Source organism: Microtus pennsylvanicus, chromosome 11 (assembly GCF_037038515.1).
Source record: "Microtus pennsylvanicus isolate mMicPen1 chromosome 11, mMicPen1.hap1, whole genome shotgun sequence".
NCBI lineage: Eukaryota > Metazoa > Chordata > Mammalia > Rodentia > Cricetidae > Microtus > Microtus pennsylvanicus.
The window spans coordinates 31,412,279-31,483,990 of record NC_134589.1 but is presented as its reverse complement, the minus strand read 5'-3'; the positions used below and the strand labels follow the sequence as shown (position 1 = coordinate 31,483,990).

General features: G+C 45.0%; 1 protein-coding gene across 3 annotated transcripts; it reads left to right on the top strand.

Moving 5' to 3' along the window:
• The first annotated feature begins 34,054 nt into the window (after positions 1–34,054).
• Positions 34,055–59,730, top strand: Mmd (monocyte to macrophage differentiation associated). Of its 3 annotated transcripts, none has more exons than XM_075991128.1 (7): positions 34,055–34,366; positions 41,098–41,179; positions 43,103–43,263; positions 47,450–47,524; positions 48,984–49,085; positions 50,386–50,455; positions 52,523–56,827. In XM_075991128.1, exons 1-7 carry the CDS (start codon positions 34,341–34,343, stop codon positions 52,727–52,729), a joined length of 723 nt encoding a protein of 240 aa, XP_075847243.1. In that variant the 5' UTR covers positions 34,055–34,340; the 3' UTR covers positions 52,730–56,827. The 3 variants fall into 3 exon arrangements, with proteins under 3 accessions (XP_075847243.1, XP_075847245.1, XP_075847244.1); XM_075991130.1 differs by lacking the exon at positions 52,523–56,827 and adding an exon at positions 51,259–51,445 and having other exon boundaries at positions 34,058–34,366; XM_075991129.1 differs by lacking the exon at positions 52,523–56,827 and adding an exon at positions 57,813–59,730 and having other exon boundaries at positions 34,059–34,366.
• The last annotated feature ends 11,982 nt before the right edge of the window (positions 59,731–71,712 follow it).

Genomic DNA, 71,712 nt, shown 5'->3' with positions numbered 1-71,712 from the left:
TATGCACCTAATGTTTAATGGCACGTAAAGAATTAAAAGCCAGGGCCTGTTTCCAAAGTAGTTTGGAAAGACTCTCAATCATCTTTCCAAGGTGTTGCTATGAATAGACACTCAAGAGTGGAAGCAACTAGAAAGCATTGTCAATTGTTCCAAAGTTCCAGAGTAAACTCACAGAACCTGTTGCTAGTCTCATCAGCTCCTGGTTGAACATAATTCACAGTAACATATGTAAATAGATAGATGGATGGATGGATAGATAGACAGACAGCAAACAGACAGACAAACAGAGATTTATGGACCCTTCTTGCTACATCCAACACAGAAACAAGCATAGACTTGAGCTGTAAACTTTTTAACCTTGGGCTTCCAACACTGGTTTCATTAACCACATCGTTATGTCTGTTATTTCTAAATCCATCTTTGGGGCGGGCATCGGGCCAAAGGACTTCATCAGGTTCTCAAATACAACTGCGGCCTCAGGAGGGTTCCAGAGTTCACGGCTGTGGTTGTAGAGTGATTCATATACAAAGACTGACAACGTTGTTCAAGGTGAGTAGTGCTTAAAAAAAATCATCAGATCTCAGTAAGCCTTCCTCAGTTTATAGGTGACAAAGTCAAGACATGGTGAGGAAGAATGACTGACTCCTTATGTAGGGTAAAATTAAAAATGGACCACAGCCTTCATTCTGGGAATAAGATAAATGTGGCCTGAGACACGATTAATAAAAACTCAGAGAGAAAAATTGGGGTTCGACCTGAAGATCTGAAAAGTAAAACAGCCAGGCGCTGGCTCTTACCTCGACCTCAGCCTAAAATGGAGATCCTACCTCCCCGAATCTCAGAATGAGACCTTGACTGAGAGCTGTCTCCCTCTGCCCCCATTTTATATTCCTCTCTAGGGCTGGGATTAAAGGCGTACACCACAGTGATTAAAGGCATGCACCCCTCAATTTCTGTGGCAATTAGTGTGGCTACTGGGATTAAAGGTGTGTGCCATTTTGGCTACTGGGATTCAAGGTGTGTGTTATCATAACCTGGTCTGTAAGGCTGACCAGCAGGACTGTCTTACTCTCAGATCTTCAGTCAGTCTTTATTTATTAAAATACAATTGAAATGTTCCTGCCGTGGCCCAGAAGGGCGAGACATTGCCCGAGGAGAGATTATAGGAGAGAAGGAAAGCTTCCATTCAGTTGCTGTCATAAAGACTTGAGAGGCTGGACATGGCTTTGAGAAGTAGCAGATGGGAGAGTTCACGCTGATTCAGGGAAGGCTGAGGTGAATCGACATGACTGTTGGTGGTATAACGTACACGCTATTGGTGGTTGTCATGTGCAGTTCTGAGCTCACTGAGACGCCACCCCTGGAAATGGGATTGTCTCTTTGCCCTGCTTTAGACCCAAGTACATTTATGCCAAGTGACCTACAAAACCCCTGTCCTGGATCAGGCCAACCCTCAACTCTGTAGCAGTGAGAAAGGAAAACATTAAAAGAGCCCAAGAGTAACTGTGCCCTAGAGAACAGTTAGAAGGTGAAACATTTCCAACAAGTTTTGCTATTGTTTGTCCCGTGATATAAATAAAAATGCCTGCAGTGGCAAAGAAGCCTGGAGCTGGTCTATGGGGAGATGATTCCTGCTCTCTGCCCTAGGCTCTCCAACTGGAACTCCAGCATGACGCTTTCAGCTGGCCTTCCCCAGCCATTTCTGCTGCCTGCTTACAGGCATACAATTTGATGATGGTATCTATCTGGTAGGAATCATTCTTCACTTTGAAGCCTCACCCAAGGGAACACTCTGCTCTGCCCAAAGCTTGCCCCACGAGGAAACCCAGGTGGTTGCATCCACAGGGCTTCCTCAGTCAATTCCTGCTGGTATGTGTAAGCCCCCATCTTAGTGGTATTTCTTTGGCTCCTCCAGGTGTCTCTGATGGGTGCCTTGGGGGCCTGATTCAGGGACATTTTGCTACCCGCTTACTGGTTCTCTCTACTTGCTACTTGTTATTTTTCCTTTTCCTTTTTGGCTTTCGTTAGCTATCTACTGAGTAAAGTAACTCGTTCCAAACTGAAAGCAAAACTTTTATAGATCATTCTCCACACAGTTCAAAAGCAGTTGCGCAAAAGAAAGATAAAAATAGGAATGTCTGGATTCTATTGGAACAACTGTAAGCCGTAAAGATGAATGGCGAGACTATTACAAAAAAAAAAAATCTTACAACATGGGAACCTAAACTGTGTGCAACATGAAGTAGCATAAATCCCCTACCAAACTGACACCGTCTTCAGTGTTCCTACTACTCAGTTCTTGCAAATGATCCTAAGAGCTGCTAGGATTCTGTAGTGTCTTTCCTAAGAGCGACCCAGAGCTCACTATTAAAAGGCTTCCAAAAGGGCACAGCTTTTGACTGAGCATCTCTTCATCGGCTGATACATTCCCAAGAGCGCCCACACAGACTTCTTTCTAAGCAATCCGTTGCAGGGTGTATGCCAGTCATGAAAGAGTAGAAATCACCCTATATACATACATACAGACAGACAGACAGACAGATTAAATGAATTATGCTACCTTTTCATGATGGAAAAGTGATAGTTGTTAATTACATTACTGAAGTACAGTCAATGCATAGTAGATCGTGAAAGTTTTAGATTCAATTACTGCTAGTCAGTTTTCCATCACTGTAACAGATACTGGAAAAACATCAATTTTGAAAGGAGAAAAATATTCATTTTGACTCACCATTTAAGAGAATCTAATCCATGAAAACAGGATTCATTGACCTCCCAATTCTTCCTCCCTTTCTTCTGAGGATCTCTATCAAGCAGCCTTTTAAAATAAGAGTTTAAAATTGTGTGTGTGTGTGTGTGTGTGTGTGTGTGTGTGTGTGTGTGTGTGTGTAAGTTCCCATGTGTGGGTCTGCTTCGTGCACGTGAGTGTGGTGCCGACGGAATCCAGAAGGCCACAGATTTCCAGGAACTGTAATTACAGGTTAGTGTTAGGCATCTAACATGGAAGCTAGAAACCACAATTGGATCCTTGGAGAGAGTTAACACAAACACTTAATGTCCGAGAAATCCCCCTAACTCCTAAACCAGTGCTTGCTCAACCTTCCTAAAGCTGCGACCCTGTAATACAGTTCCACATGTTGTGGTGACCCCCCAAGCATAAAATTGCTTTGTTGCTACCTCATGACTGTAATTTTACTACTGTTATGAATGGTAACGTAAAGATCTGTGTTTTCCAATGGTTGTAGCTGACCTCTCTGAAAGGGCCACTAAAATTCCAGAGGGGTCGCGACCCACCGATTGAGAAGTGCTGTAAAACCATCTTGTTGAATGGGAATGTTGCAAAGATTCTCACCAAACACTCAGTGCCAGATTCCTTAGAAAGTAACTTCTGCATCTGGCAACAGCTGCACAGATGATGTCAGCTTCGAGGGACCCTTCTGCTAGAGGGAAGAGGAAGGAAATGGGGCTCTAACTTCACCTAGCTGCCAGCTTGACATCTGTGCAGAGGGAGCTGCTGGAGTCATATCCCCGCCCCCAAAAGACACTATATCTTCCCTCTTCTGGTAACTTGAGGGGTTTTTCATCTTGTGGCCTCTGTAATTCACTTGTAATTCTCTGAGCACGCTGCCTCCCCCCACACACATTGTTCTCTCCTAAGCCTCTACTTCTATGGAAACCCTCGGGATTGCATTCGAGTCCATCTGGATCACCTGAGATGGGGTCCCATCATCAAGACTTTGCTGAATCACATCTTCTGCCATTGAGAACATACTATTACTCAATCTACCACCACACACAATAACACATTTTCTGGGCACTGATATGCAGATGTATCTTTTAGCGGACAGAGACCACCTATACCAATTACAGCCTTACCCTCCAAACATGCTCTTACACTATTTTTAATTCTTTCTCTTCTCTCCAGAGTCCCCAGCCAGCCTGATTTTTTTCCCCTTCTCTTTTCCTTGGTGGTACCCAGTTTAGGACTTTGTAATGAGTGGAGCTCCCAACGGAAACTTTTGGAAAGCCTTTTAATAAGGGTGTCTCAGTTATTCTCCTTACAATTCAGTTTGGAAAGTCAGCTGGACACCAGCTGGTTTAAAAAGCAACAAAAGACGGAGTTCAGCTAGAGGCAAAGCTCAGCCCCTGTTCCCTGCTAATCTTTTTTTTTTTAATGACCTTGGCTAGGCAGTTTCCTCAAGCTGACTTAGCATTCTCTTCCCAAAGAGAAGGGCTCAGAATATGCTTCTAGAAGCCCTGTACTTCTTAGAATCTACAGGGAGAGTTCAAGATGAAATAGATTCTTTGTCCTCCAGATCCTTTGAGATGCACACTTCTTTTAAGTTATTGGCCGGGGGGTGGGGGGGCTTCTGCCTGCCCTACTGGAAGAAAGCATCTGGCCTAGAAAGAAGAAAAGGATTGAAGAGAGATAAGAATCTTCATTTTCCAGTCCCAGTGGCCTAGATCTGAACACTTGCAGCTTTCGCAACAAGGAGAATCAAGTTTCAAAGATCTCTATCTTCGCTTTAAGCTCTACTGTTGTTTTGGAAAAAGCAGATCCTTCAGCTAATAAAGATTTCTTTGACCCAGCAATGTCCGAAAGCTGGAAATCTGTTTCTGTCTTCTACCCAGTCCCCAGCCCCTGCTTTCAGGGCCTTACATCTCATCTTCAGAGAAACAGTCTTCCACACACCACTATAAGAGCTGCATCGGAGAGATTATAACAGAGGAATCAGAAGAAACAGGAAGGAGGAAAAGAATTATCTTTGTGATCGCATTCCTGTCTTTAAGCCTTCAAAGCAATATTTGAGCTTTTAGAGTTAAGCACCTGCTATATACTAGGCCTTTCTGTAATTACCATATCCTTACGACCTGTGAGATAGATATTTAACCTCCCCCCTTTAAAGATCTGGAGGCAAGAGATAACTTTCCATAGATAGTAAGGGCAAGGAACCCATTGCGAAGACTACAAGTTGCTCATCCATGCACCAATGAAAGAAGAGGCGGAGTTGAAAGGAAGATGAGAAGTCTCAGTGTCTCAAGCCAAGACCCTACAGAAGATGAACAAAAGGGCTTGTAGATGTATATGATGAGATAGTCAGGTAAGAGAAGGAACAGAGCTCTGGGCCTGTAATGGCAAGTCGGCTGGTCTCCCGAACACCTGGAGGAATACATCAGCCTGTAAGACATCATTCTACTTATCTGTCTGTCTATCTGGCTAGCTATTATCTATGACCAAAAGCTAACTACGAGATAACCAAGAGAGATTGGGCTGTCTTGGTGTCTGAGAGAGTTAACTTCTTGCCATGGTGAAGGAATAAGCTGGTCATGGAAATGTGAGGATGAATAGCACGTGAGACACCTGCAAGATCAGAGGAAAGTGATCCTGGCTAAGTGACTACCAGTCACCACACACTCAAGGACAGCGCTGGGATCCAAGGTGACCAAAATGAGGCTTCACCTACCTGACTGAACGGACAGCTTGTGATCATCTCCCTGTTGGTCTAGGAGGATAGAAATAGACCATGTGGGTCCTCTCAGGAGCTCAGCCCATGATAGCCCAGAGAACTGGCCAATCTCAATACATATTATCCCAGCCTTCACGTCATTTATCCCATTGCTTTATAAAACCCTGAACAAAGGAAACAAGATGTTTTTCCCCCTTTTTGAAACCCTCCCAACTCTCAGAATTTTCTCAATTTTACTACGTTTCTCCTATTTCCTCAACTTCTTCCTTTTCATTAATAATGCTTTTTCAAATCTTTCATTACATATGTGTGTGTGTGTGTGTGTGTGTGTGTGTGTGTGTGTGTGTGTGTATCTGGCGGTCAGAGGACAATTTCTGGGAGTCGACTCTTTCCTTCCACCATGTGGGTCAGGAAGGTCAAACTCAGGTGACATCCTGGGCAGTAAGTACTTCTCCCCTGCTCAGATGTCTTTCGGGCCTGTTTTGCTGTGAGATTTAAAAAAAAAAAAAAGCCTGCTTCAACTTTGCAATGAGAAGCACATCTTTGATTTTTTTTATGGTGAGAAGACAAACTTAGAGCCACTGCCCCAGGTCAACCTTACATGACCACAAGTGTAGCATCTTAGGTCCTTGGGTCATGCATAACTTAGCTGGGAAAGGTCCCATCACTCTCAACAGCTCCACACAGCTAAGAGACAGAAACAACCCTGGTGTGGGACAATTCTGCATTCTGTCAATTATGTTTTAAATAAACGCTTATTGGCCAGTAGCCAGGCAGGAAGTATAGGCGGGACAGCCAGACAAAAGTAGAGGCAGGGCAATGAGAAAAGGAGTATTCTGGAAAGAAGAAAGCTTTTTCTGCAGTCCTGTCCAGACACCCAAGAAGCAGGATGTGACCTGCCCTGCCGAAAACGGTACCAAGCCATGTGGATAACATAGAAAAGAATAATGGGTTAATATAAGTTATAAGAGCTAATACGAAGCCTGAGCTAATGGGCCAATCAGTTTATAACTTATGTAGACCTTCTGTGTGATTCTTTGGGACATAATTACTGTGGGAACTGGGCAGGACAGAAACCCCAACAAGCAGGCCCTCATGTTACACAACCCAAATATACATTGTCTCAGGTGAGCGGATAAACAAAATGTGTTATGTATATATGAATACAATTTAACATGAAAAAGCAATAAAATGCTGATGCATACTGCAATACCAGCGACTCTTCAGACAGTAGGGTGGGTGAACTAAACCAGACACCAAAAGACAAACACTGGACAACCATGTTCATATAACTTCTCCAGAAGAGAGAAATTAAACCACACTTGTTATGGAGGAGATGAGGTGAAAGCTTAGAGGGTGAAACATTTGCTGTAAAACCAGAATTCCTAGGACTCAGGAGAAAGAAAAAAATAGAACAGAAAAGAAAAGAGGGAAAGAGCCAAACACAGAAGCATGCCCTGGGAACCCCAGTCCTGAGAAGGCAGAGGAGGACCCTGGGTTCAGCTGAGCAGCTAGCCTAGAGGAAGTGGAGAGCTCCAGGTTGAGGCAGACAAATACTGTTCACACGCACACACAAACATGCATTAAATAAATAATAAATAAATAAATAAATAAATAATCGATCATATTGGGGCGACTCGTCGTCCACAATAACAGCCTCTGGACCATGCAGAAACGACAAGGAGACAACAGTGGCTCTCTGTGTTTGGCCCCAGCCAAGTTCCTAACCCAAGGTTGTTTTTCAAAACAGGACTGAGTGGTCGGGAGGAAGGTTAGCACATTGCCCACTGAACATTATCTAACCACATCCTCAGGCGTCTCTTCTGCTGATGGCCTCGCTGGCTACTTTGTCCCCAGGTTCCTCCTCTATTTGAACTTTGGAAATAACTACAGAACTAAATGAAAACTAGCTATGGCTCCGAATGCCTGCATTAAGAGCACAAAAGGAAGCATTAGTTTTAATGAATTTTATGCGAATTCTTTCTAGGCAAGATCATGGAATTTCCCGGGTCTGTACGAGATATCATTTTGGTTTTTTTTTACTCTGAGCTTTCAAAAAAGTTTGTGTTGGCATACATTAATTACATATAATTAATAATGGGTTCCATTATGACATTCACTAATATGTGTGTTATATATTTTGATCATATTCACCCATTAGACTCTTTTCCTTTTCCCATTCTTCCCCATCCCCTTCACTAACCTATAACTTCAGAGTCATCATCATGGCCCCCCATTCCTAGGTCTTTAGGGCAGCGCTTGACCTACAGTTTTATTTGGAGTTTCTCCTCAACAGTCACCACCATCATGTACAAAGGTATCTTCATTTTGGTGCCCTGTCCTGCACATACTTAGTTGGCCGAAGGTCACCGAAGTAAAACTAAACACTGAGTCTTCCTCTGGTACTACTGACAGTAATGCATAGGAGCTCACAGTATGTCCCAGGCGGTGTTCTGTCTCTATGTTAGAGGTTCATTTGATCTCCATAAGAACTCTGAGATAAACATATCTGTAATGTAATTATTAAATAAACAATGAATATTTATCTTACCTCCCTGATGAGGAAGCTGTAAAGTTTGCCCGAGGTCACACAGTTGTTGAAGAATTCATTTCTGGCCACTTTGTATTTCATCTCAGAATGTTCAATCAAACACACACATTTCATTTCCCAATGAGACAATTGGTGGTCATTTCAAAGCTAGCATCTGTCAGGTCTGGAATGAATTCCTTCACTCAGTGGAATACTAAACATCAGATACATGGCGCAAGGCTCAAATCCCACCTAAATTCTTTGGTCTGTGAGTACGCCCCTCGCCCGTGGAACCCTAGTCTTCTCTTCTTATCTCAGATAGTCATGAATATGGCTACTGCAATCGCTAACTCTCCTCATAATGGGAAGTCATGTAACAAAAGGACCTCAATCCTGCCAGAACATTGTTGAGGTTCTAGTTTAGGGGGAAAGCCACTGTCTTGACAGCAGGAAGAGGAAGCTGTCAAGTGGTTTTAGCATGCTGTTTATTCCATTGCTGCTGTGAACGCTGGAGACGAAGAAGTAGGCATCTACTTCTCTGAGTCTTACAATTGTGCGTGCGTGTGTGCGTGTGTGTGTGTGTGTGTGTGTACATGAATGTAACTTCTCACATGCGTAAGGCAAAAGACATCTTCAGGAATTGGTTCTAAGGCATTATCCACCTGTTTGGGCTTTTGGGTGGAGCTTTGCTTTGATTTTTGTTTTTGAGACTGTGTCGCTCAGGTGAACCTGGTGGACCAGTGAATCTAGACCCTCAACTCTTCTTTTGTGAAATCAAGAGATGATGTGGAAAAGAACCGTTGTGACTTAGACTTGCCATCCCAGCATATCACTTTCACAACCAATTTTGTTCAATTATGGAAATTTTAAAGAGAGTTTCTGGCCACCGGCTTTAATCATTTTCCTCAGATAGTGTTATGGTTCTCAGGGCTGCTGGTCAGCTTTTAGCCAGGAGCCCCATTTATCTACTATCCAAGTGCCCAGGTGCAAAGATTCTCCTGCTGCCCCGAGCAGGAGATTCAGGGTTCAAACACTGGGGCTTTGTGAGGGAGTTTCAAAAGTTAGCTCCTTCCGCAGACTAGAAATGGTCAGCACAGCATGCCCTGCTCCCCACTTTCTTCACCCCCTGAATGCCATAGTCCACTAAGCATATGAAACTCAATGTGCACCTTAAAGGACATGGGGTAAAATCAGGTTGGAAAGGGCAGCACATGCTAAAATCTCGTCTGTCTCCAAAACTGGACCAAACAGAGTGTTTTCCCCTTGAAGTCAATAAGAGTCACCTAGGCTGATGATGCTCGTGTTGAGAGTTATCACAGATTCTAACTCTTTGACTAAATTGTGGAAAAAGAACCCTGGATTGAGGTCCATGAGTCCCCCCTGCAGGCTTGCAATCATAATGTATCAGTGGAGGTTTGCCCTGAGACATAAGACCTCCTTGAGCTGAGGAACAACGGTTGCAAAAACAGGGACTGACCTCTCATCTGGTTGGCCACCTCTGCCTGTGTCTGGCAATAATTCCTTGGCATGTTCTTATAGAGAAAGCATATCTGTTTGCTTGCTTGTTTTAGCAACGTTGCGTCTTCTGCATTGTTCTTGAGTTTCACCTTTACTCAATAGAAAAGCTCAGGTACTGAAACTGTTTCCTAGGGTCGAGGAGAGGGCTCAGCGAGTACAGAGCACTTGCCATGGAAGCTTGAAAACCTGAGCTCAGATCCCCGGAACCCACCTAAAGCTAGCTACAGTCCTACGTATCTGTAGCTCCATGAGAGGCAGAAACAAGAGATTTCCTGCATAGTAGCCCGGCATGTGTGATGGCAAACCAGAGATTGTCTCATATAAGACACATGGTAGAGACGGGCAGCCGAGGCTGTGCCCGGACCTCCACTCATGTGCCGTACACATGCGTGCTAGCACCTCCACACACAAACATGCACATTCACATGTGTGCACACACACAAGCACAGTCTTTTTACACACACACACACGACTGCCAGTATTGAAATGAAAAGCAGGGGTCCTTAAACATAAAGGAGATTTCCCCATCACTGGTCAGTTGAACCCAGGAGTCAAGGTACCAGACTCTGACGGCCACAAAGAACTCTGACTGAGTTGGCAGCTCTGGAGCCTTGCTGCGTATACCCAAGAACAAGACGAGTTTCACCAATGACAGTGCATTTAGGGAGATAGTGCAAGAAGGAGGCTTGGTTTAGAAAGAAGGCTTAAAGAACTATTTAACACTCTGTTACAGATGGCAGAGCTCCAGAAAGCAAACAGGGCTCTGGGGGACACTGATGAGAGAGTCTCAGAAAAGGATGGATTCACTCCCATGTGGAAGAGGGGGAGGGTCCAGAAGAAGGACATACCCACAGAATTACCTTGCAGTGGCTTCATCTAAGACATATGGCAGAAAGTAGGCAAAGATGGAGGTGATGTCTATAGGGATGGGTTAAGTCAGCGCATAGGAAGTCAAGCCACTTGGGGTCTGCTTGCTGTCCTGGACCATTACCAACTGGGGAGACAGCCCTCCACTGTGCACTTACGTCTCACCCAATCAGGCGAGTGCTTTGGCTTCGAAGCTCCCCTCTCCTGCTCCCTCATTTTGACCTTGACTCATCTGCTCTGCTCTACCTTAGCTCTGGCTGGCCTTGCTATTTGCTAACCTTGCAAAGTGTTGCTGGTCACGAACGCTGGTGGGATCTGCCAGCCTTTAAAGAGTGTTCTCTCTGCTCTCTTTCATGTGACCGGCTGGCCGTTTTGACCGCGGTCCTTTTTCGTTCGCCAGCTAAGGAGAGTTCCGTCTTATTGCAGCTATCAGGACATAGCTGTGATTTTCTCAGATACCTCGTCTTTATCTCCTTGACTTGGGGGCAGTCTGGAAGAGGAGAAGGCATCGCAGAAACTCCCCATTCAGCCTGCTGTGATTAGCTGCTTTGGAAGCGAGAATATGTAGAAGGACAACAATCTTGCCCATGTTTCTAGGGGTAGAGGGGTTTCCAGGCAGCCAGCCCAAACCTGTTGACACTGGTTTTTCCCCAGAGCTTCATCCTTTCTCTTATCTTATCCTACAGATCCCTTTAGGTCTCATCCTAAGTGTCCCAGACCTAACCATTTTAACTTGAACACTTGCCACTGACCTCTATTTTCACTGGCATGGTACTGTTGTTACTTTTGAGGATGTGTGGCGTGTAAATTTCACTACAGAGTTCTAAACCCAAGACCTCCAGGGTTGGGGTGAGTGCCTGAGCCCTTGCCTCCAGAACAGCAGCTCTGGGACATTGGTCCCCTCCCCTTGCCAGCTTGAATGGAGATGTGGATGGACATTCTTGCTCTTGCTGACCAGTATCAGCTTCACCCAGAGGCTGACCACACCCCATCTTCCTCCAGGACATCCTGCCCCGGGATTTCTAAATCAGGACCAAAGGCAGCAGAGAGTAAACGCTGCATTCCATTCCTTGCGTAAGAAAGCCCATGAAAATTCCCCACTTGGCAAAGAGACTGCAGGAGAGCCTTGCAAGTTGCTACTTTACCCCAAAGTTGAAGAGCAAATCCACAAATCTTCTGAGGAAAAGAGACTTCCAAAGGAGACAGGTTAGGAGTTGGGTATTTCTTTTTCTGTTTATTTATTCATTTTTGTGTGTGTAAATGGGATTCGAGCCCAGGAAGAGAAGCCAGAGCTCTTAAGAAATGGCTGAGCCATTTCTACGTTCACACACACATTCACACACACATGCTCGCACACACACACACACTACACACCAGGTTAGGGTTTTATAACATGTCCTAAAGTTTCATGTTCTGCTTCCAAACAATTATTTAAACAAATATTTTATATGTATGAATATTTTGCATTTCTGTCTACATCACTTGCATGCCAGGTACCTGTGGAGACTAAAAGAGGACATCCGATCCCCTGGGCCTGCGGTTACAGGTGGTTGTGAGCTGCTGACCTCTGGATGGACAGCTAGTCCCCCTAAGCACTGAGAAATTTCCAGCCCCAACAACTCCATTTTGAAATGAGATTTGGGGCCACATATTTTCTCCACTCTTGCGAAGTCTCGTCGTGTCTTGGCATGCTAAAGGCCCAAAGAAAGATAGCCAAAGGAATCTTGTTTATGTCTAGGGAAAGACTTCTAAAAACTTACCAGCCCATACAGGATCTTCTCCCTGTCCTCTTGAGTAACACAGTCCACATCTGCTCTGAGGAATGGACGTTGGGAAATAGTAGTATGATGGAAAAGGGTGATCTTGGCAGTCAACAAACCTATACTGACATCTCTTCCTCGTCGCGGAGTGACTAAACCTTCAACTCTGCACTGCCATCCTCAAAAGATGAGCTCACGATTCTGATAACAAAACTATAGCAAGGGTGAAATAAGAAAATATTTTGCTTGGTAGCAGATGGGGAGGCCAGGAAGCAGAAACTGTTGTGAGCTAAAATGACAACTTATGGAGTAGATTTGATAAGGCACTCCCAGATCCCTCTTCTAGGATGAAGGGGCTTTGTTTCCTTAGGAATGCTGTCAGAAGCCCTTCCTCTCTCAGTGCACCTAGCCTGAGGGCAAGCCCTTTCCTTAGAGCGGTGGGAGGGGGTATGGAGCAGAAGTCCTCACAAACCAGGCTCCCTTGCCCCATCTGCAGAAGTCTAAAAGGATGTTTTAGCTTCTGAGCTTCCCATACCCATTCATGTCACAACTAGGAGTTCTTATGAGACCATGGCTGCCTTTCTTCTCTTCCCTTCTCATCTTCCTTTGTCTTTTCTTTCCCACTCCATCTCCTTATTCTTTCCTTCCCATGGCCATCAAATCAAGAGCATTTCCTAGGACTCACTGCAAACAGACTCTCCATGACTTCTCTAATGCGACATTGACTCTACAAGTCCATCTTCTATCCTGATTGTGAAGGGCAGAAAAGGCAGGCATGCAGGACTCGGGGTGCCTTGGGAAGACTCGGACTTTTGCCTAGAGGTGTCAGTGAGTTCTTTAAAGAGGTACCTGTGAGACAGACACATGTCTTCCCCCACTGATATCTTTCTAGTACAGGAGTACGCAATGTGGCTTTGTTCATCGCCATATGGTAACTCTGCATCATCCAATTATGAGCCTGGCCAGCCCTACCTAGGAGCAAGTCTCAGGTGATACTGGGTGTTATGGGATATTTTCACACTGTGTGAAGATGTATTGCTATGATTGGTATATTATAAAGTTGAACACCCGAAAGTCAGGCAGGAAGTACAGGGAGAATTTTCAAGAAGACATCAGGAGAGTCAGAGAGAAACAAGAGGTGCAGGATGGAAGAGAGGTAACGCCACGTGATAGTATGTATATTAATATATAAACGGGTTAACTTAAGTTATAAGAGCTAGTTAGTAATAAGCCCAAGCTATAGGTCGAGCTTTTATAATTACTAAGAAGTCTCCTTGTCATTATTTGGGAGCTGGCTGACAGGACAGAGAAAGACTTGTTATTACTGGGAATCGATATTTCCAACAAAACCTTCCAGTGATGCTGATTTAGCCTGGCTGGACCACTCTTGGAAGGAGAGCACTGTAAGTTCTTTCTGTACGGAAGCAAACAGGAAAGAGTTTTAAGACTGGCAGCCTGTGTCACAACTAAACATTACTACAGTTATAGCAAGGGAGTGGCCACAGACAACACATTAGGCAGATGAGTGCCGTATCTTCCAATCAGACTTAAGTTACTGCATTAGGGATTTCATTGGGCCATCAACTCCACATAGCCAATCACACCCTAGACCATTGGTTTAATGGCTTGGTTCATGTATCATTAGCATCATCTGGACTGTGTTTCAGAGGCCAAGTCTCAGGCAGACCTCCTCCGGGGGTTCCTACAGGAATGGGCAGGAGTACCTGGGAGATGGCATGAGGAAATGGCAGATTGAGAGAAATTGAGACAGAAAAAAAAGGATAGGACCTGGAGGGTTGAACGTGAATACCAACTAGCCCCGAGTTTATTTCAGAACTTGCTTTTATAAAGATTAAAGACAGAAGGCAGTACAAAGAGCAGTACAATCAGCTAACCACCTCCCTGCACTGTCCTTGGGAGAAAGGAAAGCAGGTGCACTATCTCTCACAAGAATTCAGCTAGCAGCAAGCAGCTTCTATATCTAATGGGATCACGTAGTCTACAACTTAACCACGTCCTCAAGTCATTTCCAGTGGCTTCGAGTTTGAGAAGCAATGCTGTATAGCATCCTTTGAGACAAGGTTTCATGAAGATCAGTATCAGTGAGAGCAGGTAGACGTCTCTGTTCTGTAGCTATGAAGGAAAGATTGGACTGGGGTTCTGCCAGCTGTCTTACGAAGGTGTGATGCATAGAGCAGTCAGCTCCATGCTCCCCCTCAGAGGGCAAGCTGATAAGTCCTCAGCTTCTAGCAGGAGGCCAGAGATTTATTAATTAAGGATACATAGTCTTTAAAAGCTGCAGTCAAGTTGACTTAGAGGGTGCATAGAGGAAGGGAAGAGAAGAAACGTTCTTATCTTGGAGAGGAATAGCCTGGAAGATAAAGTCTTGGTTGCTAAGCACTGGAACTCATCTTCCTGATTCTTGTCATCCTGTTTTTCCAGTAAAGACTCTGCAATATTGCATTAGTCAAAGGATTCTGCCACATCATTTAAATGACATAAGGCATCTGCTTGGGTCTGAGCATGACTCAAAAGGGCAGACTTGTGCCAACCCATCTGTTCCTCTGAGAACATACTCAGAATTAATTCTATTAGGAACTTGAAAAAACAGGCTCATTTAACAGATGACCCTGCTTAACAGATAGACAAAGACGGTGTGCCAAAAGATGTGTCTCTTCTTCCCTCATTTTGCCCATGCGAGCATCAAAGAAAGCCCTGGGATGCTTTCTTGACTGGCTATCATCATTGCTTCCTTGAAGTAAAACTTCAATTATCATAAGATAGATTAACAGGAGAAGCTCATAAACATTCATTAAGGTTTTACATAATATGGAAACCCTCAAAGAAATGCCCAAATCCACAAGCATGACTAAATGATTTGGGGGAGCTAAAGAATAAGGTAAAGCATATTTTACAAGATCTCTTTGTACAAAATTTTCTAGGCGAGACTCTCACTCACTAAAGACCACATTTTTCCCTTGGGCATTTTAATATCTCATTTCCATGGAGCATGGGAGAGGAGCTTTCTTGCATTTTCAAGTGTCTTTAGCTGCCAGTAATCCTGTGTTAAAGTAGTGTGTTGTGGGGGCTGGGGGCAGGGGGTGATACATTTTGCTACTCTTCATACACACTTACGCTTGTTCAGCTGTGAGATCTCAGCCACCCTCACTCAACCCTGATGTTGTAACTGTAACTACAGTAGAGAGTCGGGTAGAAAGAAATGAGGATGCTTCTGCTACAACTTTACTTATAAAAGCAGACAGGGATTCCGGTTTGGCTTCAGAATGTTAGCTTGCTTGCTCCCCTGCTGGAGCCAGGTCTAGATGATGGCTTCTCAAATCTTAGTGCACTTGGAACTCAGCAGGTGTCTTGTGAAGATACAGATTCTGGTGCAACACACAGAGCTTGGCGTTGTGTATTTGTAGCAAGCTCTTGAAAGAGGCTGAGCATGGTCCAAGGACCGTATCTGGGAAGACCGAATTTTAAAAAGTTGTGCTCAGCCAGGAGTCACACTGGAATCAACTTGGAGAACTATGAAAATACCAACGCCTGGTTCCTGCTCTCCCCACCTCTATCCCATTCCTCATCCTGAGGTGTGGCCCGAGCATCAGAATATTTTTGCAGGTCCCCAGGTACTTCTGACACACAGCTAGCATAAGAACAGTGTACAGCACAGTGTCTCACACGTGAAAGTGGAGTTTCTTGGGGAATTCACTGCTCAAGTTTCTGAAATGAAACATTTGCTCAAAACAGAATTGTCCTTCAAGGGAAAAAAATAGTCTTCCAATAATAATAATAATAATAATAATAATACTCTCTCTTATGGGTAAAATAACCAGACCCCTGAATTACACAAATAGGATCATATCAAAGCCCATGGAGATGAATGGAAGAGCATCCAAGAGATTAGTACTTCCTCCGAAGTTGAAGCAAGAAGAGAAACAAAATTTATTAGGGTTCTATATTGGCAGTCTTTATTTTTGGTGTGGGCAAATACCTAGCGAGAAAAGAATTAAGGGATGAAGGCTTAATTTGCATGACTTACAGTTTAAAGGTACTAACCATCATGGTGGGGAAAGCAGAGCATCAGGTAGATACAAGTGCCCCCAGTCAGGAAGCAGAGACAGATAAACACTGGTTCTCAGGTGGCTTCCTCCCTTTATTTGGTCTGAGATGCTAGTACATAGAGTTGTACCATCTACATTCAGGTTGAGTTATTTCTCTTCAGTCAATGCTCTCTGGAAACAACCTCACACGTATGCCCAAGGATGTGTCTTCTGGGTGATTCTAAATTCAGCCAATTGCCTGCAGCACATCTAACCTCTCTCTTGGAATAGCTCCACTATGGCTTTCATGAGCGAACATCCCACCATCCTGGCATCCCCAACTCCTGGGGTTTCCATTGCCACTTGGGCTTTATCTTTACAGCTTCAGGCAAGGGTTCTTTAGGACATCCTTGAGGGAAATTCAACCCTTTGCCATACTGCCTTGATTTGGTGGCTTTCTGGAATGTCAGTGCAAGCCCCTGGGACCCCTTCACTCTTCATCATACATGAATGATGTTACCAGACTCTGTTGCTAGCTCTAAATATAATAGTCACAACCACCACTACAGCAGTTGTACCCTTTGAAGGGTGTGGCTTGCCTCCTGCACACCCTTCCTATGGCCTCACCCTGATCTAGCAAACCCCCAACCATAATGGTCCACTAAGCTGTTTCTGGCACTCTGGGACTTTTCTAACCCATGGTTACAAATTCTTCTACATTCCTCCAGAAAACCAGCTCCAAAGGCCTCTAATCCATAGGCACCCCACTCCTGGCACTGACTTTCTCTATTACTTCCTTTTCTTTTACCATGAGTAAATACCTGACAAGAAACAAGACTTCATTTGGGCTCGGTGTCCGAAGGTACGTTATAGTGGCGCGGTCCTGACAGCAGGAGTATCAGGTGGTGGGTTATACTGCATCCAGGGACAGGAAACAGAGAGATGAATACTCAGAAGACTTTCATCTTCCTCCTTTCCAGGCAGTTTGGAGCCCAGTCTATGTTATTGTGCCACCTGCATGCAACGTGTGACTTCCTCCCTAGGTTAAACAGCTCTGGAAACACTCTCACAGACGTGACCGGAGCTCTACCCCAGAGATGATTATACCCCAAGGCTTGTCAAGTTGACAATAAAGGTTAAACGTCACAGATCCAATCTAGAATCTGGAGTACTCATGCCAACTCTTTCACAGAGAAAGATTCTCAGGAAACTTTCTCAGCATAGATGGGGGAGGGGGCGGTGGCTTTAAAAGTAAAGTAGAAGACTTGAAGAGAATTGTGACATTTAGAATCTGTTCTGTCAACCCTAGGAGAAGATGCAGATAGGGCAGACATGGGTTTCCCGGTGCTGTGGAAGGCCAGTTGAGGCTCGAAACATTTTGAACTGAATGAAAAGAGGAACTTGCTGACAGGAGAAACTGTTCAAACTGTCCTGGGCTGACATCTGATACAGGGATTGCCAGTGTCAGGATCTCTACCATAGGTGAAATCAGCACTTTTTATTTAAAAAAAATATCCCATATGCATCAAGAGCAGCCAAAGGGAGTATTATTAGTGATTCTGGGTAATACTAATTAAATGCCAGAATTTGCAAGTACATGGTTATAAAAATATACCTACTATATATTAAAAGTTGTTTATATAACAGCTGTCCCTCTTTTTTCCCCTCCTACTTTGTTTTTATTATGCTTTTAAATTTTTTATTTAAATTTTTTTCATTGAATATACTTTAATCACATTCTTTCCCTTCCCCCAGCGCCTCCCATATCCTCCTCACTTCCCTATTCACCAAATATTATGCTCGCTCTCTTTCTCTCTCAAACAAAACAAAAATAGAACAAAAAATCAAAACAAACAAAAAATAAAAACTATCAAAACAATAGCTCTCCCTCCCCTCACATACACATACACAAAACAAACAGTCCATTTCATGTTGTCTTGGCCACAGGGTCTGTCTTGGAGTATGGTTGATATACCCAGTGACACTCTAATGTAGAAAACCAGTTTTCCCTTTGCCAGCAGGTATCAATTGCAAATAACTTCGTGCCCACTTCCCCTTCTCTCATTAGTAGCATTTTTGTACTAGCATGGTTTGAACTTGTGAAGGTTTTGCGTGTACCATTGTCACTATTAATTGCTTTCAATATTCAGTTTGAGTGGAAGAAAAAGGGCAAAAGATATGCGTTCCCAGAATTGCATCCACCCTGCGTTCTTATCGCGTGGCAGAGTAATGTATCTCTCATACGAATGTTATGTTCAGAGACGGAGGAAGTGAGATAAAAGGACTGGTGATTCATGAGACAGCTGGGAGCGTTGTGACTTTTGAGTCTGAAAAGCTCCTCACGGGTTCTCGTGCTGGCACCAGACTGGGAGGCTGAAGAACTGTTAGGAGATGGAACCTCACCGCGGGTACCCTTGGGGCAGCTCATCCTTGTAGACTTCCTGTGTTTGTCCCTTATCCCTGGGCCAGGACGATCTGAAGGAACTACCTCAGCCATCTGTGCCTGTCACATGTTCCTGCCGCTATGATCTGAGCCCTGGCTTCCCTGCCACAGTGGATTGAGAATCTTTGAAAGCACGAATCAGAATCCATCTTTCTTTCGTTCAGCTGCTTCTGTCGGGTTTTGTGGTCGCCAACAACGCAAGCGTAGCCACCACCGTGTGGGAGACTACGGAGCCGGAGCCATCATGTGGAATTCGACGGTAGTCGAAGGTTTTCCAATCCTCACAAGCTGTGATTCTAAGAAAACATCTGAACTGCAGTTTGAAAGTAAAAGCCTCTTATAAGAAAGGAATGAATCACTGTATAAATTATTCAGGGCTTCAAGTCCTTTAGGGAAATGCTCTCTGAAATTTGAGGCAGCTCTCTCTCTAGCTATCTCTAGATGGAAGCTGCATTTTTTTTTTATTTCTCAAGTTCAGAGATAGGCCATGGGTGACTAGGACCTAAAAACCAGGTGTCCTTTTAGCTCATCTCGTTTTGCTTGTTAAAAACACTACCTCCTTTTGCAAAAAGATTGCAATAAACTATATTCCTGAAAGCCCAGAAAAGCTACAAGGCAATTGCTGTGAGGTGATGTTGCAAAAGAATTTTTTATTGCAGTATAATGTCATGGTGTAGCTGGCTTTAGATCTTAGCTTTAGCACATGGCAAACAGTGCCCTTAGATGGGTGATTCAGGCATGGTGCCGGTCTTAGAAAAACAAGCCTATCCATGCCTTCGAGGGTTACTACGAGAACATAACACATATAAAGGGTTTAGACTAGTAGGCGGCGGGAAGAAAAGTGGGTTCTAGTTGTGCTTGTTACGTAATCCCTAGTATCTCGTAGCTGAAAGAAAGTTAGACTTGCAGGGACACACTTTTATAGCACAACGGCCAGGGACAGGAAGAGAAAAATGATAGTAACACACATTTTGTTGGGTTTTAAATATAAACTACCTTTTGGAAATTGATCACTGACTTAGTTCTTTGGTAGCAAAGTCCATGAGAGGCTGGAGATGTAGCTCACATGGATGGCGCCTGCCCAGCATAGACAAGGCGCTAAGTTTGAATCCCATCACCAGAAGAAAAAGGTCTTCCCTGGCTTGGTGTCACTGCTAATTGCATTTGTGTGTGCGGTGTGTGTGTGTGTGTGTGTGTGTGTGTGTGTGTGTGTGCGTGCACGTGCGTGTGTGCACGGTGTGTATGTGTATATGTGTGTGTGCGTGCACGCGCGTGTGTGCACGGTGTGTGTGTGTGTGCAGTGTGTATGTGTATATGTGTGTGTGTGTGTGTGTGTGCGGTGTGTATGTGTATATGTGTGTGTGTTCTTCTCTATTAAGTGAATAGAAGTACTTGAAACAAACCAGACTATTTGTTGTAGTTTTACCAGGCACCACCTCTTTCAAAACTCTGCACACTTACAGTATTTACTTAATACGTATGCAAATTTTTTTTGCTCATCTTGGGTGGCCAATATTTTTCCAGACCTTCACCTTCCACCTTCCAGTCCAAATGACTTCATCACAAAGACTTTCTTCCCACAACACTTTACAAAAGGTGCCAATTTTTTCCTCTGGCACCTTACCGCTTCGTGTTTGTTACTGTACTTAGAGTTGTTTGGTGACGTCTACCCCTAGATCTTCAGTGCCTCAAAAGAGAGAAATTGTTCCTTATTTATTTCTCTAGCTCATCTTCTGATTGGATCCCACCCTCCCAATACACAGCTATGTGATGGTACCTCACACACTGTAAGATTTTGATAAATCTGAGATGGTATGAGAATACTGAGGATGTAGCAGATTTGCAAGTTCCCTAACTAGCCTAAATGTTGCAAGATAAAGCAGGCGTCTGCTTCCTAGGCACTGCGAGCACTTATTAAAATGAGATGTTTAGTGTCTAAGAAAAAAACTCTTACACGCACTTAGTATTCATCAATTTTCAATTACTAGCCACTCATTGGTTCCCATCTATCACAACCTCTCCACGTAACCTCCAGGGATAAATATGGTGGACAACTCATATTTGCTCCATCATATCTCCTGCGTAAACTAAATGGGATCGGGACAGACCGTTCGCAGAAAGTCTGGTTACTTCCAGCCTAGTGAGACAGAGGAGCTCTACGAATTTCCAACAAAGCCCCGGGAATCTTCAACCAGGAGCCACAAGCACCACAATGTGTATAATAACAAGAGCAACCATGATCATAGCTGTATCCATTGAGCATGCACTACGCACCAGCCACTGATTCAAGGCATCAACTTTACTTCTCAAAGTGTCCTGTGAAGTTGAAGCTATTAAAGGTCCAGAAAATCAGAACCCAGAATATAGCATTTTGGAGTGTTGAATACTTTACCTAACTTCCGTATTTCACCGTCTCTCTCTAGCACCCCCTATTTCACACAGTTTAATTCCCCTAGAGACTCAAGAGGGAGGCTTAGTTTAAATTTTTCCGGTTAGACTAGAAGATAAGTGGCTGGCCAGAAGGAAGATTAGAGTTATCATCCCCTCAGAAGGCCAGATGAACTGGATCCTAGGTTATTTTCTATCCTTCAGTGCCACTGATCACCCTAAAAATGGTTTGTTTCCTTTCCAAATTGTCTATATTCCCCCCAACATCTCCCATTTGCTGTAGACTATGATGAAGGCATGTATACTTCGTGTTGGTTTTTTTTTTTTTTTCGAGTCAGGGTTTCTCTGTAGCTTTGGTGCCTGTCCAGGAACTAGCTCTTGTAGACCAGGCTGGCCTTGAACTCACAGTGATCTGCGAGCCTCTGCCTCCCGAGTGCTAGGATTAAAGGCGTGCGCCACCACCTCCCAGCTGGTGTGTACACTTGTAAGATACACTGAGTAGCTGGGTCTACACTGTCCAGGGATGCAACTATACACATTAGGAACACACCTTCTTTGATGTTAATCTATACCCTGCTAGTTCAGTCTATGTAACTCCGCTATCAAATCCACAGAGACGAGAGGGGAAGTCTTATGATGTCCTACGAAGCTACAGTTGGCTCCATTTCACAGGTGAGGAATCTGGAACAGGGAGAAATGGCTCAGCCACGCATCACACTCTCTCCATCTGCAGTGTCTCTATTAACAACCAGGGAAATGCTATTCTCTGTGAATGGCCTGGAAGGAGCAACGTCCTGAAGATCTTATCAGGGCACTTTTTTTAAAAGGGTTTTAAAATGTCAGTCTGATGAAAAAACACCAAAACTACCACCGAGAACAATAAATGAAAGACAAATAGAAGAAAACAACCAAGAGCTCCTGTCTCATCAGCTGGGAAACCCCCCTGGGGGTGGGGGGGGATATTTGGCAATACTGGGCTTCCTGCCTTAGAGTTTGTGAACCATGGTTGACCTTTGTATCATTTACATAATGGGGCTTGAGAGGAACCACATACACTTAGTAAAACCCTGTGTGGACTCAAAGTCACCCACACTCTGGTTAGTTCCTTGTCACCCGGATATAATCTAGAGCCATCTGAGAAAAGGGAACCTCAGTGGAGAAAATGCCTCCATCGGATTGCCTGGAGGCAAGTCTCTAGGGGCCTTTTTAGGATTAATGGTTGATGTTGGTGGGGTCCAGCCCACTTCCGGCTGCGCCCACCCTGGGCTGTGTAAGAAAGCTAGCTGAGCTAGCCAGCAAGCAGAAAGCACAGCTCTGTAGGCTCTGCTTCAGTTCCTACCTCCCAAGTTCCCACCGGCTTCACTCACTGCTTTAGGTTCCCTTCGTGAGAGGCTGTGAGCCCAGAGAAAACCAAATAAACCCTTTCCTTCCCAAGATGCTTTGGGCCAGGGTTTTGTGACAGTAACAGAAAGCGAAGCGAACAGGCCAGTCTCTGTAGACTGTCACACTCTGGAAAAGATCACTCACTCAGATTTGGATTTATTGGAACACTCGACCATATGCCCAGGGAGGTCTGCTCCTTAATGTGTCTGAACTGCCACAGTTTCGCTTATAAAATGGCCAAGGCAGGGAGGGAACGGCTCATCACATTTGCTGTGTTTTCAGCTGAGAGAGTTGCGACTGCAGCTAAGACGAATGTGAACACCACCATCACCCTCTTTCCCTTCCCCGCCCCCCCTTTTTTTTTGGTATAACATTACTTAGAACTTGTGGGTAGAGCCTATTTTACCAGCTGGGCTGGGTTGGTCAGTAACAAAGAAGGGAATTTTATCTATGTGGGTTTCATTTCATTGTGGTGACTGTTTACAAAGTCATGGGTATTGCCTGAAAATGCCAGCATCGATTCGCTGTCTTTTCTTGTTACTCTGCAGGCCCTGGGCTCTTCTTTGTCAGTGAGCCCGGTCTATATTCCTAGAGCGCTGTTTACTCCTAATCTACACCACTCTTCCTAGGCTGGCTGTTTATTGTGCTGGTGTTAGTCTTGCTGCGTTCTGCTTGGCCAAACCTTACTTTCCTACGCTCTTGGACCTCACTGGTCACCTCCTTGCTGCACCCCACCCCACCCCCTTGGCAGGTAATACATGTTTAGAAGAGAAATTTCCTTGCTACAGGGCAATGGTAAGATAACCGTCGGCCTGAGGTCAGCCAACTTTATAATTCCCTAATACAGTTAGGCCTGCAGAGACAAAGCGGTCACATTTAATTGCATTTCGTAGTGGATTTATTTGTAAATGAACCATGCCTGTCTTATAAATATTACCCGCGGTCATTTATGACTTTGGAAAGGTTTTAGGCCTTGACAAAATTGCGAAACTCACCAATCCCAATCTTTCTGTCACAGCCACATGACCAGAGCTATACACAAACAAATTGTGTTTAGATGGCTGAAGCGCCCCACATTAAATTGTGGAGTGCAAAGGACACTGGGAAAGGATTGCCCTGAGGTGGGATTGCCACATCAAGTATGGGATGCTGAGTTACATTTGAATTTCAGTGAATTAGTTAATTACCAACCAGTACTGCAGGAGGGGGCAGAGGCAGACTTTTTATATTCAACAAAAAATGCTGATAACTGAAATTTAGATTTCCTTGGGTATCCTGTATCTTTTTTTGGATCTGACAACTTTTTACCAAGGGGTTGAGTTTTAATTCTTCTAGAGGATAGTGTTTAAATTCTCCAGCCCTCAGACTCCTCGAGACTGAACAAGATGGGTCCTAAGAGGTTTTGCAGCTCTGCAATTATGTAAGCCTATGACTCAAATCCTAATGAGCTGCAAGAGTGATGTTAGGTAAGGTATTTAATCTCTTGGCCGATCAATTCCTTCATCTTCAAAGTAAGAATTATACAGCCAAAGAATGACCTGACACAAGCTCCCATCGTGGATAGTCAAGTTGGACATTGGTATACAGGAAAGCCGATTTTACTTGCTAAATAGTGGAGCTAGGGAAAAGACGTGGGCTCTGAGCTCTGATTTTAGTGACCGCTCTTTTAGAGGGAGGATGAGGGAGTAGGCAATGGGAATCTGCTGAGTTCCTGCAGAGCCACGGCAATGAAAAATCACAGAGGGCTGACCTATGCCAGTGTGCTTAGGTCAGCTCTGTCTGCAAGCTGGCACCTTGGAAAGTCAGGAGTCTCTCTTCCCCCCGAGACCCTGGCCACAATCTTCCTGAGGATTCCTTTGCCAAAGAATGCTTTTAAGACACTTGAGAAAAACGTTCCTGAGTTATAGGAGATAATATAAGCTTGAAGGACCTGGGAAAGGACTCCTGACCTTGAGTCCCTTTTCTACTGTGCTAGGGAAGGTAAGTCAGAGGGTGGGGGTGAGCTTTGGGCTCAAAGGCCAACTTCTCTGACAGCTTTGAACTCAAGGGGGGCGGGCTCAGTTGATCTAGCAATGCCATATTAGGCGCTAGAATCTATGTTCAGCCAAATCTTAGCACAGGATTTGGGTTTATCTAAGTCTTTTCTTAAAAATTATTTTTGAAGTTAATGTTGCTCGTTGACAATTTCATACATGGAATACATTGCTTTCTGATTACTTTCCCATCACCCTCTGATCTTCTTCCCATCCCTTATTAACCCCTTCCCCTCCCTACAAGCCACTTTCACAGATTCATAGCTCTTGACTGTGTTTTGTGAGCCATTCCATTTAACGAGGGCTATCTGTGTGACCATTGGAGTGAGACTAACCTCTGGAATCTTGTGGGGTCACCACTGAGTCAACAATGGAAAACAATGATTTGTCCACTCCGAATCTACCTTAGCAATGAACGGATGAGCAATGAAGGGGAGCCCCCTCCCCCAAGTCCCTTCTCCACCCATGCCTGACTATTGACGGGCCCATTCTTTTGTAGACCCCATGTGGGCACCCACAGTTGCTGTGAGTTTGTGATCACGATGGCTTCTTTGCCCCGAAGACTGCATTTTGTCGCCATTCTCGCTGCCCTCCGACTCTTACTTTCTTCCACACCCCCTTTCACAGTGTTCCCCAAGTCTTAGAGAACACTGTCTCAATTCCTTGCTAAGGCTTGAGCCCTCATTGGCCACTTATTCTGACTATTGTTCACTGGGGAGAGAGGTTATAAGCATAAATGATTAGAAGATAATTTAATATTATGCCAACTTAGATAAACAGAATTTTTTAGCTCCCTATGACCTCCTCCACAATAGCTTTTGACCAGGTTTGTAGTACCAGAGAGGGATTCCATTCTATGGAGAGATCTTGAAATCTAATTAGAAAGACACTGGTTAACCCGGTAACAATGGTGTCACTACTGCATGAGCTAGTTTATTGATTGATTGATTGATTGATTGGTTGGTTGATTGCGGTCTTATGTGCCCTCTGCTGACCCCAAAGTCATCTTGCAGCCACGATGGGCATAAATTTCAGATCCTCTTGCTTCCACTTCCAAAAGTCTGGGATCACAGGCATGCACCACTACACCCAGCTCTAGACAGGTTCTCACACGCAGCTCTGACTCTCTCACGTTCTTGACATGTCCGCGTGTGTCATTCATGCCCCAGAGCAGCAGCGTAAGCCTGTAGTTGCAGCCACTCTGGAGGCTGAAGCTGCAAGATCTCCTGAGCCCGGAAATTTGAGACAACCTTGGACATCACAGTGAAAAGACTCTTTCTTACACAAAGAAAAGCTACTGGGTGGTGGCAGTGCCTGCCTTTAATCCCAACACTTAGGAGGCAGAGGTAGGTGGATCTCTGTGAGTTTGCTAGCTGGTCTATGAAGCGAGTTTCAGGGCAGCCAGAGCTTTTACACAGAAAAAGAAAAGCAGATATTTACTTGCTTGAAGCACTGTAAGGTCTTACATAATCAAACATAAAAGTTCAAAAAATTGCGTGTATACATGCATGCATTTGTGTGTGTATGTGTTTTCACTGTACATGTGAAACAGAGGTTGACCCTGGTTATGTCTTCCTCTGTTGCTCTCCACTTTAGTTTCTATATGTTCAGTCTCTCACTAAGATAACTAGCCACACTGGCTGCCTTGTTACACATCTAAGCCAGATCTAGGAAAGAGCGTGCGTCCTGTTGTGTGAGTGTGTGTGTGTGTGTTTCCTCTACACTCATTCGATTTCCATTTTTAAACAGGATTGAAAGCTGAGTTAGGCACAACGAACACAAAAGCAACCGTGGGAGGCACTGTCACTGGTTCAAGCGCATTTCTACAGGTTGAGGCTTTGTATATAAAGTGTCTTCAGTCATGCAGGATGGCTCACACCGGTAACACCAACACTTGGGAGGCTGAGACATGACCACTGTGAAATGGAGGCTGGCTGAACCTCAGAGCGAGTCTCTAAAGAAGATGGGGGTGGCTGGGAGAGTTCGCTCACGAGGCAAATCACTTGCTGTGGAATCCTGAGGACCCCGAGTTTAAGCCTCAGAATCAGGACAGAAGCTGCTGCTGCTGGTGGTATGCCAGTGTTCTCAGCACTGGGGTGGTGATGGGGAAGAGATCACTAGGCAGGCAGACTAGCCCATTCAGTGGGTCCCAGTAAAAGAGAGAGAAGCTGTATTAAAATACAAGAAGGTAGAGGCATCCCAAGGAATGACACCTTGGCTGACTTCTAGCCTCACGTGCACACTGTCACGCTTGTGCACACACATACACACATGCACACACACACACACATTTCTCACACACACACACACACACACACACAATGGCTCATTTATATTTCTCCAGTTATTCCCCCTTTTTCCTCTTCCATAGTAATACCTCAGTGTTCGGTTTTATTGCCTCTTGCCCGGACTGTTGCAATCTGTTTGTCAATTTCTCTCACAGGATTTGTTGGGATTCGGTAAATGCGAGAGAAGCTCCAAATAAAAGCACCAGGAGTGAAATGGAAACTTTCCCCTCTTACTTAGCTAAAATCGTGAACTTGCATGGCATCTCTGCCCAAGTCATTGGGCTTCAGCTCATCTGTCTTGCTCTCTGTCAGGCCAGAGTCACCTTATGATGTTCTGTGTCCGTATTTCAACCCGTGGGGGAGCATAAGTAGGCAGAGCCCTGACTCTTAAAGCATGGCCCAGACACCACACTGTAGCTCACAGGGAATTGTCTAGAACTCAGCCTCATGACCACACCTGCTGCCAGGTCAGCTGAAAAACATCATTATTCTAGGCAGTCATGTGTTCAGCTAAAGCTTGGAGCTTCTATTCGTACAAAGAAAAAAGGATATAGATCTGCACTGTGTAACACAGAAGCCACGTAAAACTATTTTAATTAAATATATTCAAATTCAGTAGCGGTAAACATCACGTTCCTCTAAGGAGCACCTCTAAGGTACTCAGTAGCCAAGGGCAGCAATATAGATCCCAATCCTCTCAGGACATTCTACTGGCTAGAGTTGCTATCAGTAACCAGCAATGTCAACTGTGTTCCTTCCAGCTGTTTCCCGTGCATCCCTCTAGATATGAAACTGATCACTTCACTTGGGTGTTACAAGTCTTTCCAATATGAACTCCCAACTTTATTTTAGTGTATCCATCCGTTCTTTACTATGATGCCTATGCACCCGCCATCTATCTCCACCTGGGACTCTGCTCCACAACGTCTCTCGATTGCATCACATGGCATTGTTTCAAACATGGCAGGTCTTTGTGTGTTCCATGTTCTTCCCTTGGAGCTCAACTTGCTAACTTTCCTCTCCTGCCTAGTTTACTAAATCTCATTGTCACCTGCTGACAAAGTTGCCCCACACTGTCCCGTTGCTTTTAGAACATCCCGAGCAATATTTCACCAGAGCATCCCACACTGAGCTGTTATTTAATGTCAGATGTTTATCTCCTCCAGGAACTATCTTATTGAACTTCCTACCTGGCATCTATATACCCATTAGACTCTAAGCAGAGAGTACTCATTGGAACATGTACGGCAGGAAAAAATATTTCCCTTTGCATACTCATAAGAAAACTAGTAAAAATTAGTACTGATTAGCTGTGTTTTTAAAGTGTCATTTACATCTATATTTCTTCCTTGGTATTCATGAGATTTGGTCCCAGTACCCTCAAAAATATCCAAATCCCTGGATATTAAGATATACATACATACATATATACATACATACATACATACATACATGCATAGAGTTTGCATATAATCTGTATACATCCTTTTGTATGTTTAAGTCATCTCTAAATTACCTATAAATCTAATGCAATGCCTGTATCCCACTTACGTGGATTCGGTGTAGTACTTGGTGCATAGTAAATTCAAGATTTTACTCTCTGGAATTTTCTGGACTTGTTCTTAAAAAGTCTTTCCATTCTACAGTTGGTTGCATGTACAGATAAAATGCACGGCCTATGGATGCCAAGCATCAGCTACAGAAGTCTGTCAGAGAGCTGTGGAGCTTGTCCAGGAAGGTTCAGCTGGACAGAAGTATAAATGATGACGTGATGTCTGGATTCTCCCAGGAGGCTAGAGTTTCAGAGCAGCTCCTGTGGTGTGTATGCATGGAGAAATACTCTTGGGCAATACCACCAACAAACTCTACTTTTTTCTCCTCAAGAGAAGTTATGTTTCATCTTGCCAGCAAGCACCAAGACTACCCAAGACACAAAGAGACAAGAAACCTCTCTCGAATCCTTTCCTTGTGCCGTTGACTTTGGCCATGTGTGTCCCTTCTGACTTCCTAATAAGACTACCTATAAGATCAAGAAGCACTGAATTCAATGGCTATAATCATCCAAATTCAAGGACATCCAGATTTTCTTTAAAAAAAAAAAACTATTATTCTTTCTTCTTTCAGTGGAGAAAAAAATGTACAGACAATGGTTTTATACAAACCAGTGTTAAGTCCATGGTATACTCCTGTGGCTTCAGAACCACATGGTGAGAAACACTGCCATTAACTTCTGCTTTGTTTGAGGAGTATTTCTTTGCCTAACCAAATTTGCACTTACCAAATCTTCTAAAGAGAGAGCTGCAGTTAGCCCAAATCTTCTATATAGTCAGCAACACCATCATAAGACTGTAAGAGTCTCCTACGTGCATCTAGTGCAGTTGTGTGGGGTGGGCAAACACTACAGCCAGTACCATGTTATATAGTGACTTTCCATTGAGAGTGGAATATTGCTTCATGCAGGGAAGAGTTGCATTTTTGCTGCAGTGGAGCTTAGAGGGAGGGACAAAGCATTGGCTTGGGTTCAGAAAGCTTCTACTTTTGATGTGGGGTTCCCCTCTGTATGCTGTGAATATCATTGGTTAATAAAGGAACTGCTTTGGGCCTATAGCAGAGCTATAGGGAAACAGAGCTAGGTGGAGAAAACTAAACTGAATGCTGGGAGAAAGGAGGCGGAATCAGGGAGAAGCCATGGAGCTGCTGCCAGAGGCAGATTTGCCGAAACTTTGCTGGTAGGCCATGACCTCTTGGTGATGCAAAGATTAATGGAGATGGGTTAAATTAAGATCTAAGAGTTAGCCAATAAGAAGCTAGAGCTAACAGGCCAAGCAGTGATTTAAATAATACAGCTTCTGTGTGATTATTTCGGGGCTAAGAGGCCAGGAACTAACTACTTGCCTCCCTCCATCAAACTTTGGAGTTTTTCACTTATGTTTACAAATCTAACCAACTCACAAAGTTCTCTTCGTGCTTTCCCTTCTTCACTATAAGATAGACACAAAATTTTCTTGAAGGATTATTATTATTTTGGGGCAGATAAAGTCTTATTATGCTGCTTAGGTGGACTTGGAACTTCTTGGCTAAACACCCAATTTTCCTGCTTCAGTCACCAAGTTGCTGGTGCACAGGCATGTGGCACTCTGCCTGGCTTTGCCAGGATGGTTTTAAGAATAAAATAAAATAATGGATGTAAAAGTAGGTCACTAATCTGAGTAACTATTTTACCAAATTGTTCCACATGATCCAATCTCTAGAAGGAGAACTTCCAAAACCATTATGAGCCAACAGACAATGATTGATAATAATAATTTTAAATAGCTCTCTAAATTTTATTTTTTGGGAAATACTACTCACAGTCCTTTTTCTGTCCCTGCCATCCTTGTCCCTTCCTACAAGTCTACAAACCCTCACACTTTGCTGAATCCTCTCTAACCCTTAAAACACCTTAACCAGTCTTCTTTGGATTATGGACTGTTCTCTCTTACTCACCCTCACTAGAAAGATCAGTGTAGATCATGTACCCAACCATATTAGTTACTGCTTTTCACTGCTACAAGCAAACAAATAAAAGGCTATGGGAGGAAGGTTTTATTTAGCTCATGGTTTGAAGGACACTGTCCCTTAGGAAGAGGAGCGAATGCCAGCAGGGCTGAGAGGCAGCTGATTACACTGCCCATAGTCCTGAGCGAAGAAACGTTCAACTTGCTCTCTCATTTCCCGCTTCTTCTTCAGCCGGGGAGCCTGAATGTGATGCCAATCACATTCAGAGAGGGTCCTTCCTTCGTTAGCTAAGCCCTTCCCAGAAGCTCCACCAAAGACACCACAGAGCCATGCCTGCTAAGTGACTGCAGAGCCAGTCAAGTTGACAATAAAGATTAGCCATCAGAGTATCTGTGTCCCTCCCATTTCCCAGGTCATCATCATTTAATTTCTCAGCTTTCTCTTCAGTTTCTTCCATCTGCTAAGTCTAGGGACCGAGCACAGTGAGACAAAGGATCTTCCCAGCTCAGAGAATGTGGAGAAGGCAGCATTCCTCCTTTGCAGAAAGGGAAAAGGCCAGGAGACTTTCTTTAAGGTAGCTGCTTTACTCTGTCATTTGTAGAGATATAGCATAAAGCGGGAACACATCTGACTGAAAAGTTTATTTAATTCTCCCAGTACAGCTCAAGGCAAAGTTTAAGCAATCTATTATTTCTTTGGTTGGTCCATCAGTGTAAGGGAAGCAGGGCCCAGGTGCTTGCTAGCCTCAGCAGCATCCTGTCTAGGGACTCTGTGGACCTCAGTCAGCAGAGCAGGTGTTCTCCCAAAAGCTGCTTCAGCATCTGGTGTCTGCACAGTGACAAATCTCTTCACATAAGGAACAAGTTGCTTTTTTGAAAATGTGTCTGCAGTTTTATAAAAAAGGCCTATATCCCCAAACCCAAGAAGAGCATGCATGTTCTGTTAATGCAAAACAAAACAAAGCAAAACAGAAAACCCACAACCAGTAATCAAAATAAACAAATAAATAAAAAGCAAAACTTTCCCATTTTCTCCCACGCCTGCTATCTTAATCTCAATTTCTAAACTGAAGCCAGGACTTCTTTTCTGCAAATACGCTTGGGATTTCGACTCATAAACAAATGTGAAGGCGCTGTATGCACATGTGTATGCTGTATGCACATGTTTTTGGGGGATGTGCACAAGTATTTGGGTATGCACATGTGAGCACATCTGTACAAAGGTCAGAGGTCAATGGTAGGTCTCCCTCTCCTTTGTCACCTTACTTTTGACACAGGGATTCTCACTGAACTTAGGTGGGCTGGCTCTACAGCTATATAAGATATGACCCTCTCTCTGTAACCGGTTTCATTCATCTTACGTAAGGTTCACAAGGTCCATTCATGTTGACGTAGGCATCAGCATTTTATGTTTTTCTCTTAGGGGAAAAAAGAAGAAACCCCGAATCTTCTGAACAGTTTTAGGCTGAGAACAAGCCTGAAAGAGAAGTACAGAGACTTCTCACACCCTCTCACACATAACCTCCCTTTTGTTCCCCAAGGAAGTGGTGCATCTGTTATAATTATGGTTCCCTGTTCTGATCCCTGATGGCAGCATTTCATGAGACTAATTTTCAGTTATCTTTTTTCGTTACTTCCATTGTTACCACCCCCTGAACCACTGATCGTTGAGCTAGGGACTGTCAAGTAGCCAACTGGTAGATGTTCAATCTACACTAACTCTCAGGCCTTACTGCAAGCGGAGAGACATCAAGTGCAGGCTTTTAAAAAAAAATGAACTGTTTTAAAACTCAGGAAGAGGCAGCTGGCATCCTGAAGGTATCTGGGGCTTAGGGTTGGAGGAAGCTGCACATGAGTCTGCTTTGCATGAGGCAAGTTTGTTTTTCACTCAGCAGAGACTCCTTGTACAAAATAGTAGATTTCATTGTGACAATTTTCCTCCTTGCCACGATGGTTAGCTTTTTCACCTTGACGCCACAGCCTAGACTCACCTGGGAAGAGACTCTTAATAAGAAACTGATTACATTGAATGGGCTTATGGAGGAGTGTCTTAACGAAAATAACTCATGTGGGAAGCCCCAGTCCACTTTGGGCAGCTCCATTCCCTCATCAGGGGCCCCTGAACTACATGAAAAGAGAAAGTAAGTTCAGCACAAGCGAACCACCAAGTGAGCATGAATACATTTTCATTTTGCCGTCCTCTTGACTGTAGATGTGACATGACCAGCTGTTTGAGGTTCTTGTCTGGACTCCCCCATAATGCTGCCTTGGAATTGTAAGGCAAACAAACTCCTCTCTCCACAGTTGCTTTTATGTTGGAATATTCTAGCGCAGCCACAGACATGGAACTAAAAACATGCCGATAGTATACTTTGAACAGACTTGTGTCACCCCAGTTGTTACGTCCCTGATCCCCTTATACATTGAAAACTTCTTATCCTTTCTCTGTATTCAACATAGGATAGAAAACATTCAGTATTTTTCTAGGTCTACTTTCTTTCACTTCACGTGATGTTCATTTCCCTGCTGAGGACGCGACCTTGTTCCTCTTGGCAGCCTGTTTGGAAGTTCTTCCAGAGAGATGTAGTTACTCAGACCCTTGACTGAAGAAGGATCCAGTACTCCTCGATTGGGGGTGGTTGTCTTTTCCAGCGGCACGTTCAGCTTTTGGAATGGAAGCACCTGGAACTAGACATCCGCCTAGCCGGCTCAATCAGTCGGCTCAACCCTGGAGATCAAAGGCCTGACATAGCACAGATTACTCTCACATCTTCGTGTTTTTTCCTTTATGGGTGACTAATTTTCCAAACACATACCGCAATTTTTTTTCTGCATCCTTTGATGGGCACCTAGGCTGACTCGATCACTTAGCTATTGTGAATAACGCCACCTTTCAAAGCCTTGGCTTCCTTACCTGTGAAATGAGTAACACGATGTCGATTCCTGCCAAGATCAATGCAATTGTTGTGGAAAGTTCCTCTAGGCCCTTAAAGAAACTAGAATAGTGGGTGGAACAATCCCCAGGGTCGGGATGTTTTGTTCATTGCAAGCAGAGTAAACACTCTCCTGAACCTGGCCCTAAGCCCCCAAGAAGGTGTTTTGAGCAGTGGAGGATGGGTGTGGGCGGGATTCCTGGAGTGATCGTGACCGGCTCTGCAAAAGTCAACCACTTTTCTATTTCCGGTATTCCTCTGACTATGTTCACTACGTCTCACCTCATCTGTCCTTATAAACTGCTCTTCTGGCAAGCCCTCTTAGTTTTAAAAGCGGTTAGCAAAGGGTCCCAATTTCTTTTGGAATTTCTTAGGTTAAAAAAATAGAAAACAAAATGGATGATGTTAGATCTCTCCAGGAGAATCCACCTTCCTTGGCGACTTCAACCTCTTCGTCACAGGCTAGACATGTTAACAATTTGTCACCCAGTAGCATAAGTGGTGAAGAAATAAATGAAAGGAAGGACGTGGAACTGAATGAAGGATGAATAAACGGCGCGGAGCCAAGATTAGAAGGCAGAGAGGGGTCCTTGCTTGCTGCCACTTCCTGCACAGCTGCTTTTGAGATCATGGGGCCATCTCCTACACAAGGTTTCTTCCTCTTGGTTTCTGCTCACACTGCTCCAAGCTTGAATGCAGAGCACCGCCCTCCAAGCGCTCCTCCCCTTTCCGCTAACCACGCCTCTCCTCCCTGAGGTTCCGCCCCACCTTTCGAGCTTCAGGGGAAATGAATGGCAGCGGAGCCGCTCGCCGCTCCGTGTATTGATTGGCCACTGGGCGCGGTGACGCTCTGGCGGCCGCGGGCGCACGCAGCGGGCGGAGCCGGTGGGGGCGGAGCCGGGCTCCGGGGCGGGGCGCGGGCAGCCGGGGGCGGAGGAGCCGGGGAGGCGGGAGGCGGGAGGCTCCCGGGCCGTTTAAGCGGCCTCCCTCCCGCCCCCAGCCGCCTGCTCTGGCTCCCGCCCTGTGCTGACCCCCGGCGTGGCCCACTCCGGCCCTGCCTGGCTGCGCGGCTCCCGCCTGGCACGCCGGCGGCCTCGGGAGCGGCTCAAACCCATGAGGCCCGCGCGCCCCGCCGCCGGTGCAGACGAGACGGAGCTCCCGGCCCCCGCGGAGGAGCGGAGGATCAATGCGGTTCAGGAATCGATTCCAGCGGTGAGAGCGCTGCAGGGCGCGTGCTCCATCCCGGGGAATCCCTAGCCTCCACCCGGACCGACTCCCCGGGGGGACCCCCAGTCCTGCGCTCCCCTTCCTCCAAGCCGCTCGGGATCTGTGCCCCGGGACTCCGCGTCTGCCTTACCTCCTCCATCGGCTTGCACACCCAGCTTTGGCCCTTGCGATCCCCATCCAGACACAGTTTCTGCTTGCTCCAAGCGCCCCACCCCAACCTCACAGCCCCTCGAGTCCACTCAGGGCCTTATGCAAACATCCTTGAACAAACCCGTGTGAGGTCTCCTGGGGCTGCTCCAGCACCCTGTGGCGGTATTTGTCTTACAGCGCGGTAGGGGGTCTTGTCTGAGTGTTTAAGGTGTTTTTGTCTGTGACTGGCCCTAGAGACTGGGAAACTGAGGCACGCTTCCCAGCGTCCAGCTTAGCCCGATGGTGTCGAATCTAGAGGTTCTCAGGCTAAGAGCCCCAGTGGGTTACTATTTGGGGATTTTTGTCAGGGGCAGGTTAGCATTCAGGTGGAGACTTGCCTTTGAGACGCCTGTTTTTAGGAAATGGGGAGGAAGAACCGAGGAGACGCCACCGGAAGGCCGGTCGGCTTCTCTACAGTGGAGAGGTGGTGGGGACGCCCGAACTGGAGGGGCGCGGAGGCCCTTCTCTTGGGGTACCTACCCGGAATGAATGATGAAGGCTCTGGCCTTTTGTTCCCAAAGAAAGCTCTGGGCTTTTCTGTTCCTTTTAAGTGGGTGAAAGTTCAGCCGTCGGGTGTCTGGTAACTCTCCATCCCTTTGTCTGAACCTGGCAGCCATACCCATTCCCAGTCCTTCACCACTAACAGGCTAGTTTACTGTGAGGTGCCAGGGAATCCAAAGCAGAAATGCGTGAAATCTTCCAGGCAGGCTATTGAGTTTCACATAGTCTGGATTTTTGTTTGTTTGTTTTAGTTTGTTTTGTTTGTTTTTTAATTTCAAAATGCAAACCCACAATTTAGTTTTCCTCTCCGGTCTTTTCAGCCATTAATAATGCTTATTTCATTCCTCCCTAGTCCCAAAGTGTAAAGGAGCCGATACATAAAAAGGATCAGTGTGGTCTTTGACTTCAGTAGAGGGGCTCAACTTGAAGATTTGGATTGCCTTCCGAATATTGCTTATTGCCTGGCGCCTGCCACTGTTCTTGGAGGGGAACTACTACTATCCATGTCCAAGGCAAAAGGGCCTTGGTCTTCTTTCTCTTTTAGAACCTCGTGGATTTCAGACAGACTGGAACATGTGTGAGCCTCTTGCCCTGTATATGTTGTTGGTTTGATCTGGTGTTCTCCTCTACATGTCTGTGGGCTTCCTGCTTTCAGAGAACAGTGGCTACATTCTGAAAAATTACCCCTTCCCTTTTTGATGAAGAGTTTGTATTTCTTTCCTGTCCCTTTGAATACTTCTGTAAAAAGAAGGAAAGTGTCTCTTTCTGTTTGTTAAACCAACACTCAAACAGCTCTAGGATGGAAAAATAAAAGCCACTTCAGCTGACTGAGCAATCTCTTTGATGGGCAGGATTTGCTCTCATCCTATTTTGCAGTCTTTTGCCCATTGAAAAATTAGAAAACACAGAGATTATCTGTTGGAGTATCATGGAATGTAATTTTTGAGTGGTTGCATGTTATTGCTCTCCACAAATACTACTTGTGTCTTTCTTGATGATCCCTAGGACTCCTTTGATTTTGATTGATGTAATCCCTTCATTACCTGTTTTTCTATTATAGGCTAGATTGGAAAGCTGTTTGTGAGCATCAATTTGACTTGAAAATAAGCCTCCAAATACAACGTAATGTTCGAACAGCCCTGCTTATTATGATCCACACATTAAAATGTCCGAAGTAGCACTCCACATATGTTTCTGTTCATTAAACATCTTGGTGTGCTATTTACACATAGTGACATGCAGGCAAATTACAGAGAGGCTCTACAGCGGGGGCGGGGGGAGAGTTGTGAGGCGACCCATTGTCTTTGAGCTGTGCCCTTTTCCCTGGTAGCTGCGTTGGGACTCAGCTGAGGAACAGTTCATTAGACCATAGTTTATGCTCTGCCTCAATAAAAGAACACCTTGCAGATCTGCTCAGAGTGGAAACTCTGGTTCCTGTGGCTTTGGATCGTCTTCCAGACTTCTGCCATTTTTATATGGAGGAAGACTGGAAGGGAAGAGTAAAACAGTGGTGGCTCCTTAAAAAAAAAAAAAAAAACAACAACAACAAAAACCCTACAATGTGAAACACTTCCTCTGGGATGCAGCTTATTATCTTGTACCTTGCTTTATCCCTTTTAGTCTAGTCTCTCAAGACACCTAAGCATGTGCCTGCACACACACATATACACACTCTCACACACACTCACACACACACTTCTCTAACAGCTCTGACATGATAGTAACTGTTACCATTCAATTACTACCTGTTTGTGCCAGCAGCTGGCTGGATACTTGCATAGTTGTTTTCAACTTACAAGCAATAGAAAAGCAGATAAGTTTAGAAAGTAACAAAGTCCTTGCCCGGAGTGGCTCAGGTAGTAACTGAACTCTCAGAGGAGTTCGGTTTCCTGTCTTTGCAGCCACGGTTCACTTACCCATCCTATCTCTCCGCTAGAAAAGGACCCTCCTTCCTCAGCCCCAACTGTGACTGCCCTGCTGTTTAGGTTTTAAATTGAGTGCTTGGAAAAGCATCTCCTTCAAAATCTAAAGCATGTCTGACGCCCTTTTGGAATGGTTCTTAGAGCGTCGAACCACAAACTGGGGTGGTCTTCTCTCTCCCATCCCCCTTTAGTAATTGCCTAGAGGATCATCTGACAAATGCCATGCTCAGTCCTAAAAGGAAGCTGGCATGGCAGAAGGGTGCTTTGCACAGGGTGGATTAAAGCTGCAGCATCCAACGGTGTTGAAGAGGCCTTGAGGCGCTCCCGTTGTCTTGGCTTTTGGGTTTTCTGTTCATAAGATTCAGGGTTCCTTTTGGCTCCGTGACTGCCTGTTGCCCTTCTGTGTGGAACCTGTGCCGTCTCCAATAAAATCAGATTGACTATGGGTTATCTCTGTAGCTGGGAGGTCTGTATTTTTATCCATCCATTCGACATTTATTAATTAAGCTTCAGCAAAAGATGAGCATTGTGCTTGAAACTGGAAATAACATAGTGAAGACCACCTCCATAGATTTGTGCTATAGCGTGAAGAGACGGAATTAAAACATAACAAACATTTAGGAACCAAATTCTTACTGGTTATGGTAAGGACTCCTCTTGGGTGGGAAAGACCAAAGTGATGCTTGCTGATGTCTGGAAAATCTCTTAGCAGGTGACATGAGTTAGCTTGGAGGAAGAGAAGCAAGTCGAATATTCTAAGGAGAAATAAAAAGCCAATGTCCTCAAGCAGATAAGACCTTCCTGGGTCAAAGACACAGAAAGCTGGTATTAGCTGGAGGCCAGATAGACAAGAAGGTGGCACCTTGAGCAAGGGGAGTAGCTACGGAGACCTGTGGGTCAGGGATGCATCAAAGTGTTACCTTAAGCATTTTGGGAAGCTAAAAGACAGTTTTAAGTAGAGGCACACACTACGATCTGTTTTTAATAGAGAGTTGTGGCTACCATATGAAAAAGAGTCTGTCTTGGGACAGGCAACAAGGCCAGTTATGAAGCTTCGGGATCACAGGTAGGAGATGTTGCGTGCTGGTTTTGTTTTTGTTGGGCACTGTGGAATTGCAGTGGCGAGCTGATTGGAAATATACTTTGAAAGTGCTGTTGACAGTATTTGGACCTGGGGGGTGGGGACCACAGGAGACTCAACCCGTGGGGTTCTGGTCTTCTGCCTGTGAATTCTGCTGGACGAGCTGCAGACCTGCAGAGCCTGGTGCTTTGGTCTGGACTCAGTGTGCTGATGTTTAAAGGTTGGTGCTGAGCTGTTCTCTCCCTCCACTGCTTTGGAATTCTGCTGTAGGGCAAAGAAGACATAAGAATAACCTAAAAGCGAGAGGCAAAAGGGATATTGAAACAGAAAGTGACCAAGGCCTTCATTATTCGCCTTGTTAAATGTGATTGCCATACTCCAAACTAAATCAGAGCCCCTGCAGGTGTGTCCACCCAATCCGTGGCCCACATACCTTTCAGGACAGCTGTGAATGAAGCCTAGTACATTGGTAGGTGACACTATCATGTCACAGTGACAGATTGGGCACCCCTGCATGCTGGCTTCTCTGCCCAGGGCACTGAGTAGCTATTAGGTTGCTTTTTCATTAGGTAGAGAAGATTTCCACAAATGGGGGCCTTTTCCTTTCATCCTTAAACCTTTCTCCTTCTTTTGGCAGTTGGAGAGAGGAGGCTCAGAGTGTGGGAGTTTATTTGCATTTTGCATCTGCTTTCCCATTTCGGCCTCAGGAATGGTTTCTTCAGAAACGGAAGGAGGGGGAGGAGGCTTGATTGCACTCTGGCACATCAAGGGAAATGGAAAACAATTGTATTATTATTTCCCAGCAGAACAATGGTGCACATCTTTCTCATGGAACCCCACAGTAAAATGGTCTCAGGATAGCAGCTTTTTACCCTTGTGTACAGTAAAAAGCTCACCCCTCCACCAGGACAGGGTATGTCTGTCACAAGAGAGGAATTTCTCTATAGAGAGAGCTTCTCCCCTCCTCCTCTTCTCCTTTCTCTTGTTTCCCTTTCTTCTTCCTCTGCACATGTATGCACAGGTGTGTGTGTGTATGTGTTCATGTGCACGCGGGTATCGTACACATGCACGTGTGGCCAGAGGCTAGCAACAGGTGTCTTCAGCCACTCCAATGACTTCTGAGTCCGAGTAGCTCACTGAATTGGAGCTTACTAAGTGATCTAGGCTAAGTGACCAGTAGTGGGCTTTACTTATCCCCATGTCTATAGCATTAGGATTACAGGTGCATGGACCTATGCCTAGCTTTTTTTTTTTTTTTTTGGTAATATCCATACTGGGGATTGAACTTGTCTCCACGCTTGCCTAGCAGATACTTTACCCACTAAGCCATCTCCCCTCCCTCCCACATTATTTTTAACCCGGATTCTTTCTGCCGGGCAGAGACCAGCAGACGTGGCCACACCGCTCCTTTCCTTGCAGAAGATGTGAAAGTCTATCCCCCATGCTGTGTAACGATCTGACTATTTTTAGACTCGGGCTGCTTGAGATAGACGTTGCTATTTTCGTCTGCAGCCTGGTGGTGGGTAGACAGCTCCTACTTCACCCTACATGGAGCACTTTCCATTTCAGCCGACCTCAACCATCTGGGAAGCCTGCTCTTCCACCCTTTGGAATTCCTAGTAGGGTGTGCGCCTCGGAGCTCAGTTGTTACCTTTCAGGGCACGGATGTGGTGGATCCTCAGATTCTTGGGGCAGTACGGAAACATTCTTCCCCAGGGTGTAATTCCTGTTACTAATAAGAGCTGCACAGCGGTGCTCTCATCCCATAGGAAATGAGTGATAGAATTTAGGGGATTACCAGGGGAAAGGAGAGTAGGCTAGGACGTGCTTGGATCAATTCTGAAGCTGCTTGGTGGGTCCTTTGTCCTTCCATGGTAGTGAATACACTCAGAAAGTTCGATTAGGGTCTAGCTAGGCATCTAGTCCAAGTGAAATGTCTTCACACATGCCCAACCTGTACTGGGGATGGACTTTTTGGGGACTCCCTGTAGTGTCTTTCATTATTTGATCTGGGGATACCAGGTTCTTTCTAATCGGGGGAAATATTAGTTTGTCTTTTGTTTTTTTAAAAAAAAAATGGTTTAAAGATGGGTGAGATTGGGTACTGGCAAACAAACAAAACGACCTCCAGACTGTCTGGATTAAAAAAAAAAAGGCTTTTGTTTTGCCTTTTTTTTGTTTGTTTTGTTTTTGTTTTACTTTGTTTTTGTTTTGTTTTGGTGCTTTGCTTGTTGACAGGTGGAGCTCTGGGATTTCAAAGCTGTCAAGGCTTTTACCCTTTTGTTTCTCTACCTGTTGCTTTGCTCTTTCATTCAGCTCTCTCTCCCTGTGTGTGTATGTGTGTGCGCACGTGTGTATGTATTTTAGAGCCACGGGATCAAGGACTAACAATGTGTGTGGTGTTTGAAGCAAACTCTTTTCGCTCCAGGATCATGGAGGTAAAAATGTGCCCCGTTGTTTAGGTGGCCTGGACACAGCTGGGTATCAAATAAGCTGCCTGGTGCCAGAACAGGTAATACAATACAGGAAAACTAGTCTGGCAGGCCCTCTAATGTAGGATGCAGGCTGTGCAGATCTGCATACAGAAAGCGTAAGGTGTCGTGTCCTGAGTGAGAAAGCAGAAACCTTTCAAATGCAGTGTGTACCCTTTTGTTTGGTGACAATAACTAAAAGGCAGGGGAGGGGGAGCAGAAATCCTTACTTTAAGGTTTAAAATTTGGTTATGCCCCACGCCTTTGATTTGGGGGTTGGGAGGCACAATGAGTTTGATACGGTTTCTGTTTGCTTCTGCTTGGCACGAGGTTTGTCTGTTGAGCAAACTCAAGGACTATTTCATCAAATAAACTAGACGTTTGCTTTAGATTCAGTGTTGCGGCGGGCCAAATTGACACCTCTTTAATGGCTTTGGTTTTCTTGTTGCAAACAGCAACCTTTTCATTTAGAAGGGGCTGAATGACCACGGCAGGCTTCCTGCACAGCCAGGGTGAAGTGTTTCTCATGTTATGGCTTCTCTGTTTTCATAGTTTCATGAACCATCGGGCCCCAGCCAATGGCCGCTATAAACCAACCTGCTACGAACATGCTGCTAACTGCTACACACACGCAGTGAGTACACCTTTCTTATCGCCGTCGTTCACACGGGGCTCTGGCAGGACAAAAGACTTCTCCGGTAACTTTAGCACTAGCGATTGGAGCTACTCATCCCTTTGACCTTAAGTACCTGAGTGTCAGTGCTGGGTTACGTCACCAGAATGTGAGTGTTGTGAGCCTGGAGAGCGCTCTGGACACTCTATTCTGTAGCCCATGTTTTCCTGGACATCTTCAAAAGATAGGAGAAGGTACCCTGCTGAGGGGACAATGAGGAAGCTTGCTTATGGGTGCTGGGACACCTTGAAGAAAAGACTGCTACTTGGTGGATTTGGCAAGGGCGTGTCATGGTTTGTGGGAAAGGGAGGGTTTTTGTTGTTGCTGTTTGGTTCTTTGTTTGTTTATTTTACCAAGTGATTTTCTGAGACCTGAAGGGCTGAATCTTCTCACCCTCACACTGGCCGTGGCATTTTCCTCTGTCATTCCGTTTCCTTTACCTTTGGCTTTATTATTCTCTTTGGAAGTTTCATTCTGTGAGACCCTGGGAGGGAATGCACGAAGAAGGGAAGGGGATGGATGAACTTGCTCCTTCAGTGATGAGTATTTAGACCAGGCTTATATTACAGTTGGGGTTGGGCCAGTGTGGTGGTTTGGATATTCAAATACACAGCCTACCTTTAGAAATAACATGTGTGTAGGATGAGCTGAATTCTCCTTTTCTCTTCTCCACATGAAACGGTACTTAAATGGCAGTTTAGTAAAACCTTATAAAAGCTCCATGCTAATATTTTAGAACAGTGATCTTGTTAAATATATGCATATTTGGGAGTATTATAGATCCGTGATATTCCTAAAGACAGAAAGTATCTGCCGCCGCTGTTTCTGTAAAGAGAAGGTATTATCGGGTGTGGTGATGCATGCTAGCAATTTGAAGGCTAGTAAGGATTGTGACAGCCTGTATCAAAACACACCAATACCACAGCAAATAGAAACAGAGAGGTTGGATGCTTTCATACAACAAGAGTAAAAGGGACATCATCTCTAATGGTAATTTTCCCCAGACAAGTAAGTTTTTTTCTTTATGAGAAATCATTATTACTCTCCCTTCTCTTGTCTTGTACTGGAGGAGTGGAAACTGGCATCTGATGTTGAGATTTGGGTCTATGGTGTAAAATATAACACAGAAGCTGACCATAGTGGATTGGTCCTGTAATCCCATCACTTAAGAGGAGAGCATGGAGAACTCAAAGTCATCCTTACCTACTTAGTGGTTGGAAAGGAAGGAAGAGGGAGGAGGAGGGAGGGAGCTGCAATCAGAATTTTTAGATTCTGGTTTCCTCAAACTTCGGGCTTCAGAAATAGATTATTCAACATGTACTAAGTAAAACCTCTTTGTTCTGCAAGCACTCCCAAATAGATGAGCAAGTTCAAAGTAAAGATCAGGACATACTAATTCCACAGCTGATTTGTGTGTGTGTGGGGGTCTTTTATACAATATAATATGGGCTTAATTCACTACTTGTGTATCCTTTACTTAAACAGTAGGATCGCAGGCAGGACGGAATGCTTGGAAATCAGACCTCTCTGGGGATTCTAGAATGTACTTGATGTTTGGATATTTTTAGTACCTGTTCCGTATCACATTAGAGAGGAGAATGGAACAGACTCTTATTTAATGAAATTAGGGTAAAGAACAGCCATTTTGCAACAGCTGGGCAATGTTGTGTCTTTGCACGTTTCTGCACCCATTGGCTGGCCCAGTGCCCTGAAGCAGGAACATCTGCTTTCAGTACAGCTACGAACTCCATCCGCCTCTCCTTCTGATTATCCAAGGGAGATGAATGTTTGCTTAAAATTTACTTTCTCAAAACTGGCAAACCTCTGTGTTTTTTAAGCGGAAGTAGACGCCAAGGTACTCACTTCTCTTTCCCTTCCTTCCAGCTCCTCATTGTTCCAGCCATTGTGGGCAGCGCCCTCCTCCACCGGCTGTCTGATGACTGCTGGGAAAAGATAACGGCATGGATTTACGGGATGGGCCTCTGTGCCCTCTTCATCGTTTCCACGGTGTTTCACATAGTGTCGTGGAAAAAGAGCCACTTAAGGTACCCGGGGCGGGGCACGTCCTGTGCATATGGACGCAGTTGGCTAAGCGTGGCCTCAATTCCCAGGCTGCTACACTTTAGTCAGGAGGGTGAAGAGTGGGCTTTTCCTATCCTACGGGCTTTGAGAGGTCCCTTAGTTCAAGACATTCTCTTTGGGTTGGGCAAAGTTTGAAGACCCCACTGCCTTGTTTGCATCTAAGGAAGCGGCACCCTAGCTGGCTTTCGAGGGCTTGCAGCTGAAATCCTGAGAGCTTATTTCCAGTTCTCTCACACACACACTAGAAATACTGGGAGATCCGTAAAAGCCATAGCTGTGGCCCGCAAGGAAAGACGTTGAACTTTGCACTCCAGTCCTCCTGTGTTTAACCTTGAGTAAGTAATTCCACCTCACGGAAAGAGCCCCAGTTTCTTCCTTACGAAACTGAAGCTTATTGTGCTGCCTCAGAAGGCTGTTATGACGCAATACAGGGAATGAGGTGATACCTGGGAAAATAATTCAACAAATAGAGAAAGGACGGGGTGACTAGGAAATCCCTCACAGTGAAGATAAACTGTGGGTTACTTTCCAAACAGTACCATAGTCCTTGGCCTGCCAGTAAGACTGCTGAAGTGTTTAGATCTGTGCGTATTAGAACGAAGAACAGAGCATTATTTATGTGAAAATGGCTGCTTACCAGATACAACCTTCAATACTTGAATTGGTCAGACCCCAAAGAGGGAAACCATTTGCAGAAGAACAGAAAACGTGGAGCAGGTGACAGGTGATTCAGAGGAGCCTGCCACTTGAGCTGAGCATGGTGGCACATGCCTGTGGTCCTCGCCATGAAGGAAGAAGTGGGAAGAGCACAAGCTTGGGGCCAGCTTGAGCTGTAGAAATGAGACTGTGCTTTGAACTAGACATGTAAGAAAAGATCTTTGGTTTCATAGTGTCTAGAAAGAGAAAAAGGAGAACAGTATCCCCTGGCGGGATGGCCTCGTGTTTACAATTCCAGTGCTTCGGAGACTGAGACTGAGGAATGCCCTGCGTTCGAGGCTACCTAGGATTACAGTGGGTCCCGGGTATAACTAGTGAACTACAGCGTGAGACTGTTTCGACAAAAAAAAGCAAACAAGAACAGCAGCAAGAAAGAACCATTGCTAGTGGGGAGGCAGGCTTGGGAAGGCAGGCTTGGGAGGCAGGCTTGGGAAGGCATGCTTGGGAGGCAGGCTCGTGGAGGCAGGCTTGTGGAGGCAGGCTTGGGAGGCAGGATTGGGAGGCAGGCTTGGGAGGCAGGCTTGGGGAGGCAGGCTTGTGGAGGCAGGCTCGTGGAGGCATGCTTGGGAGGCAGGCTCGTGGAGGCAGGCTTGGGAGGCAGGATTGGGAGGCAGGCTTGGGAGGCAGGCTTGGGGAGGCAGGCTTGTGGAGGCAGGCTCGTGGAGGCAGGCTTGGGAAGGCATGCTTGGGAGGCAGGCTTGGGAAGGCAGGCTTGGGAAGGCAGGCTCGTGGAGGCAGGCTTGGGGAGGCAGGCTCGTGGAGGCAGGCTTGGGAGGCAGGCTTGGGGAGGCAGGCTTGTGGAGGCAGGCTCGTGGAGGCAGGCTTGGGAAGGCAGGCTGGGGAGGCAGGCTCGTGGAGGCAGGCTCTCAGCCTGCACTGTCTTTTCTCACCGTGGCCTTTACAATTCTGCACGAAGCCTGCTCTCTGCTACCCCTTTCTGTAAAGTGGCAGTTCCATTCCTAGGTTACAATAAAACCACAGCATTAAATCCCAAGGGCACTCTGGGCCATACTCACAGGAGAGTCACAACAGTACCTGTGCTGGCTTCCCGGGACACAGAGTCACAGGGCCCAGAGGCCCGTCTGGAAGCCGAGCACTTCATTATCTTCTTGGCACGCCTGATGCTGCGGTTGCCTCAGCTCACTTGGCTCTGATGTCTATTTCTGAATCAATAAAGAGTTGTAGATGCCTACTTCGTATTCGGGGCCTCCCTAGCAGAGGCTAGAGGAGAAGGTAGAAGAGATTCAAGATTCGCTTGTACCTTGAAAGGCATTGCTAGAATCACAAACCACATGTAGATTTTCTTTTCCTCAGCATTCAGTCATTGCAAAATGCCCAACAAAGTCAAATTAGGAGAGTGAAGGACAGTCCCAACGTCTGAGTTTGTGCTGGGTACAACACTGAGAACATAGCCTACATTAACCACGTTTTGTGTTCTCTCTGCTCAGATCGGTCCCCTTCTTGTGACATGGTGTGAGTCAGAATGGTGGCCGGTGGAGCTTTTTGTTTTTGTAGTACTGGGTACTGACTCTAGGATTTCATGTATGCTAGGCAAGTATTTTGCCACTGAGCCACATCCCCAGCCCTCTTCTTGCTTTTTACTTTGAGAACAAGTTGCACTTGGATGCTCAGGATTGTCTTGAACTCACTGTGTATCCAGGTAGACCTTGACCTCAATATCATCCCGCTTCAGCCTTCCAGTAGCTGGGATCACAGGCCTGTGTCACAAGGCCTAGCTGCTGGCAGAGCAGGAGGAAAGTTCTAGGTTTGACTGTCTGCCCTAGCAATGTCTAGAAAGCAGAATTAGAAAGTCCTCAAGCCTTGCTAGGCATCAAAATCATCTCAGAAATTCAAAACGAGAAAGTAAATTCTTCCCTGTCTTCCCCTCTCCTGTTTTCCCAGCTCTTTCAAAGTAGACTCTTGCATCCATGAGTTTATGACTACCTTTATTCCCAGGTCTGTAGAGGTGGTGAAGTTTGGATGTTTGCTTCATTAGACCTGCCTCAGAATTATCAGGGAGTGATTGCAGCTCCTGCTCCATGCATCTTCACCAAGCTGGCTTTTATTTATTCATTTACACCTCCTTGTCAATCCGCTTTGCCCAGCAGTGTATATAGTGAGGCTGCACTGTGTGCTGAGGCCCCACAAAATGGTAGCGTTTACATCCTAGAAACCAAAAATAGACTCAAAATAATGTCGTGGGGCTGGACATTATAGCACGTGTCTGCAATCCCAGAACTGTGACAGGAGTAGGCAAGAGGTTCAGGAGTTCAAGCCCAGCCTCAGCTACATAACAAGTTCCAGGCCAGCCTGGGCTACGCAAGACCTTGTCTGAAAACTAAACAGTAAAGACCATCCTCCATACTTATATTTTCATTTATTCATTCATGCATATTTTAAAAGATTATTTATATGTATGTGTGTGCCCATGTGTGAATGTATGCCCATATGTGTGTGCTGATGGAGGCCAGAAGAGGACATTAGATTCCCTAAAGCTAGAGTTATAGGTGGGGGTGAGTTGCCTGACGTGGGTGCTGGGAACCAAATGCAGGTCCTTCAGAAGAACAGATCCCACGGAAGAACAGTACGTGCTCTTAACTGCTAAACCATCTCTCCAGGCCCCGCATTTATAATTTTAAATGACCTCAACAAAATACTGGGTCTTTTTGACATTTCGTGAGTCAACCTCAGTGAGTTGGATCTTTGTATATACGCTTCTTGGCTTTGACTCTGGACCAATTTAGAAGTGCAGTGGCTACCCTTTCACAGCAAAAACACCATATTTATGTTTGTTATTGCTGGCCCTAAATTACTGATTTTCCCTTAATACCATGTACTGTCCACCCTGGCATGTTTAAAATTAGAGATGTGTAAAAAAACAAGAATCTGAACTCAGCAAAACAAAAGACTTGAAAAATGGGAGGGGGAACCTAGCAGAAGGAAGGGAGGGGAGCTGGGGACAGTAAGAGATGGTGGAGAAATGAGTAGGACCGAATGTGTTGTGTGTGTATATGGAATTGTCAAAAATTAAGGTCAGAAAAAGGATTTGACCACAGCTCGGGGCACATTAGCTGGGTGCTAGGACTGAGCCCTGCTCTGTGATAGGAACCAGGCAGTGGCTCGGGCAGAAATTCTACCCTCACGGAATTTTGTCTTCCAAAAGAAAAGGAAAACATCCGAAAAGACTCACGTCACCTGACTATCGTGGGGCTCCACCGTCTCATGCCTGTTACGTGTACAGCCTAAAAATATAAAGCTTTTGCTGTGACTTCCTGTCACTAAAAAGAAGAGCCACGGCTTTGAAGGGCGAGCTATGAGTGCCGCGAGAAAATGAAACAAGCGTGGGGCTTTTGACCTTGTAGAGTGATAGCCTGTACTTCCTGTCTGAGCATCTTGACAAATTTGCCTGCTTTGTTGACTTTCCCCCAACAGGACAGTGGAGCATTGTTTCCACATGTGTGATCGGATGGTCATCTATTTCTTCATTGCTGCTTCCTACACTCCATGGTGAGACAGACTCCGCGGGCTCCTGAAAAACCTTTTGATGATTAGAAGCCCTCACTCCTTTCCTCTCTTTCTCCCCATCCCACCCCCGCAGCCCTCCTGCATGCACTCCGCCCCTCCTACACTGCATACACACTTGCGCCTCCCCCCCCCCCAATTTGATTTCCTTGGTTACAGTACTCAGTGCTTGGAAGGGCTCTCTGGCATGGAATCATTTCGAAGGAGGTGCTGTAGACTTGGGTGTAGCTAGCAGACTCCCCGTTCCCCTCCATCTTCTTCCCATCTATCTCTACTGCTTTTCAGAATATTTGAAGAGGGAATTTGGCAAATGGAAATGCTGTAAATACGTCCGAGGAAAAGCAAGCTTCCTTTTGTAATGTATACTGTTTGTTTCTGCCCACTTAGTACCCTTGGCTTAGTAACTAACCAAACTAGTTAACGCCTTAAACTATCTAGTCTCCTGTGCCGTTCCCTTGATCTTCGTGCCCTTCAGATCCAGACCAAATGCAGCCTCTTGTTGCTTTAAAAGCTGAAATTAAAGAAAATTTAGTTGTCCTTTATTAAGACCTAGCCCAGTTTTAAACACTCAGCAAGGTCCTGTTGAGCCGGCCATTGCTGTTGTCAATAGAAACAGCAGGCCTCCAGAATCCGGCTCAGGCAGGTGCAGTCACTCAAAAGAAATGTAATTATCTGTTAGAATGAAAAAAGCATAAGGCCTCCCCAGCACCTCTCACTAAATTATAGGTCTGATTCATGTAAGAGCAGGCATGCTTTAAAGCTTTTGTGAAGCAATTTAAAATAAATATATATATAAAAAAAATTAAATGTGAACGGAGCAATCACACGTAGAGTAGGAAATTTGTTCCCGTGCAGTTTTAGAAATGTCCGTGGTTAATTTTCCATTTGAGAATCTTAATTCTATAGTTAGAGACAAACTGAACATTTTTTCATATTTATTCTTCATATGCCAGGGCACATGAGGTTGTGGTATGTTGAACTGTGATAAGAGACGCCCATAGCACAGGCTGCAGGAGTTCTCATATTCTGTCTTGGCAGAAAGATTGCTAAAAGAGACATATATTAGGTGTCTACTGTGGACATATGATCCTGGTTTAGGATTGTATTCTGGGTTCTCAGTGAGCTTTGTAAGCATTCCAGATGCTTGGTCAGAAATAAATCAGCCAGCGGCCTTTCCTTCAGTGGGCCCTGCTAGGGAGGGTCAGACTCAACGGCATGCTGGCGTGTCTGTTTTTAGCTGGTACTATTTTAAAATCATGTCTAATCCCTAATACTAGAATTTGACCAGCGATCTTACCTTTGGATGATTAATTTCACCAACCTTCCCCAACGCCTCCCTGCTGTGCTGGAGGCCTGCTGCCCTTGTTTTCAGTTTGCTGTGACTAGGAGAGCCTGGGCTCGGAATTCCTGTCATTGACCCCTTTGTTGTCGTTTACATTTGTAGGTTAAACCTCCGTGAACTTGGACCCCTGGCATCTCATATGCGTTGGTTTATCTGGCTCATGGCAGCTGGAGGAACCATTTATGTATTTCTCTACCATGAAAAGTAAGAGAAAAGTCTCTTCCATTTGATCGTTTAACAGTTAACTGCCTAAATTATTCCTGTGTTACAGTGCGGTTTCCTTCGTGCTTGTACCTCACACTAGTAGAAATACATAAAGAGAAAATATATTGCTTTTAGTAAATCTTTACCTCCATTTGGTATTCGCTGTTGCTGGGCAAGTAGGGGTGGGAAGGCATAAATGGCGTGTGTATGTCATGATGAGGTTGAAAGACCAGTCCTTTTAGAGCCACTGGGACCTCATTTCTCATCCAGAGGCCAGCTAGCCCTGTTTCATAGACATCTTACATGGAGAATAACCCTCCAGTTTCCATGGAGACCAAGGATAACCGATTGTGTCACAGCACAAGACTTCCCTGGATAGAAATCTGGAGAATGTTTGAGAAAAGAAGCTGACATTGGACACATCTCCCCGACACCACACACATACATAGCTGTAGTCAGAAGTGTGAGCAGCATAAACAGAGGCCTATGGAAATTTACCATTTGCCGTGAGATTGTGTCTCTCGGGACTGTCAGAAGCTACACCCATGTAGTTTACAGACATAGCCACCTGAACCGTATCTAAACAAAGGGAATACCAAATAGACATATTGATGCTGAGCCTATCACAGACACCTGACTCCAAGTGCCCTTTGAATGTAACGAATGCTAAATGTATTGTGTAATGTGTATCCCTCCAAGGGAACATTTGGTTCTTGGGTTGACACTCCCAGGTGATACCCTCTAGACAGCATAGCAGGTAAAGGCATACCTTTCTGGCAAAACAAGCTCTGGAGCCCATTCGTCCTCCGCTGGGATTAGAGATCTCAGATGTCCTGCATCCCAGTGGAATGAGACTGGAAATGCATGTACGAAATGAAGAGAAGCAGGAAACACATCCTTTCCTCTGGTTGCAACTCCACCCCTGAAGAAGGCTGTTCCTACCTGTTCTTACCATTTTAAGGTCCTTTATAACTCTGGTGGAAGTGGTGGTGGACCAACCCATGCTGGGAAAGGGAAAAATAGCGTACTGGACTAGATTACAACTAGCTTTAATGGCAAACCCGTTCTAAGCAGCCTGTGTCAATTTTTGCCTTTTTCATCCTAGAAGAAATGTTACCTCATCATTACCCAGTTTGGTATGTTAGGGAGAGGCTCGGCGGTCTCCTACTGGGAACTGAATTTCCTTTGAGTGGTTTAAAAGCTTCTCTTTCCTCTTTCAAAATGAAGAAAGGAGAAGCTGGCATGTGCATGATCTAAGCATTCCTGGGATGTGCGTCTAACTCCTCCTGTGTTCCTGCAGGTATAAAGTGGTTGAGCTTTTCTTCTATCTCACAATGGGATTTTCTCCAGCCTTGGTGGTGACATCAATGGTGAGACACAGCTTTATAATTTTAGTTCCTTCCTTCTAAATTCCTGATACTCTGATGTAATGATAGGTAGGCAGTTTTGCCTTTTGGAACTATGATGTGTCTGTTAACTATAGATTGAGAGAGAAACCCACATAGATGATGCAGTGTGCCACCGACTAGCACTGGGTACCACACAAAAGTTGGCTGGCAAAGCTGTGTATGTTAGGTTTGTTATGTATTTGTTTTGGATGATGGATCTAGTCCCCCACAACACACACAGTAGGTCATCACTCTTCTTCCAGGGAAGAGTCTAGTCAAACCATTTGACTATAAAGAAGTGGCTGTTTCTGGTTAAATAATGTAGCTGTTAGAGCCTGAAACTCTGGAAGAGGTTATTGGAGATTAAACCTGAATTACTGACTCATAAAAATCTGAAGAATTAAGATTATGGTGGCCCACAACTGTGGTCCCTACCCAGCTGAGAAAGAAGAATGACAAGTTTGAGATCAAAATGACAAGTTTGAGATCAGAAGTTTTTCTCTCCAAAAAAAAAAAAAAAGAAAAATAAAGAAAAGAAAGATTTAAAAATAAACACGCACAATTTGCTTCTGCATCCTATTGGATAGTTTTCAGTTCCTTTAGTTCTTTTTTTTTTTTTTTTGCACTTGCTTTTAAATAATATTATCTCTTTCTGAAAAAGGAAAGTAGTCTTTTCTTGTTTGTTATTTTACTTTTAACTCTGCTTGAAGATAACCTTTGGAAACTTAAAGTATGTTATCTTTAGTGGACTCTTGCATATAACGTATCTTAAATTCCCTTTTCAGTTGAATACTGCTTAGAAATCTATGCTCATCTCTCACTTGGACTCAGAAATATACATTGTAATCTGATCTAGCGCTACGGGCTCGTTGCTTATGTTCTCCGGTGCCTTGTGTTCAACACAGGGCATTAGCCACCGTGTTAATTAAAGAAGTCCAGCTTGCTCAGTGTGAACTCTTTTCTTTTTCCTCAGTTGCCCTGAGTCAGAATTGTGCTTGAGATTTTATTACTGAGTTTTTCCTTACAGTGTGAGAACATAATCCCACTACCTAGTGCCCTCCCTCCTCAGAAAATTGCCTCTCAGAGCTGAAACCTGGTTTTGAATATTCCAGAAAGATGCTTGTGAAAATGTCAAAAATTATATTGCCTTGAGATGTGAGCTTGATGATGTGCCTGACCCCATCATATATACATATATAAATACATATAGATCGATGTATATGTGTGTTATGTGTGTATACATAGGTATATGTAGTTCATTTGGTAAAAGCACCAGAGAATGCAGAGAAAAGGGAAGTATGTGACCGAAATGAGAAAATGGGTCATGGCTGTTTTATCGTTAGAGGGCAATTCAGGACATCCAGAGCCATATAAGCAAAGTCTATGTGGATTGGTTACTAATTATTAGAACAGAATTTCAAGTCAATTCCCTCCGGCTGTCATAAAAGCAGGTTTGTCCGGTATTTTTACTAGCCCAAATCTTTAATCAGCCTTTTCACAGGTGGTATAATAGCCCGTGACTAATGTTTATGAAAATGAAGCAGGGTAATTCACACACTTGCTGCCACAGAATTTAGGGTCCAACACGCAGATACAGTTTCTGTTGGGTAGGAGACTAATAAAATTTTATAACGTCCTTGATGGGGGGGGAGATGAAGGAGGACAACTCGGGTTGCTATGGGAACATGAGATCGAAGTACTAAAATAAGTGATAGGTAAGCTGATTCGAAAGATGGGTAGGAACCGGGAAGTAGTTAGATGAAGCAGGTGTTACTACTGTTAGAGCATACAGCAGGTCTCAGAGTGCGTGGCACTGTCTTTGGAGAACTGATAATTGTCTGGGGAAGCAGAGTCCGGATCAAAAGAGTTATGTAAGAGTGAGCGCTCTACACGGTGGATCTCAGATTTAATCCCTCGGCCACAGACAGAGAGCTAGATAATGAATTAAAGCATCTGGGTTTTCCGCATCGAGCACAGATAGTGCGGGACTGCGATGCTTGCGGTAAGAGAAGCCAAAAACTGAGCTTTGTGTTCTGCTACCTCCCCCAGTGTCTTCCTGTAGACTTCAGGAGAGCCCAGAGAGCAGTAGTCTGCCCACACGTCCGCTGGGAGACAGTTCATGGGCAGGGACCTAGGGAAGAGATTGCTGTCGAGAGAAACCTTCAGAAATCTACAGACGAGTATGCTGGGTCAAGCATCATGCTGGATTTGTGCAGGGCAAGATTCTCTAAGCCCTCACTAAGAGTAACCATTTGAAAGCAGTAAACAAAATGGTGATCCCAGAAGCTCCCGTTTCAGGAACACTGGAGTTCCTACCATCCCAAGTGGTGAAACCACACTGGACCTCAAACATCTTCCGCTTTCAGGTGACCAGCGTCACCTCAGGGCTGGAGTTCCTCTGCCCCCATGTCTTGGGTGCTTTTTATCATTGTGACAGAAAGCTCAAAAATAAAAACAAAACAAAACAAAAAGCCACAAAAAAAAAAACCAGCAGGAGGATTTCTTCTGCCTCTTAATTTCAGAGCCTATCGTCAACCATCCCTTGGCTCTTGCTTGTGGGCTGTGCATTGCACGGCACAGTGTGGAGGAACAGGGTGGCTCACCTCATGGCAGACAGAAAACTGGCTTAGGAGAAGCCTGGGACAGGCTAACCACTTCAGAGGCATCCCCCCAGCAACCTGCTTCCTCCAACAAGACCCCACATTCTCATAGGTCAGTATATAAATTCTTTTGATCAAAATAGACAGCATACGAGGCTATGAAATAATCTTGGATGCTAAAGAATTGAAACTGCCCCACAAAAAGAAGAGATAGAGAACATGCGAATGTCTAAAGATGAAACAGCACACTCCTGTATAAACTCATGGGTCTCTGACTAGACTATGAATCAAAATGCAACCTGACAACTTGTGGGCTGCAACCCAAGCGGTGTTGGGAAGGACTGTGGTGCTTCAGATGTCTCTGTGAGTGTGCAGGCTAACGGTGTGAGTCATCTTGACCAGCCCAAGGTACCTAGATGTTTGTCAGTTACCAGCCTAATGGTTGTGAAGGTACTTCGTCAGTAATGTTAGCATCCAATTCAATAGTCACGGAGTACATTTCCCTGTAATGTTGGGGCCTCAAGCAGTCCCCTGAGGGACTTAGGAGAGAAGGTTTTGCTAGGAAGGGTCCTATGCTGCCTTTGGATGCCAACTGCAGCAGCAGCATTTCCTGGACCGTAGTCAGTGCACCCCTGCAGAATTCAGCCTTGCTGCTCCGTAGTGACACAAGCCAGTGCCTTACAGTCTGTCAGTACACACATGCACATGTGTGTGCATCTGTGATGCATGCAGACATCCACATATGTCTTACTGATTCTGTACCTAGTCCTACAACAGGGTAGTCCTGGAAATCTGGCGAGGGTGATGAGGGAATGAAGGAAGAACAGACGCGCATGCAGAATATCTGGGATCGGGTAGCATGCCAGTGGAAAAGAACGGGAACCGGACTTTCCCTGTAGATGACCATCACTGTATAGAAGCCGGTATTTACAGAAAAGTCCTAGACATGAAGAATGAGTGTAGCTCAATGAGTGGATACGAGGTTACAAGGAGGCCTCACACCTGCCTGTGCTACTGCCCTTGTCTCTAGTGATCCCTGAAAAATTTTGATATTTTGTGAGTATTCAACACTTAACATCACTGGGATGCTGGGAAGATAGCCACCACGGCCCTTAAGGGTGTGGGAAGGAGATGTGTTTGTGTAGTGATGGAGAAAGAAGACCCTGACCTCACCAAGAGGACTGCAGAGCTCAGGGAGGATGGGGTGGAACACGTGATCACCATGTGCAGAAGCCAGGCCCTTAGAAGACCCAGACAGGTTCCTGAACTGACGAAAGGATGGAAAGTACAACAAGGCTCTGACCAATGGTCTAGACAAGTTGTTCTGTGAGGACCCAGGGCAACTGAAGAAGATTGGAGCCCACAGAGGGCTATGCCACATCTGGGGCCGACAGTTGTCTATGGTCAGCACACAAGACCACTGGCTTCTAGGACTGTACCCTGGGTATGTCCAGAAGAAATGAGTGTAGACCTTTTCTGTTTATTTAGGAAGCAGTGACATTTCTATATGAACATGACTCGATTGAAGAAGGGATATGTTTTTAGGAAAAGGCTTAGAACATTTTGAGTGTCGGTTTCATGTCATGCACAAACTTAATTTGAAGTATAGGCTTAGCTATAAAGTAGCTAAGTCTAAAGTTTCTTGAAAACAGACACTTCAGGGACCTGGAACATCTTGTCATCAGTTTTAGGATAGGCACAGGTTTTGTGAGCTACAGAAATAAAGACCATGATAGAAGAAAAGCATGTTGGGGAGTTTTTCAAAATTAAAGTCTTTGCTTCTCTAAGGACTCAGTAAAGAAAATGGACAGGCAGTCACCGTTTGGCAGGAAGTGCTTGCTGTGTCCGTAATAAAGGACATGTATCCTGAAAGCAGCCATCTGTTAAATATATGCTCAGTCTCTGAACCTCCAAGTCAATCCCAAAGTCATTTAAAGATGGGTAAAAGATTTTAACAGAAAGAAAAAAAATATATAAAAGAACCCATAACCCTTTGAAAAGACATGCATATAATTAGTGGTCAAGAAAATGGAAATTCAAACCCCTGTGACTACCACATTATACTCCAGAGAACAGTTATGATTAAAAATATGAGATCCACACTAGTAGCCAGGATGTGAAATACCATGCCCCACCTCTACATATTTTCTATTAAATGATAGGACCCACCTCCAACATTTTCGTTTCTAAATTTTTACTTTCTAATCAAATTAAGATTTTTTTATCCTGTGATTCAGTGGTTTACTTAACAGAAATAGAAACACACATCTCCAAAAGGACTCATGAAGTTAAGATTAGTCTCATTCGTAGCAATCCCTGAAATGTCAAGAATTAGTAAGTTATGTTCAATGAAGGAACTACCAAGCAAAAAAATTGACAAGTGTACTCTTGTGATGGCCAGAAAATAAGCCGTATATGATTCCATGTATGTGAAGCTCTAGAGCAAGTGGGCTTTATATGTGTGTGGTAACATTAATAACGGTGCTTGCCTTTGCGGCTGGCGGGGTCCACAATTGGTTGGCAAGGGGACACCAAAGAAGTTTACAGCGATGCTAGGGCTATATAGATGTAATCAATGTAATCAAACTCATTCCATTCCACCTGCTCGTTCTGATCCATATACACCCCATAAAATTAGTCACACAAACCAGTTTTGAAAACACCCATCTCCCCAGGCCCAAATGAAAGTGCAGAAGGCAGGCCACTTCAGTCCATTGACAGCCCAGTTCTGACACCAGGAAACTCCATGGCCTTGAGCAAAGTACTGAAGCTCTCCACTTCTTGTCAGGAAATGCTGTTGGCAGTTAATAGTGCCCAGTTTAGGGTCATGAAGATTAGCGTGAATAAGTACACTTGGGTGCTTCACAGTGTGTCTACCAGGTGGTACTCACAGCATCATGAGTCAAAAAGACAACACTTGAGCCGGGCGGTGGTGGCGCATGCCTTTAATCCCAGCACTCGGGAGGCAGAGACAGGCAGATCTCTGTGAGTTCGAGGCCAGCCTGGTCTACAAGAGCTAGTTCCAGGACAGGAACCAAAAGCTACGGAGAAACCCTGTCTCGAAAAATCCAAAAAAAAAAAAAAAAAAAAAAGACAACACTTGACTTCCTCTGGAATTAAGTCTGTTCTGGTCTATCGATATCTGATGAGATAAAAGTCTTTCGGGGAACTGTCTCTTAAAAGAATGTGTTCTAAAACTTACTGGTGTACTTCGTTTGGTCTCTTGCTTATTAGGAAAGAGCAGTGGAGTGTCAGGGAACTGTCTCTTAACAGAATGTGTTTAAAAACTTCCTGGGGTACTTCATTTGGTCTCTTGATTATTTGGACAAAGAGCATTGGAATGTTTCAAAACAAAGCCAAAGCCAAAGCCTGGTATCTCTGAGAACAGAGTGGAGATTGCCAGCCATGTGACTTTGTCAGGCTACTACTCTCTGAGTCTCCTTCCCTCCAAATAAGGAGGTATTCCACGAGTGCCCTTCCACTTGGGGTTCTTGCTCCCCTAAGAATCAGTGGCAGAAAAAAAAAAGAATCTGTGGCAGCCATTATCCTTCTCGAACAGTGCTCCTAATGCATGTACAAGGATGTCATATGGGTGTTGATAGCTCTATAACCTATATGATATAGTACATGCCTGTGACAAATTGGCTTGGTGGTTTTTGGCTTTTTGTTTGCTTTTTTGTTGTTGTTGTTGTTGTTATTGTTTTTAAAGTCTGGTTGAAGTCTCTTCTGAATAAAGAAAATCTGTTACCGGTCATTTTGAGTCCTCCCTAATCTTTTAATCCTACAAAACCCAGAGGTTCATATGAATGTGGAAATAGGGCTGATCATCACACCTGGCCTGATGTCCTCCCACCTGGCACTTAGCTTCCTCTCGGCTGAGGTCGTTGCTTCTGCCTAGGCCTATGGGCTCCTTCCTAGCAGGTGGCTGAGCTGGAATTTCCCCCTTGCTTTTGTCTGACCTGGCCACTGGGACTTATGGACTTGCTGTCCTACGGCATCCACATTCTCTACCAAAGCCTCCCCACCCTCTGGCCTGGCTTTCTGCTCCCCCTGCAGGGCCGTCTGCGGCACTGTCTCCTTCATCACTGCATTCATTCAAGTCAGGTCACAGTGTTTTCTTGTAGATGGACCTTTGACTCTCTCCAGACAACCTTAGAAATCCTTGCTTTTGACTTCAAATACACAGGACTTTACCACCTGGCAGCACAGGGCAAATTAGGAAATTCCTTGGGCTGTGTGATGTGTCCCTTGTCGTCAGTTTGAGTGCCCTAAATTCATACATGCTGCAAAAATCTAAAGAAGTGCTAGAGAGGTCAAAGGCCTGTGATAAGCCTGGCAGAGATATGAGTTATAAACTAGTTTCTTGGGCCTGCCGCATGTGGCAGGAAGCTTTCAAAGGGCAATATGGGAAGTAAAGATTACTCAGGCCTTTGGAGGCACTTTTATGGCCAGCTGTGATTACAGTCTGCTTAGATACACAGTTAAATGAGAGAATCCCCACTTTGTCCTGTGAAGCCTAGAATGTGTTCAGTGGTCAGATCATGTCTGCGGATCCAAGGGGTATTCCAGGCCAAGCAGGATGAGGTGTGTTGGGTTTGTTTTATGTCTCCACATCAGGGTGGTGCTCACACCACACTTACTATGTAGAAAACCAGGAGCCTTTTTGTGGGGAAAGAAGGTGACTCTGACCTTGCCGCATCCAAGTAACATCCACCGTTTCCCTTTGCCTCTGTTGACAGACTAACACAGACGGTCTTCAAGAGCTCGCCTGCGGGGGTTTGATTTACTGCTTGGGAGTTGTGTTCTTCAAGAGCGATGGCATCATTCCATTCGCCCATGCCATCTGGCACCTGTTTGTGGCCACAGCAGCTGCCGTGCACTACTATGCCATCTGGAAGTACCTTTACCGAAGTCCTGCGGACTTTATTCGACATTTATGACCAGTCTGTGCTAGGTCGTCAGATCAGTATTATCTCATTTGAGGCACTTGGGTCGGGGTAAGAGCTGAATGTTGCACAGGGAAGAAGAAGACGAAGAAGCAACTTGCACTGACGTGGTTTAATTTTTTTGACTCTAATTACTGTGAAAGTATAAAAGCTGTGCCCTGGAGTTTTCCTCCTCACAGCCAACAAATGAGGTAGTGAATTAATTCTTCATTCCATTCCACTATCATGAAGGACGCTGGGTAGACTTGGCTAACTGATGTTTACAAACCAGAATTTTGTATTTTCGTTTTACAGATTTTCCTAGATGAGTTTTTCTAAATCCCTAGGCCAGGTTGTCAAAGTCAGTGCAGTCACGCGACTTCCTTTTTAAGAAAAACCAAGAGTCGTTTCTACCCCTTTTCCCGGTCACTGTTAAAGAATCATGGAAACGTCGCACTACTTTCTACCATGTTTCATCTTGACATAACATGGTTGTTTTTTTAAAAAAAAGAGGCTGTAGTTGTTTTGTAAATTTTTTAAAAGCTGTTTCATTGGCGTGCGCCCACACCGTTCCTCCTTCATGTCCTTTCTGCAGCAAGCGGTCAACATTCCACAAACACACGTACCTCTTCTGATGGTTTTATTAAGTGTAGAGAATTTGCCAATTAAAAAACAAACCCACAAAACTGCAGTTTTCCAGACCTTTCTGCCAATCTCTGACCCCGAATTCAGTACTGCTGTGGGGCTCATAAACCTGACCTGGTATGGTCCACCAGGGATGAGGAAGTATTTGGATATCATCACCTTGTTCAGAGGACGTCGCTTCGGTCCATGCCTTTGCCATGTTTTCTCCAGGGTCTCTTTCCACAGCGGAGGAGGATCCTGTGTGTATTATGATAGTATTGTTGGGTTGCCCGTCGGCCAGACACTTCTCATGAGCATTCTGAATTATGGTGAATTGTTGTAATGTCGCTTTGGTGGCCAACGGTTCAGTCGTCATGGTTAAGTCACTGAACTTTCTTGTATCAGTTTGGTATTCATTTTAAATTGGGGGACTAGACACATAAATTCACATTTCTGCCTTTTCCTCTGCAGTTCTCAATATACTGTTTCTTTTCATACCATTTATAAAACTTGGATTGACACATAGAAACTCATATCAGTGATCCATGGTTTTATGCTGACTTCAGTGGAGTGGTATTTATATATTATTTTTAGTTTTCTCTCAATGTCTTATATTAAGATTGATGTATTAGTTGCTTTGCTGTTCATCTTTCTTGGGGTTAGAGAAATGAAGTCGCCTTGCTTTTAGATCAGATATGAATATAACCTGTTTGCTTAGAAACAGGCTTGCTCGAGAGAGCTGTCAGGTAAATAATCTGCTTTATGAGTTGAAATTCTGTACCACTGTAATTTTAAAAGAAAGTTGATTTTGCATGTATGTCCAGGCTCTGATTTTGGGAAGTTGTCAAGGCATGACAGAAGAGTGGATATTGCTGGTGATTTCTTCAGAAGGCAAAGGGCACCCAAGGATCACACCACCGGGTCGTGCTCTCTGCATGATTCTGAACAGCAAGCTGCCTGTTGTTTTACTGTGTATAATATTTTATTTTACATATATTAACCTTCGTGGATTCATTGAAGGTCTACTCATAAGCAACACTGTCAAAACCACTAAAATGTATGTAAAAACTTGTGCTGTAGATTAGAATAAAGTTGTTACTTGGGTTGACGTCCGTTGTCTGGAGCATATGGCTGAAAGTCAGGCTGGGTATTTGAGAGCTCGAGTTTATCACACATTTATAATTTGTGTAGTCGTCTTCCAGAGCTCAGAACGGAGAGAAAAACAAAACAGCCCCTTTCCTTTTTAGCTTTCTGATCTGCCTGCTGAATACTGACTTGCCAGAGCTAACTCAAGCACCCATCAACACGTTACCAGTTTGCCTGCTTGCTGGGTGTGCTGATGTTCATGAAATCTCAGCATTTAGGAAACGGAGCTGGGAGGGCTTTAGGCCAAGTCCCAGCTACATGGTGAGAGATCGTAGCATATATATAATAGGATTTTGTGTGTGCGAACAAAATGACAGCGGTTACTTTTAAAAAGCCAAGCCACACAGCTTGATGAGATCACTCCACACCTCCCTGCAACTTTCTCAAGACAGTTAGAGGCTGCTTGTGCTGTGGTCTAATTTTTGCCTCTGATTTATGCTCCTAACCAGCACCTGGGTCTTCCAAGCTCTTTGTCACGTATGCTGTTGAATTCAATCACTTGATGTGAAACCTCCCCTAATAGGTTGTAAAAAAGTTCAATTTCTCCTCTGTCGGGAGTTGGGTCTAGAGACTTCACTGGGGATTTGTTCAAGGAGGTGTTCTCAAGACAGCTCTCTGAAGAGACCCTTCCGGCCTTCTCCAATCAACCGTCTTGTGGCAGAGTGCTTGCTCTCTGTCTCTCCCTCTCCTCATTGTCAGTCCTAAGTGAAACTCCTCTCCAGGTTTCTAGGAGAGCCGCTCCTTTGCTTTAGGGCCCTGTCACTGTTCCTTCTTCGGTGTATGATAGCATCTCCTTTGTAACACTCTTCCATCCCGAGGCCTGGAAGTTAGACGTTTGTAGATACGTCTTTACCCAGGGCAACTTTTGCTTAGCTTATGTAATGTGTTGTGTAATTGAGATTAAAAACTTTCATGTGACCAATGGCTAGGTTAGACAACACTATAACTAACCACAGCTCAAGTGTTAGGTGTCATTTCTTTTGTTTCTGGTGCTGGGGATAAAACTTAATACCTACATGCTGGGCAAGTGTTTTACCGTGGAGCTACCCCTCTAGCCCCGCTCTGTGCTTCAGGCAGTAAGAGGGAGGTGACTTGCTTCTGACTGCTCTATTCTCAATTGAGAAAAGGCCCTGGGTCACCCCAGCTCCAAAGCCTTGCTTTTGCCAGGTACCACTGCCTTGCTAGAGTTTGCAAAGTCAAAGAACTTGAACTGGGCATTCGCCGAGCATGGAAATGGGAAAGAAAATGGTTTCCATACAGTTGAGAGTCTCGGTAAGTACCAGAAAACACTTCAATGGCAATTTGAAGCCATTTCAGGAATTCTGTCCACTAGTACCCATTTCTAGAGTGCCCGCCCACCTGTACTGCTTCCCCTATGTCTCCTGCCTCAAGCAGTCCTTAAAGACTAGATCTCTCTCATTCACCACCAGTCCACCTGTCCTTGATTTCTCCTCCCACTGTTCCCCACAGCCAGTCTTCACAGCTGTAGTCTGTGCCTTTCCTTCCCCTCCATGATAGACTTCCTTGCCCCGCCGCCACCCCCCCCCCCCCCAGCTAGTCCTCAGACTACTGTAACCGCCCTCTTGTTGGCTTCTGTCCCTGCGGAACCTTCTCTGAACAAGCAGCCCCCACATTGCTGCCAGCATCATCTGAAATCAGACCTGTTGTGGACTCCGCTTTGCAACACCCGTAGATTCCTGGCCAGTGCTTCTGCCTGGACTCTTCTCATGCAGACTCCCTTGTAATGATTTTGCCTCTCCTAATGAAGCCCATGACACTCACCCCGTGGTGATTTTCACAACCTCCCATCCAATGCCTGTGTCCTCTTGCTGCTTCTGTGTCTGCTACAGCTAGGCACGAGTTGTGCTTACCCGAACCCTTCTTACCCAGCAACATGCTCGTTCCCAACTGCCAAAGCATGCTAAGCTTTTTGACGTGGACGTGGGTGCCTGGCATGGTTAGAAGTCCTCCCGTTTAACACAGCAGCTTTGACATTCCTCTTGCAGCCTATCACGTATTGATGGTGTTCTCTATCTCCTGGTCTCTCATCCTGAGAAGGAAGTCTTTCAAAAGAGAGATGGGTCCTACCTACCTTTGTTTTCAGCCTCTAGTATGGCAGCGCTGGGCTCCAGGTGAGAAAATGTGAGGAGTGGTTGGGGAGACAGGAGGGTTTGCTGTTTTAGATCTCAGAACTTGGCTTTTCTGGAGTAGTTGGAACTCAGCTTTCGGCTTCAGAAAGCTTGTATAAGCCACAAGGAAGTTGAGAAGCTGGGCTGTAGACGTTAGACACTACTCTAAATAAAAAAAAGTTACACTTGCTCATTGAAGCTTTCACAAAACCCATCAAGAGTTTCCAAGCTTCGAGAATAATCCTTGCCTACCTACCTCATTTCCCTATGGCCCTTCCTCCTTTTCTGACTTCATAATAAAATGAACAGAATCAGCGCTTGGTTCTGCAGCCCTGGGGCCTTGACGCAGATTATGCTAAAGAGTAATAACTTTAAAGCACTTATTGATATCCTACCGTGTATTTTATCCCCGGGTCATGCACGTGTACAATTCCTGGAAAAATAAAGATAGAAAAAAAAATGAAATCTGAGTTGACTCCTCGGAATACACCTCCATATGCCTCTCGTCAGTCTTCTCTTCCATGGTTATAGGACTTGGTTTTGGTTTTATGCAGCTATCTATTCCATACCTAAAAAATGGTAGGGGCTGGAGAGATGATTCGGTGTTTAAGGGCATAGATGGCTCTTGCAGAGACCTGTAACTCCAGCTCATGAGGAACCCAATGCCTTTGGCCTTTGCAGGCACCTGCATTCATGAGCATGCGAACAGACATAAACACATACGCAAAATGAAAAATTTTAATAAAAACAAATTTTTAAGAATGTTTATATGGCACTCCATTTTCCACACTTACCACATGCACTGAAAACTATTATCTAGCTCTCGGCTGGTGAGATAGGACTAGCTGTCTAGCTCAGCAGGTCAGGGCATTGACTGCCAACCTCAGCTCCATTCCGGAGATCTATGCGATGGAAGTAGAGAACTAACCCCCAAAAGATTTCCTCTGACCTCCGTGTGTGTGCTGTGGCAGATGTGCAACACACGCACACACACACAAACATAAATGTTTTCCAAGTGTGTATGATATATGTTCTAATACGTCATTTTAAGAGGCAGAATATTCTCTTTGACGCAGTACTGGGCACTGAAGCTGAGATCTCATGCATGCTGAACAACAGAGCCAGAATTCTCTGTGGTTCTACCATTTCCCAGAAGTAAAAATTCTGCTTAACCATGCAGCTAGTTTTTGGATTTTTTTAGGGCTCTTTTTCAATATTTTAGTATTACAAACAGCGCTGCAAGGAAATTAAAGTCTGTCTGTATGATTTATGATATAAAGGCAATAAGCCACTGTGTTTATTTGATTTTATTTTTATGCACATGGGTGTCTAGTCTGTATGCATGTCTGTCTATGACATGCATACAGTGCCCAGGGGGTGCCATAGAGTGTTGGATTCCTGGAAGAGGAGTTTGGGCATTGAGCCACTATGTGGGTGCTGGAGATTGAACCTGGGTCCTCTGAAAGAGCATCTCTCCAGCCTCTGCATGATTCTTAGAGGGAAAGCCCTATTCTGCTTTACCTGAGTTATCTCATTCAACCAATTAAAAAATTATTATTGGACTTTTTTTTTTCCTGATCCCATTTTACACAGGAGGAAGTAAGCACAGAACACGAGTTTTTCCCAGGGTTAGTGGTGATGGCCTGGGAGCCAGGAAGCCTAGAGGCTGTTTTTCATTTTTGTCAGTTCAATATCTAGGTCAAAGTTTCACTGATAGGCTTATCCAGAGGAAGATTTTTCTAGAGATAGTTTGCTCTTTATATCTCTATTTTGTCTGTGTGTGTGTGTGTGTGTGTGTGTGTGTGTGTGTGTTTGGTGTCTTCTTATGGCTCCTGCCTTATGCCAGTTAGAGTTGAATAGGAAATGAGCCTGACCTCAGAGAAGCAACTTCTCCGTCTTGAGGAAGCAAACTAAAGTTTCCCCAGAGGACCTGGACAGTCTTTTCAGTTTAACCAGGCTAGGTTTACCGCTCTCAAGTCTTTCTGCTGCTCTTGCTGTTTTAAATAGGCTGCACCAATGTGCTCTTACATTCTGTGCCGTTCCCCCCTACATCCCTGCAGCATCAGTGGTACTCCCCAAGAGCTGGGGCCACTGTGCACTCCAGCTGCTTTGAGTGGTGAGTGCAGCTATTCCCATCGGGGCCTGCTTGCACCAACACCCCCCTCCCTCCCCGTCATTCTGTATAGCTTATGATCACTCTGAGGCTCACTGCAGCCATAGGCTTTAAGTCAAAGTAAACTGAGTAGGCCAAGGGAATTTGGGAGACTCCATCTCAGGGGAGAAACCGTTGTGCCGGGCCATTCTTAATATACCCGGCTGATGTCGGCCAATGAAAAAACCAGGCCCTATTTCCACCACACATATTTGGTTTTCTTAAAACTGCGTTAGTGTTTTCTTGATCCCTTTCAGTGAATGACATAATCTGGTCAGCATAGGATCAGAGCGCCTGGAACACATTGGCAGGATTAGCTTAGGCAACTTACACTGGACCTCAGTTCCTATCTGCTAAAGGGGTTGATCTGCTTCCCGTCAGTTCGATTAAGAGGGGGAAAATGCATTGCATCCTGGGATATTGTTGGCACTAGATAAAATATTCAAGTGCTTCGTTACCATATGGCCAAGCTTTTGAAATGAGGGCTGGAGCCCACCTGGGAGATTCTTCATGAAGAAGCAGCCTTAAGGAACTCTTTAAAATGTTCGTGCATTTCTTAACTTTTAAAAATAACAGCGGGGACTGGAGAGATGGCTCATCAGTTAAGAGCATTTGCTGCTCTTGGAGAGGACCCGAGTTCAGGTCCCAGCATCCATGTCTGATGCTTCGCAACTGCCTTTAACTCCACCTCCAGTAGATCTGACCCCTTCTGGGTTCCATGGGCACCCTCATACATGCGTGTGCTCAAGCAAACCTATTTTTTCAATGGTCCATACTTTCTAAATGGTGTGTGTGTGTATGTGTGTGTTTTAAAAAAATCAATTCTTTAAATATTTAACATTTTTTTGAGGCAGAGGCTGTGTGTTTATGGAGGAAGATGGACAAGTTATTTTATGCCCAGGTGATATTGTATGCTTAGTAACTTATCAGGCCTTCAGTAAAATCTGTTGTTACTTAATCCTGTCTCTTGGGGAAATCACAGACCAGCAGTTTCTCTCTCCCCACATCCCCCACACCCCAGGATTGCCTTCCAACTATCTGCTCCAATGCCTTTATCTTGTTTCTTTCTCAGGGAAGTATCTCCGTTTCATTCAACCAATGTTTATTGGGCTTCAACTATGTGCCAAAGACTGGTCAAGACATTGGGATGCTGGAAGAATGATAGTAAAAGCCAAGCTCTAGCGTGATGCAGGCTGCATCCTTCCTTGCCTCCCTCTGTAATCTGTATTGGAGTCTTCATGAGCTTTTGTCAGTTTGTTGGCACCGTATGAGAGGCCACTAAACACAACAATATGTGCAGGCAAAGAGAAACAAAGGCTGGTTTACCTAGATTTTCAGTGTAGGGACCTTTCTTCGCGCCACACACTTGCTTAATCGGTAGGCTGAGTACAAATTTTCCAAACAGCACACACTTTAAGGGAACCTGTGAGGAACTCTGCCTTCAAATGAAAAACCTTCACGAGGGAGTGAGTCACCCTCTTCTTGGGCTGCACTTGACTTTGTCAGGCTCACTTGGAAGTAGAATCGATTTCCCAGGCAAGAGATGATGCCAGAGAAACACCTGCCTGGGCTGAAATGTTTTCCTTAGCTCTGGGATGCCTATAGTGTCTCCATTATCCATACCAGTCCTTCCAAGTGTCATCCTGGTTGTTGTGGCTGGGAATACGGGACTAAATTATAAGGCGAGTCTGCCACGTGGGCTCATTCCGTCTCCAGAGGAGGGCAGGAGAACACATGGACAATTATAACTCAGTGTTTATATTGGGTGTTATTGTCAGGGGAGGGAGTGATTAACTTGCTTAAGGACTCAGAAGCTTGCCTGAAGAATCACCATCTTAGATGAGACTTGAAACATGACTGAGGCATTGGCAAGGAGATTGGGGAGGGGGCGGGGAGCGCACAGAGTCAGGGTAGGGAGTGGCCCAGGGAGAATGAAGGCTGCAGGGGTGTCTGGAAGGGGAGACAATAATAGCAGCTAATGTTGATTGAGCTCCCACCAAGAGTCTGGCCCATTCTGTATGGTTTTCATCCATACTGACTCATCTGTTTTTTTGAGAGCGAGTGTAGTTTTGGAAACACGTAAATTCTTTTCCAGCCAAGTAAATTTCTTTGTCTCAATATTTCTGAATCCTTTTGCCTTTTATCTACCCCCTCTGATCATGCACCTCTCTAAAACTGTTATGGAAGAAAAATATTTTATGGTCCATAGGAGTGAATGCCTGTGTTAAAATTGTGACAAAAAAAAAAAAAACGCATGGTGAAATACATTATGAATGGGTCACAGGTCATTTGTCATTGGGAGTTACTGTGCTCTGCTCCTGACATGCATAATCAAGATTGGGAAGTGTTTACAGAGGCTCCATTCAGGCATTCGATTCATTCAACTAAGCCCTTCCTATGCACCGCCTGTGCCTCGCGTTTCCCGGTGCTGGAGTGCAGACAGGGCGCTGCTTCACGGCATAGGCACTGTAGACTGGAGGAAACAGACAAAATCAAGTCAGGAAACAGTGTGTCAGGTGGTGGTAAGTTCTAGGGGGAAGAATGGGTCAGGAAGGTGTCATAGGGAATGCTGAGATCGATCGGGTCCTAGATACACAGATCAGGGAAGGCCTGCTGGAGAAGCGGGTATGAGAGCGAACAGCCTGGCCACCCTGAAGCTTGCTGGGAAACGCCTCCAGGCAGAGGCCACAGGAAGTGCAAAGGCCTCGGCTGGAGACACTGATTTGGATGAGGCGATGATGGAAGCATGACAAAGGCTCTGGACCAGGCTTGAGTCAGGCTCTTCCTGACCGGTTCCTGACCCCCTGTGTCATTTTCACAAAATCCTCTGCTGGGGATAATGGGTTGAAGTCCTTGTCCCTCCTCGCCTGGCCTTCAGCGAGACTCGGCCTACCATTGATGTTTCTTCTCAGTAATTTTCCATCCACTGACCCCCACCTCTCCTTCTGGGCTCTGATTCTCCGACAGTCCTTGTTTTCAGAGTTCATCCAAATAGCCTGGCTGGCTAAACACCGCCTTGCCATCCTTGAGAAACGTCGTGAATTATTTTCCCTTTAATGGTGGTTCTCAATGACAGGCTACCTAGGGCCACGTAAGGCCCAAAGGCACATGTCTGGCGTAATTATTACTGGTGGCATTTCTTGTAGAGTCTTCCATACGGCACGTCGTGTAATTATCCTGGCATGTCCATTCAGAATACCAGATTGAGGCCTGGCTCCTAAAAGGTGGAGGATACTTGGACCAAGACCTCAGTCTCAGCTCAGTTCCTGCTAAAATGCAGGTGATTTACCAAGGCCGTCGACCTCACAGAGCGGGAGAACAGTCTGAAGACGAATTTTTAAAATGACCATATTTATTGACTTTGTGTGTGTGGTGTGCGTGTGCGCACGTGCTCGTGAATGTACAAGTATGTGTAGCTGTTCATATGCTAACGCCTTCCTCTATCATTCTCGACTTTGTTTTATGGAGACATAACCACTCACTGAACTAGGACTTCATCAATTCAGCTGGACTGGCTGGCCAAAGACCCCCAGTAGCCGCCTGTCTCTATCTCTCAATGCTAAGGTTATTGTGGTATACTCCAGCATCGGCTTTTTATGTGGGTGCTGGTGGGTCTGAACTCAAATCATCCTGTTTGTGCAGCAAGTACTTGGCTGGGCCATCTCCTCAGTCCCTTCTGATGCTCCTGAAGATAAGGGTGCGCCAGCATACTCCCAAGAGCTCCACGAGTCCGATTTCTTGGGTGACTGCGGGAAGGGCTGGGGATAGACTTGCCACTCAGGAGGGGGAAGCTGAGATACAGGCTGAATTTCCTCCCTCATCTCCTCCCACCGGCACCACCCTGGCTGTCCCCTGCTCCTCTGAACAATGATGGTATCTCTGGTGAGCTTGGCACCTCCCTGCTGCAAGCTGATGGAGCTGCATTCCTGTGAATGTCTCTCCGAGAGATAACATCCTACAGCCAGCCAGTCTCGTTTTTACTTAGCATTAAGGGATTGAGGGCGTCAGCAAAAGTGAAAGGCCCTGGGAAGTTTTGCTTAGGCAAGTGTAGCCTGGCGACCACTGGGGAAGAAACAAGGGATAGGTGGCTTAGCATGCCCAGGCTTGCCAAGGCAGGGAGACGGCTATGCATCTAGCGCCAAGGGCCGCTATGTAGCTATTTACCTAAGTGTCCAGCATAGAACCTGAGACTCAATATATGCTAAGCTCTATGTCCACTTCTCTTCTTCCCATAAGAGGAGCTCTGACAATTGTCAAATTGTCCTTGGCTAGGAATCAGGACAGAGCAATGCAGGTGGGCTGGTCACATATTTAGTTCCTTTTATGTCATATGAGTGGCAGGCAGCCCTGGCGCTAACACATCAGTTGCTGGACCCTTACTTAACTACTGAGTCTCACCGCCTCTCCATTTGGGGTCTTCTTTATATTTACCCTCTATAAACCTACATAATGTCTGGGCATGGTCGTACATGCCTTGGCCCTGCTCTTCCTGACGTGACTACCTTTATTTCCCGTGTGCATTCCTGACCTCTTGTTCTGAATCTTTTTACTGCTTCCTCCCATTCTTAGGGCCCTGGAATCTTGTTTCTAATGATTCCCTCTTCCCCTCCCTACCCACTATCCCTTGGCGATCTCACTGACATCTATAGTAAGAATCTGAAACCCCGAGCCAGCGCGCCTGATTTCCAAATCCCACAACCCGTTTATCTGCTAGCTATTTCTGACAGGTGTCCCTCCACACCTACATCAAAGTCAACATTTTCAAAGATAAATTAATCATCTTTTTTCTTAAACTGGATTCTCATGCAAACCAACACTAAATACCTGTATAGTCACCCAGGCCAGAGATATGGAATTAACTCAGAATTCCTCCCTCTTCCGTGTCTCTGCCCTCCATGGTCCCCAGGTCTCTACTGAAATGTCTTCTCACCCTCTCCACAGATGCTACCCTGACTACAGTCTTGCTCCACTCTTAGTTGGCGTATTAGGATAGCTTCCACAGGTCTACCTGCTGCCCACTCCAACTCTCCTAGGTCCGGAACCTGCTCCTCCATCACATTCTAGTACATTCCAGTATGCTAGCCATGAATCACATTGTATTTTGCTCACCTGTTTCCATAATAAACCACGAGGTAAAGACATTTCTCAAATCTTTGGACTCCTCATCTTTAAGAAGTTTCTAGCATGGAGGCATCACTTGGAGCTTGTTTCTAAAAGGAGTGGGTCAATGACTTGAAGACATGAATGAAGACTTGGTGGTCAGTGTCCCGAAGGGAGCACTCATTGAGATGACGGCATGAAATGAGAGAAAAGTCCGGAAAAGACAAGAATCAAGGAGGCCAGGCTGTCCCCTGAGTAAGCTAAAGTCTTCAATAATGACAGCAAATGAGGGAAAACACCTTGAGGCAGGCTTAATTCCAGGTGATCTATACACCACCCCTACCTATAAAGAACACCGCTCTCGTTTCCAGGTTCAGCCTGAACAAAGCAAAATTAAGACCATAATAACCTTATTACCTTTTAAAATGATCACAGTGCGGAACTAGAAAGAGTCATGCTGTTTAAGATGAACTGTTCTTTGAGGAGATTCTGTTTCTTGTAGCATGGATATCAAGATTAATTATGTTGTCCAAGGACACTCCTTCCTGATGCATCAGAGCAAGGTCACACCTTACAAGGTGAAAGTTGTGTCCTATCAAACCAACCAGGGGACCAGAAAGAACATGGGACTCTGGAGAGCTAAGGTCCCTTTCCAGTCACACAGACAGTTAGGGTCCTATCACATTTAATGCCAGGGATGTTGAGATCCCTGAATTATAATGACCGTCACCATCATGTAGGGGCTCCTGGGAGCTGCAGGAATGCGGTGTCTCCCCATCCTAAGACAGCATTCTTTAAGACTTGGGCACCTTCATGCCTGCCACTCTGGCTCCTCTTCCGGTTTTCTGGAGGCCACCGTGTGGCAAATGTCCCATATCTTTCCTTCCAGCTGAGAAGCAGAGCCGCCTAGGAGGTTAATGGCCCAGGATCACACAGTGAGTTGGAAAGCCGGCCAGGCCCTGTGCCCAGGCACAGTAACTTACGAAAGGCTATTTTACCAAGTCCTCTATGAGGCCTCATCTGTTCTTTATTTAAGTCTGGGGTAAAATTAAATTTGGGCAAGAAGAACAGAAATATAATTAAAGGATCTGGCAGGAGACTATAAACCCCAGGGGAGCAAGTCATTCCATTGTGCCTTTTTCTTTCCTTAATTTTTAAGCTGCTTGAACATGCATATGATTTTCTTTGTTCCCCCCCCCCAAATGTTCCTCTTCCTATTAAAAGCTAATTCTTGGAGCCCCCAAACCCAAGCCTTTCAGCACCTGGCTGCCTTGGACCTGACCTCTCCTTGATGAACCCTACAGGAGCTGACCAAGTGACTCAACTTTGGTCTTTTAAAACCTTTTAAAGTTTGCATTAGAGACAATGGCATATGTATACAGGAGTTCACAACGACGCAAGTCTAACACAGAAAACCTAGCCCAGAGATATTATAAACCCATTACTATCTCAAGACACTATGCCATTTCCAGCTTCCCCGAGGCAGAATGAGCTCAAGAGTTGAAGAAGAATGTCTCTTCCAGCTTTCCCTGCTCCTACCTAGATGGCGCTGGGAAAGGCTCTCAGAGGAGGCTCACTTGGTCTGATCGCAGGTTAACCAACCTTTAGAAACTCTGACGATCCCATAGTGAAGAGATGCTGAAGACCCTGTTCAGTTAGTTGGACAGTGCTCTGGAATGTGAAGAACTGTTACTAATGGTTCTCAGGATTCTTGGAGCCTCAACAAGCAAAGGTGTTCATGAAGTGGACAGGAGGTGTTTCACGGTGCACACCTTCTGATCAGACTCAGTGCTGAATCGATCACCGCCCGCCATGCGGAACTGATCAACACTCGCCATCTTGTTTTATTTTTTTTTTCTGCACACTTCACTACCCACCTTGGTACCGCTTTTGTTTTACCTCTGTTCATAAATAATCTTGCTAACAATTCTTTCCCCACTTCCACCCAGGTTCCTCCAGTCCCAGGCCCTGGTTTTGATACCCAAACAATACCAACTCATGCTGGCTTTGGCTAGACTTTCTCCAAACGACAGCTGGCATTTTCTTCTTCTGGAATATTCCCGATGGGCAGAATCCCCAAGCAGCAGTGAAAACCCAAGAAAGAAGCAGCATAGGCACATGGGGGAGAACAGAGAAGAAAGAGTCTTCTAAGCAGATGCAAATTCTTTCTTTGGACTATGGAGAGACATGGTCTCCTTATGAGGAGGTTTAGGGACCAGTGATGACCAAGATGAAACACGAGACTTCATGAAATGTTAAAATGCAGAGGGGGAGATGACTGGGAACAAGAAAAGATAAAACTGATAATAAATAAAAGATAAATACTTCAGATGGAAACAATTCAGGGTAAGGAACCAACAGAAGACTTGGACTAGAGGGTAGTTAACTCAAATGGCATGGTAAAGGTCAAGAATTGTGCCCTGAGTTTCCTGGGTATCCATCCCACCATATCCACTGGAGCCAAGGAGGCCCTGCTAACTGCTGGTTGCCCTCCCAAGGAAAGCAAAGCAAGCCATCAGTGTAGATAACAAAATGTTTTTGACTTGGGTTCTTGAAGCTATGA

Excerpts from the sequence above, each read along its gene's own strand:
- Mmd (XM_075991128.1), top strand. The coding sequence starts at position 34,341 with ATGCGGTTCAGGAATCGATTCCAGCG. Across the intron at positions 49,086-50,385 it reads GTATTTCTCTACCATGAAAA|GTATAAAGTGGTTGAGCTTT; the intron begins GTAAGAGAAAAG and ends GTGTTCCTGCAG. Across the intron at positions 50,456-52,522 it reads CCTTGGTGGTGACATCAATG|TGTCTTCCTGTAGACTTCAG; the intron begins GTGAGACACAGC and ends TACCTCCCCCAG.